Source organism: Amaranthus tricolor, chromosome 10, assembly GCF_026212465.1.
Source record: "Amaranthus tricolor cultivar Red isolate AtriRed21 chromosome 10, ASM2621246v1, whole genome shotgun sequence".
NCBI classification, from domain to species: domain Eukaryota; kingdom Viridiplantae; phylum Streptophyta; class Magnoliopsida; order Caryophyllales; family Amaranthaceae; genus Amaranthus; species Amaranthus tricolor.
In genome coordinates, this window is record NC_080056.1 from 26746396 (window position 1) to 26818484 (window position 72089).

At 38.9% G+C, this 72089-nt stretch overlaps 2 protein-coding genes across 2 annotated transcripts; both read right to left on the reverse strand.

The window, feature by feature from the left end:
- Window positions 1-14987: 14987 nt before the first annotated feature.
- On the reverse strand, window positions 14988-20349 carry LOC130824737 (uncharacterized). Its single transcript, XM_057689757.1, has 2 exons — window positions 17761-20349; window positions 14988-15806 (listed from the first exon to the last, which is right to left on the reverse strand). Exons 1-2 carry the CDS (start codon window positions 19382-19384, stop codon window positions 15112-15114), a joined length of 2319 nt encoding a protein of 772 aa, XP_057545740.1. The 5' UTR covers window positions 19385-20349; the 3' UTR covers window positions 14988-15111.
- Window positions 20350-27937: 7588 nt separating this feature from the next.
- LOC130825011 (uncharacterized) lies at window positions 27938-29272 on the reverse strand. The gene has a single exon (XM_057690037.1). The coding sequence runs from the start codon at window positions 29270-29272 to the stop codon at window positions 27938-27940; it is 1335 nt and encodes a 444-aa protein (XP_057546020.1).
- Window positions 29273-72089: the final 42817 nt, after the last annotated feature.

A 72089-nucleotide genomic window follows, 5' to 3' on the forward strand; every position in this document is an offset into this window, starting at 1 on the left:
ATCAGCAACTTTAGATGCATCATCTGTCTTGTGACAAGCAATGAAATGAGCCATTTTAGAAAAACGATCAACAACCACCATGATGCTATCTTTTCCTCTTTGAGTCCTAGGAAGACCCACAATAAAGTCCATACTTACCTCTTCCCAAGGAGCATTAGGAACGGGCAGGGGAGTGTAGAGACCCTTATGAAAGGTACTCTTGGACTTTTGACAAGTAGAACATCTTTCAACCACATGTGTTACATCCTTGATCATTCGTGGCCAATAGAGATGTTCTTGAAGTATTTCCATTGTCTTATGAATTCCAAAATGACCCGCAATACCTCCTCCATGGACTTCACGCACCAATAACTCACGCACTCCACTTTTAGGGATACATAACTTGTTTCCCTTGAATAAGAAACCATCATGAACCAAGTATCCTTTAGTGGGCTTAGAAAATTCAGTAGCAAAATCATCATCACTTTCATATAAGGCCTTTAGGTGTTCAAAGCCTAATATTTGAGTGTGAACCATAGCAAGTAAGTAACTCCTCCTTGATAACGCATCCGCCACCACATTCTTCTTCCCTTCCTTGTACTTCGAACTAAAAGTGAAGGATTGTAGGAACTCCACCCACTTTGCATGTCTATGGTTGAGCTTTTGTTGGCCATGAATGAACTTCAAAGCTTCATGATCGGAATGTAGAACAAATGGCTTTGGCCTTAAGTAATGAGACCAATAATCCAAAGCTCTAACAATGGCATAGAATTCACGATCATAATTTGAATAATTCAACTTAGCTCCACTTAACTTTTCACTAAAATAACAAATGGGACGCCTTTCTTGAACAAGAACCGCACCAATGCCTACGCCACTTGCATCACATTCTACTTCAAACAACTTGTCAAAATCAGGTAATGCAAGTATGGGAGCGTTGCATAACTTGGTTTTGACGTCTTCAAAGGCTTTGTGGGCTACTTCATTCCATTGAAATGCACCTTTCTTCAAGAGCTCCGTTAAAGGCGCCATAACAGTGGAAAAGTTCTTGATGAAGACTCGGTAAAATGAAGCTAGTCCATGAAAACTTCTAACCTCATGAACATCTTTGGGTACCTTCCATGTTGAGATAGCTTTCACCTTCTCGGAATCAACCTGTACTCCTTCACTAGAAACAATGTAGCCTAGGAAAGAAATACTACTACACATGAAAGTACATTTTTCCATTTTTCCATACAATTTATGCTCTCGCAATGCCTCAAATAAAACTCTCAAATGTATCAAATGCTCATTTTCAGTTTTACTATATACTAGAATATCATCTAAATATACAACAATGAATTTATTTAGAAAGGGACGTAATACCTCATTCATGAGTCTCATGAACGAACTAGGAGCATTGCAAAGTCCAAATGGCATGACAAGCCATTCATATAGACCTTGCTTTGTCTTGAAAGCAGTCTTCCATTCATCTCCTTCACGAATTCTCATTTGATGATAACCACTACGCAAGTCAATTTTGCTAAAAACCGTGGCTCCACTTAATTCATCAAGCATGTCTTGTAGCCTTGGCATGGGAAATCTGTATTTGATAGTTATGTTGTTGATGGCACGACTATCAATACACATCCTCCAAGTTCCTTCTTTCTTTGGCACCAAAAGGGCAGGCACCGCACACGGACTAAGGCTTTCACGCACATAGCCCTTTTCCATGAGCTCTTCAACTTGTCTTTGCAACTCCTTAGCTTGCTCGGGATTGCATCTATAGGCTGCCTTGTTTGGTAATGAGGCTCCCGGTACCAAATCAATTGCATGTTCAATACCACGAAATGGAGGCAACCCTTTAGGCAAATCATCAGGAAACACATCTGCAAATTCTTTAAGCAAGTTTCTCAACGGAATAGAGTGAGTCACATGAGAAACATCATCAACAATGGGCTTTACAATAAGTAGAAACCCTCCTTCCTCTATCACGCATTCTTCCTCAAACTCTTTCCTAGACATAAGGAAGTTTGGTTTCTTCTCCACCATAGGTTCAACCTTAGGGGGCAAAGGTAACAACCTAATCTTCTTTCCTAATTTGGTAGTGACCGTATAGACATTAGAAACACCATCATGAATAGCTTTTCTATCAAATTGCCATGGTCTACCAAGCAAAATATGACACGCACTCATAGGTAAAACATCACACCAACGTTCATCATAAAAATTTCCTATAGTGAATGAAACTAGTGCTTGTTTCTTAACCTTTAAACCGGTGTCATTATCCAGCCAATTTAACTTGTAAGGTTTAGCATGATCTCGTGTAGGTAATTTAAGCTTACTTACAAGTTCAGTTGAGGCCACATCCGTGCATGATCCTCCATCAACAATCACATCAAAAACCCTGTCTAGAACCTTGCATCTAGTATGAAAAATGTTCTCTCGTTGTTGCATATCTTTGAGTGGTTCGGAATGTAGAAGTCTTCTCACAACACCACATAATGGGGCGTCATTTTCTTCAGCACCGTATTCCTCATATTCCTCCTCCTCTTCCTCTTCTTCGGAACCCCACTCTCCTTGTTGAATAGTAAGTGTATTCCGTTTTGGACATTCACTAGCAATATGTCCTCTTTCATGGCACTTGTAACAAGTTCTTTTGGATGCATCTTGCTTGAAATTTGGTTTTCCTCCATAAGTTTTTGAAGGGTTAGTAGGAACAGTTGATTTAGAAGGGCTAGGAAAAGAATCACCTTTTCCCACGGAAGAGAACGCTCTAAAAGGGGGTCTTGGAGCATTCTTCGGTTTCTCCTCTTTGTTTTGTGCTTCAACCTTCCTAGCAGCCTTCACAACCTCATCATAAGTGGAATAAGGTAGAAGATCCACCTTATTAGAGATTGGTTTAGAAAGCCCCTTTGTGAAACGCGCAATTTTGAGTGGTTCCTTCTCTTGTATGTCACACACCAAGCTAAGTTTCTCAAACTCACGCACATATTCATCAACATTACGCTCACCTTGATTTAGGCGAGTTAGTTTGATATACTGATCCTGCACATATTCACGTGGGACCCAACGTTGCTCCATTTTCTTCTTGAGTTTTTCCCAAGATGCAATCTTTTCTTTCCCTTCTCTCCTTCTCTTGGCTTTGAGGTTATCATACCAAAGCCCAGCAAGTTTTGTCAATTTAAGAGTCGCCATTTTACAACTCTTATCATCATCATACTCTTTATACTCAAAAGTATTCTCTAATCTTCGTACCCAATCATAAAAAACCTCCGGATCACTAGAACCATCAAATTCAGGAAGGTCTAGTTTGAAACTTCTATCTTCTTGATTGTTACGAAAATGGGACTCGCCATGGGTGGGAGTGGAATTCTCTAATTCCTCTACCCTCCTACCCACTCTAAGCAATGTCTCTCCAATGGCATCCATCCTTGTTTCATGCCTCTTCATTCCATCGTGCATTACATGAAGTTGATCCATGATTACTTTTAACATTTCGGCATTGGACTGATTATCACCCATGTCGCGTTTTAACGAGTGTAATCTCGTTCAACACGATTTGGCTCTGATACCAACTGATGTGGTGGTGTAATGGGACCGTTTTAGAGTGTATGAGTTAGCTTGAGAACAAGTTTAACAAAGAACGAAACAAGAGAACACCCACGCAACTTAGAAACTTATTCTAGATTGGATGGTTTCTTTGAGCAGCAAAAATTCACTAAGTATTTAAACTCTCAAAGCTTTTACTCTCAAACACTAAGTAAGAATAAAAGGGGCGTGCAACACAAAGTAAGCACAAAGAAATTCACAAAGAAAATCAGAATTTTTGTTTCAATCTCACTTGCCTAAAATGCATGGCAATGAGTTCCTTTTATACTAAAAATAATGCAAGTGTTACAAGCCTTTAAGGAACCTTTTAACTTTCCCCTTTAAGGAACCTTTTAAGTTTCCCTTTTACAAAAAATCAGAAAACAAAGCATTAAACAAAAGGTAGAATTAAGCTTATTTAATGTTAAGCATTTAAGGCTAATAATGACTCCTTATTAATAGCTACATTAAACAGGAAATTAAGGTTAAAAACCCTTGCATTCTCCTAAAAAAAACCGTCCACTGAAACTTTAAGTTGCTGCTTGAATTGTGCCTTATTCAAATTCCCATTTAAGGTAAGTAATAAAGGATTGCTTTGAAGAGAATCCCACAAAATTAGCAGCCATTTGCTTGACATTTGCGTGGCTAAGTAAAGCATAGACCGTATCTTGTGTTGTAGGAACCGTAACTTGATGATCTTGGACTTCATGGACTGAATTCTCATCACACGCTTAGCAAAGTGCAACCATTTGAGGACATATTCGGACTATGCATACCAAAGCTTGTAGGCGTAATCTCAAAAAAGGATTTAGACAAAATCAATTCCCTAACGTTGGATTCTTGGACTGGAATATTTGGACTATTCGAACCTTGACCACTTTGGTCATCCTCCCCTTCTTCAATGGGAATTGCCCTCAATTCTTCATCATCATAGTATGGTGCTAGATCTCCCACATTGAACGTGCTTGAAACGCCATACTTACCTCCCAAATCAACCTTGTAGGCATTGTTGTTTATCTTTTCCACCACTTCGAATGGACCTTCGGCTCGGGGCATGAGCTTGTTTTTCCTTTGATTAGGAAACCTTTCTTTCCTCATGTAAATCCACACCAAGTCACCAACCTCAAAGCTTCTCACGTTTTTGACGCGCTTGTTGGCTTGCTTCTTGTAGATTTCATTTGCCTTTTCAATATTCTTTCTTACCTCCTTGTGGACTTTGATCATAATTTCAGCTTGCTCCTTGGCACTTCCATGCACGAATTTGTCTTGAGGAAGAGCAATAAGATCAATAGGAACATAAGGATTGGAACCATAGACCACCTCAAAAGGAGAATACTTTGTGGTAGTACTAGGGGTCCTATTATAAGCAAACTCAGCGTGAGCTAGCTTAACATCCCAATCTTTGGTGCTCTTACTAACCAAGGTCCTAAGCAAAGAACCTAGCACCCTATTGACCACCTCCGTTTGTCCATCAGTTTGAGGATGATGAGAGGTCGAAAATAGCAATTTAGTCCCCATTAGGCGCCACAAGGATTTCCAAAAGTGACTTAGAAATTTTGTGTCCCTATCAGAAACAATAGTCCTTGGGACTCCATGGAATCTCACAATCCCATCAAAATAAAGCTTAGCCACCTTCATTGCATCTTCAGTTTTGTGACAAGGAATGAAGTGAGCCATCTTAGAGAAACGGTCTACCACCACCATGATTGAGTCCTTACCTCTTTGAGTTCTAGGTAAAGCCACAATAAAGTCCATACTCACATCTTCCCAAGGTCTTTCTGGAATAGGCAAAGGCTTGTAGAGACCCTTTTGAAACACCATCTTGGCCCTTTGACAAGTAGAACAACGAGCCACCACATGATGGACAGTAGCTAGCATGTTAAGCCAATAGAAATGAGCTTGAAGAAGCTCCATGGTCTTTTGAACTCCAAAGTGACCGGCTAGTCCACCTCCATGAGCCTCATGGATCAATAGACTTCGAATAGGACACTTAGGAATGCATAATCTATTTCCCTTAAAAAGAAAGTCATTTTGTAAGGAAAAAAGATCATAGACTCCATTCACGCACCTCTCCAAAATAGGCTTGAAATCATCATCTTCTTTATAGAACTCCTTGATCAAATCGAACCCAAGGATCTTAGCATCCACCACTCCAAGTAGAGAATGTCTTCTAGATAAGGCATCCGCAACAACATTAGCTTTCCCACTCTTGTATTTAGAGGAAAAGTTAAATGTTTGCAAGAACTCCACCCACTTAGCATGCCTCGAATTCAGCTTCTTTTGGCCATGAATGAATCTTAAAGACTCATGATCAGAATGTAGGATGAATGGTTGTGGCCTCAAGTAATGTGACCAATGATCTAGAGCCCTCACCATTGCATAGAACTCCTTGTCATAGGTGGAATAGTTCAGCTTGCCTTGACTCAACTTCTCACTAAAATAGGCAATAGGACGCCCTTCTTTAATCAAAACGGCACCAATTCCCCTCCCACTTGCATCACACTCAACTTCAAATGGCTTTGAGAAATCTGGAAGTGCTAGGATTGGAGTGTTGCACATCTTCTCTTTGACCTCCTCAAAGGCCTTTTGAGCTGGGGAGTCCACTCAAACGAGCCCTTCTTTGTGCACTCAGTTATAGGAGCCATGAGAGTGCTGAAATTGCGAATGAACCTCCTATAAAAGGAAGCTAACCCATGGAATGAGCGCACCTCCGTGAGTGTCTTGGGACTAGGCCATGATTGAATAGCCTCAATCTTGCTTGGATCAACTTTCACACCTTCACCTGAAATAATGTAACCAAGAAAAGTGACCTCATATAGCATAAAATTACATTTCTCAAGTTTTCCATACAATTTTTGCTTTCTTAATACAGTGAAAACTTCCAATAAATGTAACAAATGTTCATCTTCACGCTTGCTATAGATGAGGATGTCATCAAGATACACCACCACGAACTTGCCTAGAAAAGGCCTCAACACTTCATTCATCAATCTCATGAAAGTGCTAGGAGCATTCGTGAGTCCAAATGGCATAACAAGCCACTCGTACAACCCATGCTTGGTCTTGAAAGCAGTCTTCCATTCATCTCCTTCCCTCATTCGAATTTGATGATAGCCACTCCTCAAATCAACTTTAGAAAAGATATTAGAGCCACTCAACTCATCAAGCATGTCATCAAGCCTTGGGATAGGAAACCTGTACTTGATAGTAATGTTATTAACAGCCCTACTATCAATACACATACGCCATGTACCATCCTTCTTAGGAACCAAAAGAGCAGGAACAGCACAAGGACTCATAGACTCACGCACATACCCCATACTCATCAACTCCTCTATTTGTCTTTGCAACTCCTTAGTCTCCAAAGGATTACATCTATAGGCGGGTTTGTTAGGCAAAGGAGCACCAGGAATAAGATCAATTTGATGTTCAATACCTCTTAAAGGTGGTAACCCATTAGGTAACTCATCAGGAAAAACATCTTCAAAGTCTTTAATCAATTGAGCCAATTTAGGGTTTTAAGTCACAAATTTTTCATGGATTTCTTTAGAATACAACAGATACACCTCATTCTCACCATCAATCTCCCTCTCAAATTCTTTAAGAGTGAGCAAATCCTTAGATTGTTTAACTTTTTGTGAAAAACGTGGGGGTGGTAAGGGATGTAATTTTTTTTGTTTTCCTTGGTGAGTTATAGTGTAAGTATTATGATAACCATCATGGACAGATTTTCGATCAGTTTGCCATGGTCTACCAAGTAAAATATGACAAGCATCCATAGACACAACATCACATAATTGAGAATCATGATAAGAACCAATGGAAAAACTAACCATGCTTTGTTTTCTAACCCCCGTGCTGGAATTCGAATCTAACCAACTCAACTTATAAGGATTTGGATGATTTGTAGTTGTAAGACCAAGTTTGGTTACTAGAGTTTTAGAAACCGTATTTGCCTCACTCCCACTATCAATAATCAAATCACATACCTCGCCTTCAACCTTGCACTTGGTGATGAAAATGTGTTGTCTTTGAGGTGCTATGGGCTCCTCAACTTGGGCTTGCAACGCCCTCCTCACCACTAGGCTTTGCTTGGCCTCCTCTTCTGGAAAGCATTGGTCCTCCTCTTCATCTTCACCCACGGCCTCCCCTTCTTCATCTTCAAACTCTTCCCAATCTATAGTTTGGTTCGCAATGAGCTTCACCTCTTGCATAGTTAAGGCCCTTGAATTTGGACAATCTTTCTTGAAATGCCCTCTTCTTCCACACTTGTAACATACAATGTCACTAAGTTTGAAGTCCTTCTTGTCCTTTCTAGGTGGATCATTAGGTTTGACAAGACTAGACCCCTCCTTGGTAGGAAAGGTAGGTTTTCGAGCCACTTGAGGAATGAAAGTAGACTTCTTCTTCTTCCTCTTAGCATCGAATTTCACCACAAGTTTACAAGCTTCCACAAAGGTTAAGTTGGTGTAACCTTCAAGCTTCTCTTGCAATTCTTGATCCAAACCAGCAATAAAATGCCCCAACTTGAGCTCTTCATTTTCTGTGACTTCACACACAATGGCGAGACTATCAAACTCCTTTATGTAATCTTCAACTGGGTCGCCTCTTTGTTGTAAAGTACTCCACTTTACATATTGACTTTGTTTGTAATTGTGAGGAATAAACCGATCCCTCATCCTTTTCTTCAATTTCCTCCAAGTAGAGATGGAAGCTTTCCCCCTAAGGGTACGCCCCCTTTGTTCTCCTTGCAACCAACTATCACCATAGCCTTTCAGCTTGACTTTGGCTATCTTGTATTTTTGTAGTTCCTCTTGAATGTCTTTGTATTCAAAGTACCTTTCCAAGGATTTCTCCCATTCCAAGTACTTTTCTGGATCAAGCGACCCATCAAAGGCAGGGACATCTACTTTGAGACTCCTATCTTCCCTCCTAGGTGGAGGTTCCTCGTTTTGATCTCTCCTATCTTGCTCGTTCAGGAGTCTTGCCATTAAGGCAGCAAGATTCCCTTGTAGATTGGCATTAGTTTCGGCCAACCTTTCTTGACTAGCAATGGAACGATTTAGAGCTTCCAAAGCTACTTTCAAATCTTGATTCTCTCCCATGATATGTAGGTATTCGACCCCTTTGGAAGTGTATGGAAAAACTCCCCCTACCTGGCGCGCCAAATGATGTGTAAACTAAGTTGAAAAACTTCGTTCACAAATGGGATAAAACGTGGAAATGTGTGATAGGTTTTTTTAGAAGGATAATTGGAAAGAAACAAGTAAGTTTAGGGGAACACTCACCCTTAACTTGGGGATATAACAAGGAGGAACACTCACTCACTTGTTTGGGTGTAGAAGTGTTTAGGGAACACTCAACCTAGACAACGACTACTAAGATCAAGCTTTGGGAACACTCGACCAAAACTAGAACTCTTCAAAATTGAGAAACTCTCAACCTTGGATTGACAACTTAGCTTAGCAAAGTTAGAACTCACACACGTGAAGGTTTTGTTTTGGCAAATTTCTGAATGAATTTTCATTGATCATTTCCAAGCCTTATATAGCTTGAGTTACATTCAATAATGCCTTTACATATTCTAAAAACAAGACTGAAATAAAAGGGCCTATTAATTGGCTCATAACCGTCAAAATTAATGCCCATTACTACCCTTAATTTAACTTAAACAAATGAGCTTAAATGAAGGAGAATTAACTCCAAAAACGTCCAGCCATTAACCTTCCAAAACTGTTCAAAACCATCATTCAAAGCTGTCCTTGAATGCCTTTGTAACTGCCACGAATTAACTCCTCATTCAAGTCTCTTTATTCACGAAATTAAACCAGCAAAACCTCCTAATAATACCTCTTAAATGAGATTAAAAACCAGCTTTAAATCTCCTTAAAAACACGCCCCTTTGAATTCCAAAACCGTTTGGAATTAATTCCTTGTAACCGACCCAATTAATGTCTTTAATCTGTCTCATTAATGAGGTAGTTAGTCACGCTTAGCAAAGTGCAACCATTTGAGGACATATTCAGACCATGCACACCAAAGCTTGTAGGCGTAATCTCGAAAAAAGACTTGGACAAAATTAATTCCCTAACGTTGGGTTCTTGGACTGGAATATTTGGACTATTCGAACCTTGACCACTTTGGTCATCCTCCCCTTCTTCAATGGGAATTGCCCTCAATTCTTCATCATCATAGTATGGTGCTAGATCTCCCACATTGAACGTGCTTGAAACGCCATACTTACCTCCCAAATCAACCTTGTAGGCATTGTCGTTTATTCTTTCCACCACTTCGAATGGACCTTCGGCTCGGGGCATGAGCTTGTTTTTCCTTTGATTAGGAAACCTTTCTTTCCTCATGTAAATCCACACCAAGTCACCAACCTCAAAGCTTCTCACGTTTTTGACCCTTTTGTTTGCTTGCTTCTTGTAAGCTTCATTTGCCTTTTCAATATTCTTTCTTACCTCCTTGTGGACTTTGATCATAATTTCAGCTTGCTCCTTGGCACCTCCATGCACGAATTTGTCTTGAGGAAGAGCAATAAGATCAATAGGAACATAAGGATTGGAACCATAGACCACCTCAAAAGGAGAATACTTTGTGGTAGTACTAGGGGTCCTATTATAAGCAAACTCAGCGTGAGCTAGCTTAACATCCCAATCTTTGGTGCTCTTACTAACCAAGGTCCTAAGCAAAGAACCTAGCACCCTATTGACCACCTCCGTTTGTCCATCAGTTTGAGGATGATGAGAGGTCGAAAATAGCAATTTAGTCCCCATTAGGCGCCACAAGGATTTCCAAATGTGACTTAGAAATTTTGTGTCCCTATCAGAAACAATAGTCCTTGGGACTCCATGGAATCTCACAATCCCATCAAAATAAAGCTTAGCCACCTTCATTGCATCTTCAGTTTTGTGACAAGGAATGAAGTGAGCCATCTTAGAGAAACGGTCTACCACCACCATGATTGAGTCCTTACCTCTTTGAGTTCTAGGTAAAGCCACAATAAAGTCCATACTCACATCTTCCCAAGGTCTTTCTGGAATAGGCAAAGGCTTGTAGAGACCCTTTTGAAACACCATCTTGGCCCTTTGACAAGTAGAACAACGAGCCACCACACTATGGACAGTAGCTAGCATGTTAGGCCAATAGAAATGAGCTTGAAGAAGCTCCATGGTCTTTTGAACTCCAAAGTGACCGGCTAGTCCACCTCCATGAGCCTCATGGATCAATAGACTTCGAATAGGACACTTAGGAATTGATGTATGTGTGCGTGGTGAATGCAATGGAATGGATTGGACACGAAGATATACGGAGGATATTCCAAGACTGAACACAGTGCTTTGTCAAGGGTTGGACTGCCAAGCCCCTTTTCAACGCAACAATGACAAATTCCTTTGATTAATCAAGGGAATGATCAATGTTCTTGGATAGGTTGAAGTGCAATCTTGAAGACTGATCAAGAGGATGCACGTTCAATGGAGGGCAAGCTGGCCCAAGTAACCCAATTGCAAGCAATTGAAGAAACATTCAAACACTTGAAGTTTTCTGAAATTTGGAATTTTATTCAATGATCAACGTCTTTTACAATGATTGAATCACCTATTTATAAGCTATGAATGAGGAGTAGGCTACTTACATGAAGGTTTAACGGCTAATAACGGTCATATTTACACGTGGCTATACATAAGTGAATCAAAACAGAAACCAGAAACTAAGTAATGCCTGATATGTAGGCTGCTGACTGGACGACCTTGTGCTCCGTTTTCAGTCCACTTCCGGTTACTTCCAGGAGGGATCTTGGACCATGATGGCTAGATCCTTGTGCAGAGATTCCAACCCTACCTTCCACGTCATCCAATGGGTTCGGGTCACGTCTGTGCGAGCTTGCCAAGGTGGCCTGCTCAGTGGTCCGAGGCTGCTGCATGTTTTGGCTTGCTGTCCTTGATGACTGTGCGACCTTTGCCTCAAGTTTCCATGAGCTTACAATGATCATGCGTAGGACCCTTGGACCATGATGGCTAGGTCCTAGTGTGGAGATTCCAATTATGCCCTCCACATCTTCCCATGGGCCTTGGGTTCGTCTGGGTAGGCCCGCCAAGGTGGCCTGGTCAGTGGAATTGGTCAAAGGCTGCTGATGGCCTTGGATGCCTCTGATCTTGGCTTGCTGCTGGTCGTTGTTGTTCTTAAGCTCTTGTTTTTGTTTCCTCATAATTAATTGATTATCTTCTTGATTGTTTTGGCTTGTGTTAGATTCATCACTATACGTAGAGGATGGATTTGTATGAATAAAGTCAGAATCTTCACAAGCTTCATAAAACTCATCAACATGGTTTTTGTTGTTTTTGTTGTTGTTGTTCATTGATTCCTTGCTAGCCTTTGGGTTGTTGTTGCTGTCCTCACATGAGCCTAGCTGATATGGCTCAATCCCCCCTTCTTGAAAAAGAATTGTCCTCAATTCTAAGTGCGTGTGGTAGGGTGAAACATCATGGCTGCTGGCTGCATTCTTCACTGTGTGGTCCTGAGCAGCTGTGTGTGTGCTGGCTGATATTGGCTTCCTTGTGTTCCATGCACCGTTTTCCTGCAAGGATAAATGAACTAAGGTAGTAGAAGTCATAGAATTTAAGCTATTCATGCATGTACATGGAAAACACTTAAAGATTAGACTAAGGCATCCACTATATGCAACTGCAGTGTGGACTAAATTTCCACTCCAATCCTTGTTGTGCTCCTCAACTAAGGTCTTTAAGATATGCCCCAAGGTCTTTTTGGTCACTCTCCTTTGGTCATCCATTTGAGGATAACATGCAACACTGAATATCATCTTTGTGCTCATTAAAGTCCAAAAACTAGGTAAAAATATGTTAAAGAGCTTGGAGTCCATGCCTTTAGGTATTCCATGTAGCTTGATGGCTTCATAGGAGGTTGGCTTGGTTATGTGGCTAACACTAATATCCTTAGCTTCACACTCCTTCCTTCCTAATAAATGCGTAGGTGTTTGCGTGGTCTTTGTAGGAGGTACGTCATCCTTAGGGTTCACTTCCTTTTCCTTTGTTGTGAGCTGCCTCTCTGTGTTGGAAGCCATATGTGTATTGTAAGGTTGTGTAGTACTAATGAGTGGCAAATGTGAACCTATGCTACTGCTGGCAGGTAGGTGTCGTGCTGGTTTTTGTGCAGATGGCTTAAAGCTACTATGAAACGTGTGTGTAATCTCATCTTCCATGAAATAAAACCCATTCATCTCAACATTAACAACATGTAGGGTTGTGCATGTAGATGAAACTTGCAAGGGCGGGTTGTTTATTTCAACATTATCAACATGTATAGTCTTAACAATGGGTGCATACTGCTGTGTTTCCCTAATTGCAGTGGAGTGTTGTGCAGTTTGCCTAAGGGCACTGGTTTCTTTGCTCTTATTGCTGCTGTTTTCTCTCATTTTACTGATCAAAGATGTAGGTTGTGTAGCTCTACTGTAAGAGAGCTGTGCAGCTGTCCTATTGCCACTAGGTGAGTCATATGCTAGGTGCTGTGCAAGAGCTCTATTGCTATCAGTAGTGCTTTGTGTAATCAGCTTATAGCTGCTGGTCTCCTTGCCCGGGCTAAATGTGTAATTGCTAGGCACATACTTCCTCCTCATATTTTTCTTAAGGCTCTCCCAAGAGGTGATTTTAGGTCTATCCTCACGTTTTCTTTGCCTTTGAATTTCTTCAAGCCAAGTTGCAGCTAGCCTTGTTAATTTTACCTTTGCAACCTTATACTGATGGGCTGGGTTGGTTTCTCTCAATTCAAAATAACGTTCTACCCTTTTTTCCCATTCAATGTACACCTCCGGATCATGAGATGTGCCATCAAATTCATGTATTTCAACCCTTATAGTCTTGTCTTCCCTTGTAGCCTTAATGTTAAGGTCTTGGTGTGGTGGTTGCTGTGGGTATGGGGATGTTGTGTTTCTTAACTCATGGACAGTCAAACTTAATTGAGTGACCATATTGACTAATGCATCAAACTTCTCGTCCAAATTCATGATGATCTATATGAATGCAAACACACAAATTATGCAAATATGCAAATAGGGAATGAATGCAGCAATGGAATGGAATGCAGCAACACTGTTCTGTACTGATCACAACAAGCAACTGTTGTGTTCTGAACTTCTGAATTTTGTGCAAAAATTTTCTTTGAATGAAATGGCAGCAGGTACTTTGCAATTATAAAGAATTGTTGATTTTAAAAACAACATGCAAAGAAAATAAATGGTGCAGCAATTTGTTCTGTTTTGCAACAGAATTCAAAATTGGCCAATTGTGTTCTGTGCACAATTTGATCTTCAAGGGAATAACAGCAATCACTTTGTTCTTTAAATGAATTATGCTAATGTGAATTTGTTATTTATTGTTTAGTTCAGTTAGATATGCACAAGAAAGAGAAAAAAAAAAGAAGTATCAATCATGAACAACAAGATCAGAATATGAATTTGTAATTCTGTGATTGTTATGCAATGCACACTTCACAAACAATCAATTTGTAAGCAAGATACAACGATGATATGAATGCAACTCTATTTTAACTAATTCAAAACGAAATTTAGACAGATTCACAAAATAAAATCACAAATTGCAATGTTACACAAATCAGAATTGAAGAACTGCTCTTCTGTGATGATTTGCAATAAACAAGCACAAATCAATTTGCATGTAATGAAACGTAAATGCAATCTTTTATTTATCAAATGAAATTTAAACCAATTGAATTTTACACAGAAATGAAGAATGAATCGCCAAAATGCAGAAACTCATTCAAGAACTGACTTCTTGAGGGTTTCAGAATGCTCTTCTGTGATTACCAGACAATGCACGCACCAATGATCAATCAAATTCAATGAAAATGCAACGAATTATATGCAGGAACACTAATTCACAAAGTAATTAAACAAAAGGAAGAAAAACAACCGAAATTTGAAGAGAATCGCCACTGAAATCGAACATGAACAGAAAATCGCCCTAATCTCTGAATTCTTGATTCCTCTGATTGTTCAAGCAAAGAATTCGTCTTTACCAATGAATGAGGATGAAATTCAAGCCCTACACGTCCTTGCTCTGATACCAATTGATGTATGTGTGCGTGGTGAATGCAATGGAATGGATTGGACACGAAGATATACGGAGGATATTCCAAGACTGAACACAGTGCTTTGTCAAGGGTTGGACTGCCAAGCCCCTTTTCAACGCAACAATGACAAATTCCTTTGATTAATCAAGGGAATGATCAATGTTCTTGGATAGGTTGAAGTGCAATCTTGAAGACTGATCAAGAGGATGCACGTTCAATGGAGGGCAAGCTGGCCCAAGTAACCCAATTGCAAGCAATTGAAGAAACATTCAAACACTTGAAGTTTTCTGAAATTTGGAATTTTATTCAATGATCAACGTCTTTTACAATGATTGAATCACCTATTTATAAGCTATGAATGAGGAGTAGGCTACTTACATGAAGGTTTAACGGCTAATAACGGTCATATTTACACGTGGCTATACATAAGTGAATCAAAACAGAAACCAGAAACTAAGTAATGCCTGATATGTAGGCTGCTGACTGGACGACCTTGTGCTCCGTTTTCAGTCCACTTCCGGTTACTTCCAGGAGGGATCTTGGACCATGATGGCTAGATCCTTGTGCAGAGATTCCAACCCTACCTTCCACGTCATCCAATGGGTTCGGGTCACGTCTGTGCGAGCTTGCCAAGGTGGCCTGCTCAGTGGTCCGAGGCTGCTGCATGTTTTGGCTTGCTGTCCTTGATGACTGTGCGACCTTTGCCTCAAGTTTCCATGAGCTTACAATGATCATGCGTAGGACCCTTGGACCATGATGGCTAGGTCCTAGTGTGGAGATTCCAATTATGCCCTCCACATCTTCCCATGGGCCTTGGGTTCGTCTGGGTAGGCCCGCCAAGGTGGCCTGGTCAGTGGAATTGGTCAAAGGCTGCTGATGGCCTTGGATGCCTCTGATCTTGGCTTGCTGCTGGTCGTTGTTGTTCTTAAGCTCTTGTTTTTGTTTCCTCATAATTAATTGATTATCTTCTTGATTGTTTTGGCTTGTGTTAGATTCATCACTATACGTAGAGGATGGATTTGTATGAATAAAGTCAGAATCTTCACAAGCTTCATAAAACTCATCAACATGGTTTTTGTTGTTTTTGTTGTTGTTGTTCATTGATTCCTTGCTAGCCTTTGGGTTGTTGTTGCTGTCCTCACATGAGCCTAGCTGATATGGCTCAGGAATGCATAATCTATTTCCCTTAAAAAGAAAGTCATTTTGTAAGGAAAAAAGATCATAGACTCCATTCACGCACCTCTCCAAAATAGGCTTGAAATCATCATCTTCTTTATAGAACTCCTTGATCAAATCGAACCCAAGGATCTTAGCTTCCACCACTCCAAGTAGAGAATGTCTTCTAGATAAGGCATCCGCAACAACATTAGCTTTCCCACTCTTGTATTTAGAGGAAAAGTTAAATGTTTGCAAGAACTCCACCCACTTAGCATGCCTCGAATTCAGCTTCTTTTGGCCATGAATGAATCTTAAAGACTCATGATCAGAATGTAGGATGAATGGTTGTGGCTTCAAGTAATGTGACCAATGATCTAGAGCCCTCACCATTGCATAGAACTCCTTGTCATAGGTGGAATAGTTCAGCTTGCCTTGACTCAACTTCTCACTAAAATAGGCAATAGGACGCCCTTCTTTAATCAAAACGGCACCAATTCCCCTCCCACTTGCATCACACTCAACTTCAAATGGCTTTGAGAAATCTGGAAGTGCTAGGATTGGAGTGTTGCACATCTTCTCTTTGACCTCCTCAAAGGCCTTTTGAGCTTGGGGAGTCCACTCAAACGAGCCCTTCTTTGTGCACTCAGTTATAGGAGCCATGAGAGTGCTGAAATTGCGAATGAACCTCCTATAAAAGGAAGCTAACCCATGGAATGAGCGCACCTCCGTGAGTGTCTTGGGACTATTATGAATTATAGCCAACAACACACGTCCATTCTTCCACTTATTGATGTATGTGTGCGTGGTGAATGCAATGGAATGGATTGAACACACGAAGATATGGAAGGATATTCCAATACTGCTGGGCAGTGCCTTGATCAAGGGTGGACTACCAAGCCCCTTTTCAATGCAACAATGGAGAATTCCTTTGATAAATCAAGGGAATTATCGATTGTTCTTGGATGAGTGCAGCGTGGCCTTGAAGACTGATCAAGGTTTTCACACAAACACGAAGGGCAAACTGGCCCAAGTAACCCAATTGCAAGCAATTGAAGAAAGTTTCAAACACTTGAAAATTTCTGAAATTTTGGAATTTTTATTCAACAATCAACGTGCCTTTACAATGCATGAATCATCTATATATAAGCCTAGACACTAAGAATAATTGAAGTTACATGAAGGGGCAACGGTCATAACGGTAATATACATCACGTGCACATACATGTGTTTATTAAAGCCAAAACAGAAACATCAGCAGCTGTGTGAAAGTCCTCCTGCTGGTCGTTGACTAAGCAACCTTGTGCTCTGATTTCAATGCCTTTCCGTTGACTTTCAAGAGGGCTCTTGGACCATGGTGGCTAGACCCTTGTGCAAAGATTCCAACCCTACCCTCCACGTCAGCATACGGGTCCAGGTCGTGTCTGGATGGGCTTGCCAAGCTGGCCTGGTCAGTGGTCAGAAGCTGTTGCATGTTCGAGCTTACTGACCATGTTGACTGTGTGACCTTTGCCTCACTTTTCCACATGCTTCCAATGATCACGCGTGGGACCCTTGGACCATGATGGCTAGGTCCTAGTGTGGAGATTCCAATTATGCCCTCCACGTCATCCCTTGGGCTCAGGGTTCGTCTGTACAGGTCCGCCAAGGTAGCCTGGTCGTTGGAACTGGTCAGGGGCTGCTGATGGTCTTGAATGCCTCTGATCTTGGCTTGCTGCTGGTCTTCTTTGTTTCTAAGCTTTTGTTCTTGCTTTCCCATAATTAATTGCTTATCTTCTTCATTGTTTTGGCTTGTATTTGATTCATCCTTTTGTGTAGAATGCATAAAATCAGAATCCATACAAACTCCATCAAAATCAACATGGTGGTGTTTGTTGCTCTTGTTGTTGTTGAATTCCATTCTTCTTGGGTTGCTTCTTGAGTCTTTGCTGCTATCTCCATTTGAACCTAGTTGATATGGTTCAATCCCCCCTTCTTGAAAAAGAATTGTCCTCAATTCTAAGCTCGTGTGGTAGGGTGAAACATGGCTGTTGGCTGCATCAACAGAGTATGCATTTGCTACTGTCTGAACCTGAGCATGTGGTTGCTGGGCTGTGCTTGCTTGCTTCCTTGGGTTCCTTGCACTTCTATCCTGCAAAAATAAATGAACTAAGGTAGTAGCATTCCAAGGATTAAGGTCATACATACATGCAAATGAGAAATGTTCAAAATGCAGATGAGGATAGCCACTATGTGCAAATCCTCCATGAATATCAACACAGAATACATGCATGAAGGTTAGTTTGGAGTTCATGCCTTGAGGTATTTTATGTAATGTAATGGTCTCATAGAAGGGTAGCTTGGTTATGTGTCTATCATTATCATCTTTATCATCATACTCCTTCCTTCCTAATAAATGCGTAGGTGTTTGCGTGGTCTGTGTAGGAGGTATGACATCCTTAGGGTTCACTTCCTTTTCTTTTGCTGTGAGTTGTCTCGCTGTGTAAGGACTAATTGATGCAATGTAGGGTTGTGTAGTGCTAATGAGTGGCAAATGTGAACCTGTGCTACTGCTGGCAGGTAGGTGTTGTGCTGGTTTCTGTGCAGGTGGCTTAAAGCTACTATGAAACGTGTGTGTAATCGCATCTTCAGTGAAATAAAATCCATTCATCTCAACATTATCAACATGTAGGGTTGTGCATGTAGATGAAGCTTGCAAGTGTGGTCTGTTTAGTTCCACATTATCAACATGTATAGTCTTAACAATGGGTGCACACTGCTGTGTTTCCCTAATTGCAGGGGCGTGTTGTGCAGTACTGCTGTGAGGAAGATGTGCAGTTGCCCTATTGCCAACAGTTGAGTCTTGTGCTGTATTTTGTGTAGGTGCCCTATGGGTGCTGTGTTCTCTCATTTTACTGACCAAGGGTGTAGGTTGTACAACTCTCCTCTTTGCTGATTTCTCAAATGTTAGGGCACTATTGCATGCTCCTTCATAAGTCAAGTTCTGCATCACCTCAATTCTCTCCCTTAAATCTTCCCTTAACCCACTTAAGAACCTCCCAATCTTCCTCTCTTCTGGTTCGTGTTTCTCACACAGGGCAGTCAATCTTTCCCCTTCTTGCATACACTCAGCTACTGTCCTAGGGTCTTGCCTCAAATTACTCCACTTGGTGTAGAGTTGTTGCTTGTAATTAGTGGGAATGTACTTTCTCCTAAGGCGTTTCCTAAGTCTCTCCCATGAATGAATCTTAGGTCTATTCTCACGTTGCCTTTGCCTTTGTAAGCCTTGCAGCCATGTTGCAGCTAACATGGTCAGTTTTGCCTTGGCTATTTTATATTGTTGGCCTGGGTGGGTATCCATGTATTCAAAGTACCTCTCTACCCCTTTCTCCCATTCAACATAGGTCTCTGGTTCATGGGAAGTACCATCAAATTCACGAACATCAATTCTCATAGACTTATCCTCTTTTGCAGGTTCATTATTAGAGTTAAGTTGTTGGGTTTGTGTTCTGGTTTCCTTTAATTCATTGACAGACATGCTCAGCTGTTCAACCATGGTGACTAATGCACTAAATTTCTCTTCTAGATTCATGATGATCTATATGAATGCTAGTTACACAGATATGCAAAGAAGAAGCTATATGCAGTAAACTTTCTGATCATAAGCAACAAGCAAATTCTGTATTTTGAATTCAGATTATCCTCAAATGAAATAGTAGCAATCACCTTGCACTTACAATGAATGGCTAATGTGAATTCTTTAATTATCTGATTATTAACGCCAAATATGCACAAGAATCTTCAATTATGAACAGCAAGATTTCACAATTCAGAATTTAAAATAAGTGGTTCGTTTGTGATGGTTATGCAACATTCAGCTACCAATACAATCAATTTGCAAGTAAAAATGCAATGATGATGTGAATGCAGTCCTTTACTTATCAAATCAAAATGAAATTTATTCAAATTGGTGCAGTAAGATTGTTCTGTTTGCAACAGCAATCAAATGCTGAGTATTTTGTTGTTCTGTGCACAATCACTTGTAAATGAAACAATAACAATCAACACACCAAATGAAACACACACAAATTTTTGTTGGTATGCAATGTATTCATGAAACAAAATAAAAAAAATTTCGTGCACAGCAAGATCATAAACAAAAATCAGAATTGAAGAACTTGTATGTAAATGAATGCAGTAAGCTGTATTGTATGCAATATGCAAAACACTTTGTATTCTGAACTTCTGAATTTTTTTTTTTTGTACACAAACCTTCTTTGAATGAAATAACAGTAAGTATTTGTAATTATGGTGAATTGTTGATTTAAAACCAAATATGCAAAGAAAAGAATTGGTGCAGCAATTTGTTCTGTTTTGCAACAGAAATCAATTGTGTTCAGTGCACAATTTGATCTTCAATGGAATAACAGCAATTATTTTATTCTTTTAATGAATTTTACTAATTTAAATTTGTTATTTAGTTATGTATTACAGTCAGGTATGCAAAGAACATGAATGGATGCAGCAATTGTTCTGTGCACAACTGCACTCAAATTGAATAATATGTGTTCTGTGCACAGATTACTTTTTCAATGAACTAACAATGATCACTTGCACTTTAGATGAAATTACTAATGTGAATTCTTTAGTTATTCGTGGATTACAGTAATTGATACAATTCACAATCAGAATATGTAAGATCAATTTGATATGCAAGATCAGAATATGAAGATTTGTAATTCTGTGATGGTTTGCAATGGATACTTCATAAACACAATCAATTTGTAAGCAAAGATGCAACGATGATGTAAATGCAACTCTATGTTAACTAATTCAAATGAAATTTAAACGAATGTGCAAAGGAAAATCGTCAATTTCAGAAACTCCTTCAAGAACTGAGTTCTTTAGGGTTTCAGAACCAATTTCGTGAAATTCAGATGATGTATGCAATGATGATCAATCAAATGTGATGGAAATGCAACGAATTGTATGCAGGAACACTAATTAACAAAGTAATTAAACAAAAAGAAAGGAAACAACCGAAATTGATGGAGATTGCCACTGAAATTGAACACGAACAAACAAATCGCCCTGGTTCTTGATTCCTCTGATGATACCAACTAGAATGTTAAGAACTCGTCTTCACCAATGAATGAGGATGAAATTCAAGCCCTACACGTCCTTGCTCTGATACCAATTGAATTTTACACAGAAATGAAGAATGAATCGCCAAAATGCAGAAACTCATTCAAGAACAATCGATAATTCCCTTGATTTATCAAAGGAATTCTCCATTGTTGCATTGAAAAGGGGCTTGGTAGTCCACCCTTGATCAAGGCACTGCCCAGCAGTATTGGAATATCCTTCCATATCTTCGTGTGTTCAATCCATTCCATTGCATTCACCACCAATGTCTTCTTGGGACGTGTGCGCATCCATATCAACTAGGCTCAAATAAACATCCAAGGGAACCAGCAAGCAATAACAACCTAAGGAACAAGACAATCAAAAACAACAAAGAACACAAGAGTGTTTCTGTTGAAAATGTGGACCAAGCTGCACTTGGCCCTGTTTTAAGGACATCATCATTGAATAATGATGATCAAGATTCAGACCAAGGCAATGAATTAATTATGGCAAGCCAAGCAACAAGGAACACACAAGCAAAGCCAACAACAAGGACAAAACAAGCTAAATCAGGCCATCAGCAGCCCCTGACGAGCCCCACTGACCAGGCCACCTTGGCGGGCCTACCCAGACGTGATCCGAGCCCAATTGATGACGTGGAGGGCATATTTGGAATCTCCACACTAGGGCCTAACTACCATGGTCCAAGGATCCTATGCATGATCATTGGAAGCACGTGGAAACTAGAGGCAAAGGTCACTCAGTCAACAAGAATAACCAGCTCAAACAGCCCACAGATTCTGACCATTGAGCAGGCCACCTTGGCAAGCTCACCTAGGCGTGACCCGAACCCATTGGATGACGTGGAGGGTAGGGTTGGAATCTTTGAACAAGGGTCTAGCCACCATGGTCCAAGAGCCCTCTTGAAAGCTCATGGAAGGGCATTGAAATCAGAGTACAAGGTCGCGTAGTCAACAGTTGCTGCATAGCCTTAATTATTCTGTTTTGAGTTCCTTTTAGATGTGTGTATTAGCCACGTGTAAATATAGCCGTTAATAACCGTTAGGCCTTCATGTAATTAGCCTACTCCTCATTCATAGCTTATAAATAGGTGATTCATGCATTGTAATGGACGTTGATGATTGAATAAAATTCCAAATTTCAGAAAACTTCAAGTGTTTGAATGTTTCTTCAATTGCTTGCAATTGGGTTACTTGGGCCAGCTTGCCCTCCATTGAACGTGCATCCTCTTGATCAGTCTTCAAGATTGCACTTCAACCTATCCAAGAACATTGATCATTCCCTTGATTAATCAAAGGAATTTGTCATTGTTGCGTTGAAAAGGGGCTTGGCAGTCCAACCCTTGACAAAGCACTGTGTTCAGTCTTGGAATATCCTTCCGTATTTCGTGTGTTCAATCCATTCCCATACATTGTTTGGCGTGTTTGGATCAATTGGTATCAGAGCAAGGACGTGTAGGGCTTGAATTTCATCCTCATTCATTGGTGAAGACGAATTCTTTGCTTAAACAGTCAGAGGAATCAAGAATTCAGAGAACTAGGGCGATTTTTGTTCGTGTTCGATTTCAGTGGCGAATCTCCATCAATTTCGGTTGTTTCCTTTCTTTTTGTTTAATTACTTTGTTAATTAGTGTTCCTGCATACAATTCGTTGCATTTCCATCACATTTGTTTGATCATTGTGCATACATCAAGCTGATATTCACGAAATTGTCAGAAAACCCTAAAGAACTCAGTTCTTGAATGAGTTTCTGCATTTTGGTGATTTCATTCGTGATTTCTGTATAAAAATTCAATTGATTAAATTTCATTTGGTAAATAAAAGATTGCATTCACGTTTCATTGTATTTTGCGTGCAATTTGATTGTAATTGTGGCTGTATACTGCAAACCATCACAGAAGAACACTTCTTCAAATCTGATTTGTGTGACATTGCAATTTGTGATTTTATTTTGCATATCTGTCTAAATTTCATTTTGAATTAGTTAAAATAGAGTTATATTTACATTGTCATTGCATTTTTGATTTCAAATTATTAGTGATTGTGGCCATACATTGCATATCATCACAGCAATCACTTTGCTGTTCTGATTTGGGCAATATTGATAGTCATAGCTGATCTTTTCATACCACCTCATGCATATTTGATTATAATCAACAATAACTAAGGCATTTGCATTTAACAAACCATATAAAGAACAAGTAATTGCTGTTAATTCGTTGCAAGGAAGGCTGCACATAACACAATTGTTAAAATCTGATTTTCTGTTGTAAAACAGAACCATTGTGCATTCATTCTTAATTCTTGCATATTTAGTTGTCATACATAGTTAAATAACCAATTCAAATTAGCAAATTCATTTAAAGTATGAAGTGATTGTCATTGTTTCATTTTAAAGCAAAGTGTGCACAGAACACAAGTGTTCAGCTCTGGTCTCTGTTGCAAAACAGAATACCTTGCTGCACCATCTCTTTTCCTTTGCATGTTGATTGTAAAAATCAACAACTCATTATCATTGCAAGATAATTGCTGCTTTGGCATTCAAAGAAATTTTGTGTACAATCCAGAACACAACAGTTGCTTGTTGTGATCAGTACAGTTGTGCTGCATTCAGTTCATCATTGCATATTTGCATATTGCATAGCCTTGTGTGTTTGCATTCATATAGATCATCATGAATTTAGAAGAAAAATTTGATGCATTAGTAAATATGGTCACTCAGTTGAGTTTAACTGTTAATGAGTTGAAGAACACCACACCACAGTACCCATCAACTCCACAACCTAACCCTAACCATGAACATGCAAAAGAGGATAAAACCATGAGAATTGATATACATGAATTTGATGGCACATCTCATGATCCGGAGGTGTACATTAAATGGGAGAAAGGGGTAGAACGTTACTTTAAATTTAAGGATACACCCCCAGGCCAACAATATAAAGTAGCCAAGGTAAAACTGACCATGTTAGCTGCCACATGGCTGGAAGGTTTACAAAGGCAAAGGCAACGAGAGAATAGCTCAAAAATCAACACTTGGGAGAAACTAAGGAAGCACCTTAGGAGGAAGTACATTCCCCACAACTATAGACCTCAGTTATACACCAGCTGGAGCCACTTAAAACAAGGATCTAGGTCAGTTTCAAGCTATAGCCAAAAAGGTGAAAGGTTGATAGCCTTATGTGGGATAGATGAGCCAGCAGAAATGAAGGTTGGGAGGTTTCTAAGTGGGTTAAGGGAGGATTTGAAAGACAAAATTGAGGTGATGCAGAACCTTACCTATGAAGGAGCATGCATTAGTGCCCTAACATCTGAGAAGTCAGCAAAGAGGAAAGCTACACCTCTGAAATTAGAGCAAAGACCTGCACACACATGTAATAAGAGCAAAGACCTTAGGCAAACTGCACAACACTCCTCTAAAATTAGGGAAACACCGCAGCATGCACCCATTGTTAAGACTATACATGTTGATAATATTGAGATGAATGGATTTTACTTCATAGAAGGTGAGATTACACAACCCTTTGACAGCAAGAGTACACACCCTCACAACACCATCACTAGTCCTTACACAGGGAAGGAAACACCTACGCATCTATTAGGAAAGAAGGAGTGTGATGCCAAGGATGATAGTGTTAGACACATAACCAAGATAACCTTCTATAAAACCATTAAACTACATGGAATACTTCAAAATGTTAGTAGTTATAATGTTTCTAATCTCCCTAGCACCCTTTTGAGTAATTTCTGTACTATATTGAGCACAAGGTGTATATTCCGTGTTGCATATGACCCTCAAACGCACAATCAAAACAAAATACCATATGAGACATTGAGGAATGCCTTCAATACATTAATACAGCAAAACACAAGAGATGAGCACAAAACAGTAACTCATGAAGGCTTTGCACATAGTGGCTATCCTCATCTGCATTTTGAACATTTCTCATTTGCATGCATGTATGACCTTAATCCTTGGAATGCTACTACCTTAGTTCATTTATTTTTGCAGAACAAAGGTGTATGGAACACAAGGAAGCTAATAAGCACAGTTCCATACACTGCTGCTCAGGTTCAAACAGCAACAAATGCATGCTCTGTTGATGCAGCCAGCAGCCATGTTTCACCTTACCACACGCACTTAGAATTGAGGACAATTCTTTTTCAAGAAAGGGGGATTGAGCCATATCAACTAGGCTCAAATAAAGATCCAAGGGAACCAGCAAGCAATAACAACCTAAGGAACAAGACAATCAAAAACAACAAAGAACACAAGAGTGTTTCTGTTGAAAATGTGGACCAAGCTGCACTTGGCCCTGTTTTAAGGACATCATCATTGAATAATGATGATCAAGATTCAGACCAAGGCAATGAATTAATTATGGCAAGCCAAGCAACAAGGAACACACAAGCAAAGCCAACAACAAGGACAAAACAAGCTAAATCAGGCCATCAGCAGCCCCTGACGAGCCCCACTGACCAGGCCACCTTGGCGGGCCTACCCAGACGTGATCCGAGCCCAATTGATGACGTGGAGGGCATATTTGGAATCTCCACACTAGGGCCTAACTACCATGGTCCAAGGATCCTATGCATGATCATTGGAAGCACGTGGAAACTAGAGGCAAAGGTCACTCAGTCAACAAGAATAACCAGCTCAAACAGCCCACAGATTCTGACCATTGAGCAGGCCACCTTGGCAAGCTCACCTAGGCGTGACCCGAACCCATTGGATGACGTGGAGGGTAGGGTTGGAATCTTTGAACAAGGGTCTAGCCACCATGGTCCAAGAGCCCTCTTGAAAGCTCATGGAAGGGCATTGAAATCAGAGTACAAGGTCGCGTAGTCAACAGTTGCTGCATAGCCTTAATTATTCTGTTTTGAGTTCCTTTTAGATGTGTGTATTAGCCACGTGTAAATATAGCCGTTAATAACCGTTAGGCCTTCATGTAATTAGCCTACTCCTCATTCATAGCTTATAAATAGGTGATTCATGCATTGTAATGGACGTTGATGATTGAATAAAATTCCAAATTTCAGAAAACTTCAAGTGTTTGAATGTTTCTTCAATTGCTTGCAATTGGGTTACTTGGGCCAGCTTGCCCTCCATTGAACGTGCATCCTCTTGATCAGTCTTCAAGATTGCACTTCAACCTATCCAAGAACATTGATCATTCCCTTGATTAATCAAAGGAATTTGTCATTGTTGCGTTGAAAAGGGGCTTGGCAGTCCAACCCTTGACAAAGCACTGTGTTCAGTCTTGGAATATCCTTCCGTATTTCGTGTGTTCAATCCATTCCCATACATTGTTTGGCGTGTTTGGATCACTAGGCCATGATTGAATAGCCTCAATCTTGCTTGGATCAACTTTCACACCTTCACCTGAAATAATGTAACCAAGAAAAATGACCTCATATAGCATAAAATTACATTTCTCAAGTTTTCCATACAATTTTTGCTTTCTTAATACAGTGAAAACTTCCAATAAATGTAACAAATGTTCATCTTCACGCTTGCTATAGATGAGGATGTCATCAAGATACACCACCACGAACTTGCCTAGAAAAGGCCTCAACACTTCATTCATCAATCTCATGAAAGTGCTAGGAGCATTGGTGAGTCCAAATGGCATAACAAGCCACTCGTACAACCCATGCTTGGTCTTGAAAGCAGTCTTCCATTCATCTCCTTCCCTCATTCGAATTTGATGATAGCCACTCCTCAAATCAACTTTAGAAAAGATATTAGAGCCACTCAACTCATCAAGCATGTCATCAAGCCTTGGGATAGGAAACCTGTACTTGATAGTAATGTTATTAACAGCCCTACTATCAATACACATACGCCATGTACCATCCTTTTTAGGAACCAAAAGAGCAGGAACAGCACAAGGACTCATAGACTCACGCACATACCCCATATTCATCAACTCCTCTATTTGTCTTTGCAACTCCTTAGTCTCCAAAGGATTACATCTATAGGCGGGTTTGTTAGGCAAAGGAGCACCAGGAATAAGATCAATTTGATGTTCAATACCTCTTAAAGGTGGTAACCCATTAGGTAACTCATCAGGAAAAACATCTTCAAAGTCTTTAATCAATTGAGCCAATTTAGGGTTTTGACTCACAAATTTTTCATGGATTTCTTTAGAATACAACAGATACACCTCATTCTCACCATCAATCTCCCTCTCAAATTCTTTAAGAGTGAGCAATGACACCTCCTTAGATTGTTTAACTTTTTGTGAAAAACGTGGGGGTGGTAATGCACCAAGATTGTGTCCTCCGGACTCACAATCTTGCACTCAATCACTCTAATCCTTAGAGTGGATTATTCAACGCGAAAGCTACTCACAAAACTCACCAATATACGCCCAAGAACTCACTTCTTGATTCTCAGGTCAGCCTCGTTACCACCCTTCTCCGGCTTCACTCACCTTTGGGGTTGATACACGACCCTTCTCTAGACTTCACTCGTCCTTGTGGAAAGGTTACACGCCAGATTGATCCCCAATCCTGGTTTCAGAAGCGTTCCACACTTCGTTTGTGTTGTGACCGATTGAAGATGAAGATGTTCACGCCAGGAGGAAGAAGAAACCAAACACCTTGTAAAAACTGAATGAAGAATACTAAAACTGAATGAAATAGATTGATACTCAATTGATTGTCCAATACAGAGAAACTAGGCACCTATATATAGGTTTCTATGATTACAACGGCTAGCTTCGCACGTGCCAAGTACATGCTTATTTTAAAACAGAAAACAAGAAAAAAATTGGCTAAGTATAGAATACATGTTTTGACTGGTGACTGGGGCACCTTGCACTCGTTCCTCCGCCCTCTATGATTAGTGTTAGGAGGGTCCTAGGCCCATTGTGGCTAGGTCCATGCATGAAGATGCCATTTTGACCTGGTTCATGTAGTGGAAGCCCATGGTTTGATCGGAAACAAGCCAGTAAGGTCGCTTGTTCGCTAGTCAGCTGGTCAGAAGCCATTTCCTAATTCTGATGTCCTTTGCTCGACTGAGCTTGGGGTTTGCTCGAGGGCTCGAGTGAAGGATCAGTGCTGTTCTGGAGCGAAAGATCAGTGATGTTCTGGAGCCTTTGCAAGTCCTTGCTCGAATGCCTCTGTATTCTACTCGATGCTTCGAATGCAAGATCAGTAGAAGCCTTGTGTTGATGAGGAGCTGTGCTTGGATGGCTCTGTAGTTTGCTCGAGGGATCGACCAAGGACTCTTCCTTTGCTAATGAGTCCTCTCTTGAGTCAGGGTCATGTCTTGGACTTGAACCATGGTCCACATATGGTTCAGGTAAGGGATGTAATTTTTTTTGTTTTCCTTGGTGAGTTATAGTGTAAGTATTATGATAACCATCATGGACAGATTTTCGATCAGTTTGCCATGGTCTACCAAGTAAAATATGACAAGCATCCATAGACACAACATCACATAATTGAGAATCATGATAAGAACCAATGGAAAAACTAACCATGCTTTGTTTTCTAACCCCCGTGCTGGAATTCGAATCTAACCAACTCAACTTATAAGGATTTGGATGATTTGTAGTTGTAAGACCAAGTTTGGTTACTAGAGTTTTAGAAACCGTATTTGCCTCACTCCCACTATCAATAATCAAATCACATACCTCGCCTTCAACCTTGCACTTGGTGATGAAAATGTGTTGTCTTTGAGGTGCTATGGGCTCCTCAACTTGGGCTTGCAACGCCCTCCTCACCACTAGGCTTTGCTTGGCCTCCTCTTTTGGAAAGCATTGGTCCTCCTCTTCATCTTCACCCACGGCCTCCCCTTCTTCATCTTCAAACTCTTCCCAATCTATAGTTTGGTTGGCAATGAGCTTCACCTCTTGCATAGTTAAGGCCCTTGAATTTGGACAATCTTTCTTGAAATGCCCTCTTCCTCCACACTTGTAACATACAATGTCACTAAGTTTGAAGTCCTTCTTGTCCTTCCTAGGTGGATCATTAGGTTTGACAAGACTAGACCCCTCCTTGGTAGGAAAGGTAGGTTTTCGAGCCACTTGAGGAATGAAAGTAGACTTCTTCTTCTTCCTCTTAGCATCGAATTTCACCACAAGTTTACAAGCTTCCACAAAGGTTAAGTTGGTGTAACCTTCAAGCTTCTCTTGCAATTCTTGATCCAAACCAGCAATAAAACGCCCCAACTTGAGCTCTTCATTTTCTGTGACTTCACACACAATGGCGAGTCTATCAAACTCCTTTATGTAATCTTCAACTGGGTCGCCTCTTTGTTGTAAAGTACTCCACTTTACATATTGACTTTGTTTGTAATTGTGAGGAATAAAGCGATCCCTCATCCTTTACTTCAATTTCCTCCAAGTAGAGATGGAAGCTTTCCCCCTAAGGGTACGCCCCCTTTGTTCTCCTTGCAACCAACTATCACCATAGCCTTTCAGCTTGACTTTGGCTATCTTGTATTTTTGTACTTCCTCTTGAATGTCTTTGTATTCAAAGTACCTTTCCAAGGATTTCTCCCATTCCAAGTACTTTTCTGGATCAAGCGACCCATCAAAGGCAGGGACATCTACTTTGAGACTCCTATCTTCCCTCCTAGGTGGAGGTTCCTCGCTTTGATCTCTCCTATCTTGCTCGTTCAGGAGTCTTGCCATTAAGGCAGCAAGATTCCCTTGTAGATTGGCATTAATTTCGGCCAACCTTTCTTGACTAGCAATGGAACGATTTAGAGCTTCCAAAGCTACTTTCAAATCTTGATTCTCTCCCATGATATGTAGGTATTCGACCCCTTTGGAAGTGTATGGAAAAACTCCCCCTACCTGGCGCGCCAAATGATGTGTAAACTAAGTTGAAAAACTTCGTTCACAAATGGGATAAAACGTGGAAATGTGTGATAGGTTTTTTTAGAAGGATAATTGGAAAGAAACAAGTAAGTTTAGGGGAACACTCACCCTTAACTTGGGGATATAACAAGGAGGAACACTCACTCACTTGTTTGGGTGTAGAAGTGTTTAGGGAACACTCAACCTAGACAACGACTACTAAGATCAAGCTTTGGGAACACTCGACCAAAACTAGAACTCTTCAAAATTGAGAAACTCTCAACCTTGGATTGACAACTTAGCTAAACTCCTAGCAAAGTTAGAACTCACACACGTGAAGGTTTTGTTTTGGCAAATTTCTGAATGAATTTTCATTGATCATTTCCAAGCCTTATATAGCTTGAGTTACATTCAATAATGCCTTTACATATTCTAAAAACAAGACTGAAATAAAAGGGCCTATTAATTGGCTCATAACCGTCAAAATTAATGCCCATTACTACCCTTAATTTAACTTAAACAAATGAGCTTAAATGAAGGAGAATTAACTCCAAAAACGTCCAGCCATTAACCTTCCAAAACTGTTCAAAACCATCATTCAAAGCTGTCCTTGAATGCCTTTGTAATTGCCACGAATTAACTCCTCATTCAAGCCTCTTTATTCACGAAATTAAACCAGCAAAACCTCCTAATAATACCTCTTAAATGAGATTAAAAACCAGCTTTAAATCTCCTTAAAAACACGCCCCTTTGAATTCCAAAATCGTTTGGAATTAATTCCTTGTAACCGATCCATTTAATGTCTTTAATCTGTCTCATGAATGAAATAGTTAGTCACGCTTAGCAAAGTGCAACCATTTGAGGACATATTCGGACCATGCATACCAAAGCTTGTAGGCGTAATCTCGAAAAAGGATTTAGACAGAATCAATTCCCTAACGTTGGATTCTTGGACTGGAATATTTGGACTATTCGAACCTTGACCACTTTGGTCAGAATGTGTTCTTAGGAGCCCATAGCTTTAATTTCGTGGTGAAATCTGTATCCAAATTAAACCTTTGGTTTAGCCATCTTTAAGTTGTTCAATCAACATATCTTTTCTTAATTTTCCTTGTGTCAAAACCACAAAATCACAAAACAAATTCCATTACAATAGAAACTAATCAGCCTTCTTTATTGAATTTCGAAACTTCAAAATACAAACATGTGTTTATAGTTTGGTTCTTGTTTTTGGCATTCAGAAGACATTAGACATGCTAAGTGAACACTTCTATTGGCCTAAGATGCTGGGAACAGTAGGGAAATATATCCTGAAATGTGAAGCATGCATAAGAGCAAAGATCACATTCCACAAGGGAGAGTATATACCTCTGCCTGTAGCTAGTAGACCTTGGGAGCACTTAAGTATGGACTTTGTCATGGCCTTACCTAAGACTCAAAGAGGCAAAGATTCAATTATGGTAGTAGTTGACAGGTTTTCTAAAATGGCACACTTCATAGCATGCACAAAGGTTGATGATGCTAAACACATAGCTAGACTATATTTTGCTGAAGTTGTGAGATTGCATGGGGTCCCAAAGACCATTGTCTCTGACAGAGATAGTAAGTTCTTAAGTCACTTTTGGAGAACTTTGTGGAAGCTGTTAGGCACCACACTGCTTTTCAGTACAGCTCACCATCCCCAAACGGATGGACAAACTGAGGTGACAAATAAAACATTAGGGACAATTTTAAGAACTTTAGTGAAGAAAAACCTGAGGGAATGGGACCTTAAGTTGTGTCAAGCAGAGTTCGCATATAATAGGAGCCCTAGTTATGCTACCAAGCACTCACCCTTTGAGTGTGTGTATGGTGAAAACCCTCTACTACCTATAAACCTAATGCATGTTTGTATGAATGACAGGAAACAGATTGATGCAATAGAGAAAGCCAAGGAGTTGGTGAAATTACATAAGGAAATCCAGGACAATATAACCAAGGCAAACGACAAGTACAAACACAAAGCAGATGGAAAGCACAAAGGCAGAGAGCCACTGCAAGTTGGAGATATGGTCTGGATACACCTGAGGAAGGATAGATTTCCACACTTGAGGAAGAACAAGCTGATGCCAAGAGCAGCAAGGCCCTTCCCCATCATTGCAAAGTATGGTGATAATGCATACAAGGTAGAGCTACCAGCAGAGTACAACATCACCAACACATTCAACATAGGGGACTTGCAATTGCATAAGGAGAATCAAGAATTGAGGACAATTCTTCCCCAAGAAGGAGGAGTTGAACCAAGTACACTTAAGTCAAAGCTTGGTTCAAGTCTAGTTGACCATTGCTCTCAACATAACCAACATAACCCTACTGATTTAATCCAAGATGTAGCTCCTCCTCAAAGTTTTGGTAAGCATACACACCAAGACTATGAGACAAGTGGGGAAGGATTGATTCAGAATCAAAATGCAGCCTCCAAAACACATCAGAAGCCTCAGAACAACAAAACGGATGCTGACCCAGATTCCAGCGACCAGACGTCTTTGCACCTTGGCTTGAGAGGTGACCAGGGACAACCGGTGGGAGACCAGCCCAAATATGACATCTTGGCACACGGGCCTAGCCATCGAGGCCCAAGAACCCTCCTGGTAAGCGACACAGGGCTCTGGGAATCCAGCTGAAGGTGCCTCGGTCAATGGAAGAACAGCAGCAGACCAGCCAAGACTTAGCCTATTTTCTGTTTTGTTCTGTTTTAAAATCAGTGTGCAAGACACGTGTAACTAGCCGTTGCTTCTCATGATTAGCTCCTTAGAAACCTATAAATAGACTTGTAATGATTGTTTGAAATCAACTCAGAATAATATAATTCATTTGATTTTTTTGATTCACTTGTTAAGCAATCATCTTCTTCCTCTCTTCCCTTAAGTGCATTTGTGTTTGTTGTTTTGGCCGGAACAAAAAGGTGTGGAACACCTTCTACACTCTAATTGTGGAACAACTTAGAGTGTCATCTTCCCTTATCTGAGTGGAACTCGAGGGAGGGTTTGTGGGGTCATTTCTCGTTGGTGAGTGAAGCCAAATCAGAGGGTGACCAAGGCTGGCCTGAAAACCAAGAATTGATTTCTTGGGGTGAAATTGGTGTGTATTGTCGGAGTAATTGTCAAGCAATCTTCTTCCAAGTGTGAAGGCTGATTGTAGGTAAGATTGGGAGTCCGGAGGACCCAATCTTGGTGCAAGAATGAACAAGGATCAATGATCAATGAAGAATGAACGATGAAGAATGAACGATGAAGAATGATCAATGAAGAATGAACAATGAAGAATGAATAAGGATCAATGATCAATGATGAGTGAACGATGAGGAATGAACAAGGAAGATTGATCCTTAAAGAATGAACAATGAAGAATGAACAAGGAAGAATGAACAAGGATGAATGATCAGTGAAGAATGAACGATGAAGAATAAACAAGGATCAATGACAAATGAAGAGCGAACGATGAAGAATGAACAAGGATCAATGATCAATGACGAACGAACGATAAAGAATGAACAAGGATCAATGATCAATGAAGAATGAACGATGAAGAATGAACAAGGATCAATGATCTTTGATGAATGAACGATGAAGAATGAACAATGATCAATGACCAATAAAGAATGAACGATGAAGAATGAACAAGGATCAATGATCAATGATGAATGAGCGATGAAGAATGAACTAGGATCAATCATCAATGAAGAACGAGCGATGAACAATGAAAAAGGATCAATGATCAATGAAGAATGAACGATGAAGAATGAACAAGGATCAATGATCAATGATGAATAAACGATGAAGAATGAACAAGGATCAATGATCAATGAGGAATGAACAAGGATCAATGATCAATAAAGAATGAACGATGAAGAATGAACAAGGATCAATGATCAATGAAGAACGAACGATGAAGAATGAACAAGGATCAATGATCAATGAAGAATGAACGATGAAGAATGAACAAGGATCCATGATCAATGAAGAATGAAAGATGAAGAAAGAACAAGGATCAATGATCAATGAAGAATGAACGATGAAGAATGAATAAGGATCAATGATCAATGAAGAATGAACGATGAAGAATGAACAATTATCAATGATCAATGAACAATGAACAATGAAGAATCAACAAGCATCCTTGATCAATGATGAATGAACGATCAAGAATGAACACTGATCATTGATCAATGAAGAATGAACGATGAAGAATGAACAAGGATCAATGATCAAAGATGAATGAGCGATAAAGAATGAACAAGGATCAATGATCAATGAAGAACGAACGATGAAGAATGAACAAGGATCAATGATCAATGAAGAATGAACGATGAAGAATGAACAAGGATCCATGATCAATGAAGAATGAAAGATGAAGAAAGAACAAGGATCAATGATCAATGAAGAATGAACGATGAAGAATGAATAAGGATCAATGATCAATGAAGAATGAACGATGAAGAATGAACAATTATCAATGATCAATGAACAATGAACAATGAAGAATCAACAAGCATCCTTGATCAATGATGAATGAACGATCAAGAATGAACAGTGATCAATGATCAATGAAGAATGAACGATGAAGAATGAACAAGGATCAATGATCAATGATGAATGAGCGATAAAGAATGAACAAGGATCAATCATCAATGAAGAAGGAACGATGAACAATGAAAAAGGATCAATGATCAATGAAGAATGAACGATGAAGAATGAACAAGGATCAATGATCGATGATGAATGAACGATGCTGAATGAACAAGGATCAATGAATAATGAACATTGAACGATGAAAAATGAACAAGGATCAATGATCAGTGAAGAATGTACGATGAAGAATGAACAAGGATCAATGATCAATGAAGAACGAGCGATGAACAATGAAAAAGGATCAATGATCAATGAAGAATGAACGATGAAGAATGAACAAAGATCAACGATCAATGATGAATAAACGATGAAGAATGAACAAGGATCAATGATCAATGATCAATGAGGAATGAACAAGGATCAATGATCAATAAAGAATGAACGATGAAGAATGAACAAGGATCAATGATCAATGAAGAACGAACGATGAAGAATGAACAAGGATCAATGATCAATGAAGAATGAACGATGAAGAATGAACAAGGACCAATGATCAATGAAGAACAAAAGATGAAGAAAGAACAAGGATCAATGATCAATGAAGAATGAACGATGAAGAATGAATAAGGATCAATGATCAATGATGAATGAACGATGAAGAATGAACAATTATCAATGATCAATGAACAATGAACAATGAAGAATCAACAAGCATCCTTGATCAATGATGAATGAACGATCAAGAATGAACACTGATCAATGATCAATGAAGAATGAACGATGAAGAATGAACAAGGATCAATGATCAATGATGAATGAGAGATAAAGAATGAACAAGGATCAATCATCAATGAAGAAGGAACGATGAACAATGAAAAAGGATCAATGATCAATGAAGAATGAACGATGAAGAATGAACAAGGATCAATGATCGATGATGAATGAACGATGCTGAATGAACAAGGATCAATGAATAATGAACATCAGAATCAGGAAATGGCTTCTGACCAGCTGACTAGCGAACAAGCAACCTTACTGGCTTGTTTCCGATCAAACCATGGACTTCCACTACATGAACCAGGTCAAAATGGCATCTTCATGCATGGACCTAGCCACAATGGGCCTAGGACCCTCCTAACACTAATCATAGAGGGCGGAGGAACGAGTGCAAGGTGCCCCAGTCACCAGTCAGAACATGTATTCTATACTTAGCCAATTTTTTTCTTGTTTTCTGTTTTAAAATAAGCATGTACTTGGCACGTGTGTAGCTAGCCGTTGTAATCATAGAAAGCTATATATAGGTGCCTAGTTTCTCTGTATTGAACAATCAATTGAGTATCAATCCTATCATTTTCTTTCAGTTATTTCATTGTATACATTTTTTTGCAAGTATTTGAAATTCCTTCTTCATTTCCCTTCCTTTGTGCATCTTCATCTTCATCAGTCACAACACAAACGAAGTGTGGAACACTTCTGAAACTAGGATTGAGAATCAACCTAGTGTGTAACCTTCCCACAAGAACGAGTGAAGTTTAGAGGAGGGTCGTATACCAAGCCCAAAGGGTGAGTGAAGCCGGATAAGGGTGGTATCGAGGCTGACCTGAGAACCAAGAAGTGGTTTCTTGGGCGTAGTTTGGTGGGTTCTGTTTTGTTTTTCCGCATTGTGTGAATCAATCTAAGGATTAGATTGATAGAGTGCAAGATTGTGAATCCGGAGGACACAATCTTGGTGCAAGTTGGTATCAGAGCACAAGTTACGAGAGGACGCAAACCACCATTGTTGAAGGATTATCGAAGGAATCGCACGGGAGTATCAGAGAAGACTGGAATTTCTGAAACACGCGCAAAACTGGTAAAATCGTTCTAAATTTTGAACGCAAGTTACATGCAATTGTAATTTCGTTTAGAGGTGATATTCAATCAATCTTCTACATAGTTTTAGGGTCTGAATCAATTTCCAATTGAATTAGACGAAGTTTTAAAATCTGACAAACGTTTTCTACAAATTTTTTTCGAAATCTTTAATCATTGTTTTCCTGTTTATAATCGATTAAATTGATTTGTTAATTGATTATAATACAGATATAACATTCTATTATTACAATTTTCACGTTATTACATTGCTGATCAAGTATTTGATTGTTGAGAATTGGTTGTTCGACATTTTTAATTGTTCTGAGAAATTGTCTGATTGATTATTAGGGTTACAATTTGAGGGTTTGATCTCTTTTTGTTGCCTTAAACATCTATAATCTGAGTTTACATTGCAGCTTTGGCATTGATTTGTTGGTTTTGAACATTCTTGATTGTGCATACATTGCTGCTGAGATTGTTTTCTGTTTGAATTGATCATTGTTGCATCTTGTTTGTGAGCTGGTATCTAGCTGTTGAGACTTAGAGCCCCTGTTTGCTTTGTGTGTGTGTTCTTTGTTTGGCTAGTTTGAGACCTTAGAACCATGGAAGCCAGGATGCAAACCATAGAGGAGACCTTACACATGTTGGTTCAGCACATTACACAAGAAGGGAGAGGGAACCCACAGAGATTACCCCCTCAACCACAGAATCACCATGAGGATAGGTTGCTCAAAGTAGACATCAAGGATTTTGATGGTCATTCCCATAACCCTGAGGATTACTTGGAATGGGAATCAAGTTTGGAGAGGTACTTTGAGTTTATGGAAACTCCTGCTGAAAAACAGTATAGAATAGCCAAGATGAAGCTCACCAAGTTTGCTGCTATATGGCTTGAAGGGGTACAAAGGACAAGGGCAAGGGAGAATAGGGGAAGGATTGAAACATGGGGCAAGCTTAAGAAGCTTCTGACCAGAAAGTATGTCCCTGTGAACTTCAAACATCAATTGTATATGAAATGGAGCACTTTAAACCAAAGGGGAAGAAGTGTGATTGATTATATACAGGAATGGGAGAAGTTAGTTGTGCTTTGTGAAATAGAGGATACAGAGGAGGTGAAACTAACCAAGTTTATGTCTGGACTAAGGGAAGATATCAGGGATCAGCTTATGATGATGCCTACTTTAGACCTCCAAACAGCCTTTAACATGGCCCCTATATATGAGCAAAACTTTAACAAAAGGAGACAAACAGGGAATAACTACAATAAGCCCCCTAAGTTTAACCCACCTAAGAACCAAAGACCTAGTTCACCCAAGAACCAGAGGCCAAACTCACCCCTGAACCAGAGAAGAACAGAGCAGTATGCTAGTGGATCAAACAAAACAATTGTGCCTATGAGTAAGATAGTTTGTTTCAAATGCCATGGGCATGGACATTATAAGAATGAATTTCCTAATGCTAGGGTGTTTACTGCCCAAGAATGGAAGGATATAAAGGCTGATACTAGGGAAAAAGTCATGTTAGTGATCAGAAATGGAAGAGTAGAGGAGGATGACCCCCACAGTCTTGAAAATGAACCAGATGGGACTTATATACAAGATGACTTTGGGAATATGGTTAGATATGAACATAGTACTGAGGAGGATTCAGAAGAAGAGAGGGAAAGAGTCTTACCTGAAGATGAGCATTATAACATGATTGTTAGGAGAAGCTTGCATTCCACTTGTGAAGAGCAAATGAGTAACCAAAGGGAAAGCATATTCCAGACCAAATGCAGAATAGGGAATAGAGTATGTGACTTGATTATTGATGGAGGAAGTGAGACTAATTGTGTCAGTACAGGATTAGTTTCAGACCTGAAGTTGAAAACCAAACCACATCCACACCCCTATAAACTCAAATGGTTAGATAACAATTCAAGTGGTTCTGTGAGTAGGCAATGCATGATTGGATTTAACATAGGCTCTTTCAAGGATCAAGTGTTATGTGATGTGCTAGATATGAGTGCATGCCATGTGCTTTTGGGAAGGCCTTGGCAATATGACAGAAAAAGCATACACAATGGCTACACTAACATCTATACAGTGAAGCATGAAGGAAAGACTAAAGACCTTATCCCTTTACCACCTCATAAGGCTATACCCCCTCCACCCCATAAACCTGTTCACTTAATCAGTAGGAAGGTTTGTGAAAAAGAAATCAAGTGTAAAAGCCAAGTATACATTCTATTTACCAAAGAAGTAGGGAAAACAGAGGAGATACCCTCAAAGGTGAAACCCCTGCTTCAGCAGTTTGCTGATGTGTTCCCTGATGATTTGCCTAAGGGTTTACCTCCCATTAGAGGGATAGAGCATCAAATTGACCTTATACCAGGAGCCCCTCTACCTAATAAACCAGCCTATAGAGCCAATCCCACTGAAACCAAGGAGCTACAAAGGCAAGTTGAGGAGTTGTTGCAGAGAGGCTATGTAAGGGACAGCCTCAGCCCCTGTGCAGTGCCCACTCTCTTGGTTCCAAAGAAGGATGGAACTTGGAGAATGTGTATTGATAGTAGGAGTGTTAACAACATCACCATCAAGTATAGGTTCCCAATACCTAGGATTGATGATATGCTTGATGAGTTAGCAGGAGCTCAATGGTTTAGCAAAGTTGATTTAAGGAGTGGTTACCATCAGATCAGAATGAAAGAAGGAGATGAATGGAAAACTGCTTTCAAAACAAAATATGGTTTGTATGAATGGTTGGTTATGCCTTTTGGTCTTACAGGAGCACCAAGTACCTTTATGAGATTGATGAATGAGGTGCTAAGACCATTCTTAGGTAAATTCATAGTTGTGTATTTAGATGATATCTTGGTTTACAGTAAACAGCTTGAGGAACACTTGGATCATTTGCAAAAGTTATTTGAAACCTTGAGGAAACAGAAACTGTATGGGAAGCTTGAGAAATGTAGCTTTTTGATGCAGGAAGTAGGATTCTTAGGGTTTATCATAGGGAAGGAAGGAGTTAAAATGGATCCCTCTAAAGTTGAGGCTGTGAAAAATTGGCCTACACCCACCACAATCACCCAAGTTAGGTCTTTTCATGGGCTTGCATCCTTTTATAGGAGATTTGTGAAAAACTTTAGTGCTATAATGGCCCCTATTACTGAATGTACTAAGAAGGGAACCTTCACCTGGACCATAGAAGCACAAAAAGCTTTTGACCTCATTAAGGATATCATGTGTAAGGCCCCTGTTTTGAAGCTACCTGACTTTTCAAAACCATTTGAGGTAGAATGTGATGCTTGTGGTACTGGAATTGGAGCAGTCCTGATCCAAGAAGGTAGACCAGTTGCATTCTTTAGTGAAAAACTAAATAAATCCAGACTTAATTACTCCACCTATGATAAAGAATTTTATGCTATGATAAGAGCTTTGGAGAATTGGTCTCATTATCTGAAAATGCAACCCTTCATACTATACACTGATCATGAGTCTTTGAAAAATATCCATGGGCAGAACAAACTTAACCCAAGACATGCTAGATGGGTTGAATTCCTACAAACTTTTAATTTTTCAGCAAAGTATAAAACAGGAAAGACCAATGTGATTGCTGATGCATTAAGTAGGAAATACAACTTACTGTCTGTGCTAAATGCTAAAGTTATTGGATTTGAGATGATTAAGGAACAATATGCTAATGATCCTGATTTTTGTGATTTGTATTCAGCATGTTTAAAAGAACCCCAAGGTGTTTTCCACCTACAACAGGGTTTTCTATTCAAAAACAATAGGCTATGCATACCTAAGACCTCCTTAAGACTGTTGTTAGTAAAGGAAGTGCATGAGGGAAGTTTAAGTGGTCACTTTGGCATACAAAAGACCTTAGATATGTTAAGTGAACATTTTTACTGGCCCAAAATGTTAGGCACAGTAGGCAAATACATACTAAAGTGTGAATCATGCATTAAAGCTAAAATCACTTTTCACAAAGGGGAATACTTACCCTTACCTGTGGCTGACAAGCCTTGGGAGCATGTGAGTGTTGATTTTGTCATGGCCTTGCCTAAAACTCAAAGGCAGAAGGACTCTATCATGGTAGTGGTTGATAGATTCTCAAAGATGGCACACTTTATTGCTTGCACAAAAACTGATGATGCACAGCATATAGCTAGATTATATTTTTCTGAAATTGTAAGATTGCATGGGGTTCCCAAGTCCATTGTTTCAGATAGGGATGGAAAGTTTCTTAGCCACTTTTGGAAAACTTTATGGAAGTTGTTAGGGACCAATTTGTTGTTCAGTACAAGCCATCATCCTCAAACTGATGGTCAAACTGAGGTAACAAATAAGACCTTAGGATCCATTTTGAGGACCATTGTAGGCAAGCATCTTAGGGACTGGGACCTTAAGCTAAGCCAAGCTGAATTTGCTTACAATAGGAGCCCTAATTGGGCTACAAAGCATTCACCTTTTCAATGTGTGTATGGGGAAAACCCCTTATTGCCAATAGACCTAATGCATGTCAATATTGATGACAGGAAACAGAAGGATGCTGTGGAACAAGCAGCTGAACTGATAAAATTGCACAAAGAGGTCAAGGAAAACATATGCAGAGCTAATGAGAAGTACAAGCTCAAAGCTGATGGGAAGCACAAGCAAAGGGAAGCACTGAAGGTGGGAGATTTGGTCTGGGTGCATCTAAGAAAAGAGAGATTTCCACAATTGAGGAAAAACAAGCTCATGCCTAGGGCAGCTGGACCCTTCCCTATCATAGCCAAGTATGGGGATAATGCATACCAAGTGGAGCTGCCTGAAAATTACAACATCTCCAACACATTTAATATTGGAGACTTGCTACTGTACAAGGAAGACCAAGAATTGGGGTCAATTCTTTCCAAAGAAGGAGGAGTTGAACCATATGTGGACCATGGTTCAAGTCCAAGACATGACCCTGACTCAAGAGAGGACTCATTAGCAAAGGAAGAGTCCTTGGTCGATCCCTCGAGCAAACTACAGAGCCATCCAAGCACAGCTCCTCATCAACACAAGGCTTCTACTGATCTTGCATTCGAAGCATCGAGTAGAATACAGAGGCATTCGAGCAAGGACTTGCAAAGGCTCCAGAACATCACTGATCTTTCGCTCCAGAACAGCACTGATCCTTCACTCGAGCCCTCGAGCAGACCCCAAGCTCAGTCGAGCAAAGGACATCAGAATCAGGAAATGGCTTCTGACCAGCTGACTAGCGAACAAGCGACCTTACTGGCTTGTTTCCGATCAAACCATGGACTTCCACTACATGAACCAGGTCAAAATGGCATCTTCATGCATGGACCTAGCCACAATGGGCCTAGGACCCTCCTAACACTAATCATAGAGGGCGGAGGAACGAGTGCAAGGTGCCCCAGTCACCAGTCAGAACATGTATTCTATACTTAGCCAATTTTTTTTCTTGTTTTCTGTTTTAAAATAAGCATGTACTTGGCACGTGTGTAGCTAGCCGTTGTAATCATAGAAAGCTATATATAGGTGCCTAGTTTCTCTGTATTGAACAATCAATTGAGTATCAATCCTATCATTTTCTTTCAGTTAGTTCATTGTATACATTTTTTTGCAAGTATTTGAAATTCCTTCTTCATTTCCCTTCCTTTGTGCATCTTCATCTTCATCAGTCACAACACAAACGAAGTGTGGAACACTTCTGAAACTAGGATTGAGAATCAACCTAGTGTGTAACCTTCCCACAAGAACGAGTGAAGTTTAGAGGAGGGTCGTATACCAAGCCCAAAGGGTGAGTGAAGCCGGATAAGGGTGGTATCGAGGCTGACCTGAGAACCAAGAAGTGGTTTCTTGGGCGTAGTTTGGTGGGTTCTGTTTTGTTTTTCCGCATTGTGTGAATCAATCTAAGGATTAGATTGATAGAGTGCAAGATTGTGAATCCGGAGGACACAATCTTGGTGCATGAACAAGGATCAATGATCAATGAAGAATGAACGATGAAGAATAAACAATGATGCATGATCAATGAATAATGAACACGGATCAATGATCAATGATGAATGAACAATGAAGAATGAATAAGGATGAATGATCAATGAAGAATGAACGATGAACAATGAAAAAAGGATCAATGATAAAAGAAGCATGAACGATGAAGAATGAACAAGGATCAATGATCAATGATGAATGAGCGATGAAGATTGAACAAGGATCAATTAATAATGAACATTGAACGATGAAGAATGGACAAGGATCAATGATCAGTGAAGAATGAACGAAGAAGAATGAACAAGGATCAATGATAAATGAATAAGGAACGATAAAGAATAAACAAGGATCAATGATCAATGATGAGTGAAAGATTAAGAATGAACAAGGATCAATGATAAATGAAGAATGAACGATGAAGAATGAATAAGGATCAATGATCAATGATGAGTGAACGATGAGGAATGAAAAAGGATGATTGATCAATGAAGAATGAACAATGAAGATTAAACAAGGATCAATGATCAATGAAGAACGTACGATGAAGAATGAACAAGGATCAATGATCAATGAAGATTGAACGATGAAGAATGAACAAGGATCAATGATCAATGAAGAATGAACAATGAAGAATGAATAAGGATCAATGATCAATGATGAGTGAACGATGAAGAATGAACAAGGAAGATTGATCAATAAAGAATGAACAATGAAGAATGAACAACGAAGAATGAACAAGGATGAATGATCAGTGAAGAATGAACGATGAAGAATAAACAAGGATCAATGACCAATGAAGAGCGAACGATGAAGAATGAACAAGGATCAATGATCAATGAAGAATGAACGATGAAGAATGAAAAAGGATCAATGATCAATGAAGAACGAACGATGAAGAATGAACAAGGATCAATGATCAATGAAGAATGAACGATGAAGAATGAACAAGGATCAATGATCTTTGATGAATGAACGATGAAGAATGAACAATGATCAATGACCAATGAAGAATGAACGATGAAGAATGAACAAGGATCAATGATCAATGATGAATGAGTGATGAAGAATGAACTAGGATCAATCATCAATGAAGAACGAGCGATGAACAATGAAAAAGGATCAATGATCAATGAAGAATGAACGATGAAGAATGAACAAGGATCAATGATCAATGATGAATAAACGATGAAGAATGAACAAGGATCAATGATCAATGAGGAATGAATAAGGATCAATGATCAATAAAGAATGAACGATGAAGAATGAACAAGGATCAATGATCAATGAAGAACGAACGATGAAGAATGAAAAAGGATCAATGATCAATGAAGAATGAACGATGAAGAATGAACAAGGATCAATGATCAATGAAGAACGAAAGATGAAGAAAGAACAAGGATCAATGATCAATGAAGAATGAACGATGAAGAATGAATAAGGATCAATGATCAATGATGAATGAACGATGAAGAATGAACAATTATCAATGATCAATGAAAAATGAACAATGAAGAATCAACAAGCATCCTTGATCAATGATGAATGAACGATCAAGAATGAACACTGATCAATGATCAATGAAGAATGAACGATGAAGAATGAACAAGGATCAATGATCAATGATGAATGAGCGATAAAGAATGAACAAGGATCAATCATCAATGAAGAAGGAACGATGAACAATGAAAAAGGATCAATGATCAATGAAGAATGAACGATGAAGAATGAACAAGGATCAATGATCGATGATGAATGAACGATGCTGAATGAACAAGGATCAATGAATAATGAACATTGAACGATGAAGAATGAACAAGGATCAATGATGAGTGAAGAATGAACAATGAAGAATGAACAAGGATCAATGATCAATGAAGAACGAACGATGAAGAATGAACAAGGATCAATGATCAATGAAGAATGAACGATGAAGAATAACCAAGGATGAATGATCAATGAAGAATGAAAGATGAACAATGAAAAAGGATCAATGATCAAAGAAGAATGAACGACGAAGAATGAACAAGGATCAATGATCAATGAAGAATGAACGATGAAGAATAAAAAAGGATGCATGATCAATGAATAATGAACAAGGATCAATAATCAATGATGAATGAATGATGAAGAATGAACAAGGATGAAAGATCAATGAAGAATGAACGATGAACAATGAAAAAGGATCAATGATCAATGATCTATGAACAATGAACGATGTAGAATGAATAAGGATCAATGATAATTGATGAATGAACGATGAAGAATGAGCAAGGATCAATGATCTATGAAGAATAAACGATGAAGAATGAACAAGGATCAATGATCAATGATGAATAAGCGATGAAGAATGAACAAGGATCAATGATCAATGAAGAACGAACAATGAACAATGAAAAAGGATCAATGATCAATGAAGAATGAACGATGAAGAATAAACAAGGATGCATGATCAATGAATAATGAACAAGGATCATTGATCAATGATGAATGAACGATGAAGAATGAACAAGGATGAATGATCAATGAAGAATGAACGATGAACAATGAAAAAGGATCAATGATCAATGATCTATGAACAATGAACGATGAAGAATGAATAAGGATCAATGATAATTGATGAATGAACGATGAAGAATGAGCAAGGATTAAAGATCTATGAAGAATAAACGATGAAGAATGAACAAGGATCAATCATCAATGATGAATAAGCGATGAAGAATGAACAAGGATCAATGATCAATGAAGAACGAACAATGACCAATGAAAAAGGATCAACGATCAATGAAGAATGAACAAGGATCAATGATCAATGAAGAATGAACGATGAAGATTGAACAAGGATCAATGATCAATGAAGAATGAACACGGATCAATGATCAATGATGAATGAACAATGAAGAATGAATAAGGATGAATGATCAATGAAGAATGAACGATGAACAATGAAAAAAGGATCAATGATAAAAGAAGCATGAACGATGAAGAATGAACAAGGATCAATGATCAATGATGAATGAGCGATGAAGATTGAACAAGGATCAATGAATAATGAACTTTGAACGATGAAGAATTGACAAGGATCAATGATCAGTGAAGAATGAACGTGATATAGGTTGGCTATGTATTAAACACGAACCAAACTATAACACACGTTTGTATTTTGAAGTTTCGAATTCAATAAAGAAGGCTGATTAGTTTGTTTTGTAATGGAGTTTGTTTTGTGATTTTGTGGCTTTGAAACAAGGAAAATTAAGGAAAGATATGTTGATTGAACAACTTAAAGATGGCTAAACCAAAGGTTTAATTTCGATACAGATTTCACCACGAAATTAAAGCTATGGGCTCCTAAGAACACATTCAATCTTTAGCCAAAAGAATGAAAAGCAAAGGAACTTCAACTTACTTTCAACTACTCCAAGTTAAAACTAAATTGCAAAGAAAGAACAAGAAATGCTCAAGGGTTGTTTGTATTCAAATGTAATGGAAGTGAATGAATTACAAGAGAGCAAGTAGCCTATTTATACTAAAGGATTCAGCTACAACTTGCAAGAAAATCTGAAAATTACAACTTGCAAGCTCCCAACAGCTATATTTTTATATCTAGTGGATAAAAGCAACAACTATATTTTGTAATCTAGAGGATATTTGGAAATAAAGTGCTTGGCTTGATTTGACTTGATTTGCAAATGTCCTTCAATAATCTTCGTGTATCCTTGATGATTTGTTTTAATTTTTCAGCTGATTTGAAGAGAATATGGCTGATTGCTTGCTTGATTCACGCGTAACACTCGAACCATTTGAGCGATTTTATATTTAAAGACTCGATAAACAAAAAACAAAAATTTACAACTCAACTAACTAAACATGAGACATGAATAAGCTTGATCCTAAACCTGGCTTAATCATCTCTAAGACTTTGTTCTATTGCAATAAACGAAAATACAATAAAGACTCAAATACTCGAACTAAATAAAAGACTCAAATACTAGAATTGAAATTCAAAGACTCAATTATACGAAATTAAATTAAAAGTAAAGAAAAGACTCCAGGACTCAACTAATGATCAAATTGATCTTATTAGAAAGGACCTAATCAAACTATATCAGAACGAAGAAGAATAAACAAGGATCAATGATAAATGAATAACGAACGATGAAGAATAAACAAGGATCAATGATCAATGATGAGTGAACGATTAAGAATGAACAAGGATCAATGATAAATGAAGAATGAACGATGAAGAATGAATAAGGATCAATGATCAATGATGAGTGAACGATGAGGAATGAACAAGGATGATTGATCAATGAAGAATGAATAATGAAGATTGAACAAGGATCAATGATCAATGAAGAACGAACGATGAAGAATTGAACCAAGTACACTCAAGTCAAAGCTTGGTTCAAGTCTAGTTGACCATTGCTCTCAACATAACCAACATAACCCTACTGATTTAATCCAAGATGTAGCTCCTCCTCAAAGTTTTGGTAAGCATACACACCAAGACTATGAGACAAGTGGGGAAGGATTGATTCAGAATCAAAATGCAGCCTCCAAAACACATCAGAAGCCTCAGAACAACAAAACGGATGCTGACCCAGATTCCAGCGACCAGACGTCTTTGCACCTTGGCTTGAGAGGTGACCAGGGACAACCGGTGGGAGACCAGCCCAGATATGACATCTTGGCACACGGGCCTAGCCATCGAGGCCCAAGAACCCTCCTGGTAAGCGACACAGGGCTCTGGGAATCCAGCTGAAGGTGCCTCGGTCAATGGAAGAACAGCAGCAGACCAGCCAAGACTTAGCCTATTTTCTGTTTTGTTCTGTTTTAAAATCAGTGTGCAAGACACGTGTAACTAGCCGTTGCTTCTCATGATTAGCTCCTTAGAAACCTATAAATAGACTTGTAATGATTGTTTGAAATCAACTCAGAATAATATAATTCATTTGATTTTTTTGATTCACTTGTTAAGCAATCATCTTCTTCCTCTCTTCCCTTAAGTGCATTTGTGTTTGTTGTTTTGGCCGGAACAAAAAGGTGTGGAACACCTTCTACACTCTAATTGTGGAACAACTTAGAGTGTCATCTTCCCTTATCTGAGTGGAACTCGAGGGAGGGTTTGTGGGGTCATTTCTCGTTGGTGAGTGAAGCCAAATCAGAGGGTGACCAAGGCTGGCCTGAAAACCAAGAATTGATTTCTTGGGGTGAAATTGGTGTGTATTGTCGGAGTAATTGTCAAGCAATCTTCTTCCAAGTGTGAAGGCTGATTGTAGGTAAGATTGGGAGTCCGGAGGACCCAATCTTGGTGCAAATTGGTATCAGAGCGTAAGTGACGAGAGGGCACAAGACACCATTGTTGAAGCAACAAGAAGAACAAACTACACCGGGTAACAGAGAAGACTGAGAACTGCGGTCTGCGTGAATCTGGTAAAATCGTTCTTAATTTTGCACTCAGGTTACATGCAATTGTAAAACTGGGTAAAGGTGATACTTGGTTAGTCATTGATATAAATAGTTACACTCAATTCAATTGCTGATTGAAATTGATGAAGATTTGAGTTGGGTAAAGGTGATATTAGAAAGGACCTAATCAAACTATATCAGAACGAAGAAGAATAAACAAGGATCAATGATAAATGAATAACGAACGATGAAGAATAAACAAGGATCAATGATCAATGATGAGTGAACGATTAAGAATGAACAAGGATCAATGATAAATGAAGAATGAACGATGAAGAATGAATAAGGATCAATGATCAATGATGAGTGAACGATGAGGAATGAACAAGGATGATTGATCAATGAAGAATGAATAATGAAGATTGAACAAGGATCAATGATCAATGAAGAACGAACGATGAAGAATGAACAAGGATCAATGATCAATGAAGAATGAACGATGAAGAATGAACAAGGATCAATGATCAATGAAGAATGAACAATGAAGAATGAATAAGGATCAATGATCAATGATGAGTGAACGATGAGGAATGAACAAGGAAGATTGATCATTAAAGAATGAACAATGAAGAATGAACAAGGAAGAATGAACAAGGATGAATGATCAGTGAAGAATGAACGATGAAGAATAAACAAGGATCAATGACAAATGAAGAGCGAACGATGAAGAATGAACAAGGATCAATGATCAATGAAGAATGAACGATGAAGAATGAACAAGGATCAATGATCAATGAAGAACGAACGATAAAGAATGAACAAGGATCAATGATCAATGAAGAATGAACGATGAAGAATGAACAAGGATCAATGATCTTTGATGAATGAACGATGAAGAATGAACAATGATCAATGACCAATAAAGAATGAACGATGAAGAATGAACAAGGATCAATGATCAATGATGAATGAGCAATGAAGAATGAACTAGGATCAATCATCAATGAAGAACGAGCGATGAACAATGAAAAAGGATCAATGATCAATGAAGAATGAACGATGAAGAATGAACAAGGATCAATGATCAATGATGAATAAACAAGGATCAATGATCAATAAAGAATGAACGATGAAGAATGAACAAGGATCAATGATCAATGAAGAACGAACGATGAAGAATGAACAAGGATCAATGATCAATGAAGAATGAACGATGAAGAATGAACAAGGATCCATGATCAATGAAGAATGAAAGATGAAGAAAGAACAAGGATCAATGATCAATGAAGAATGAACGATGAAGAATGAATAAGGATCAATGATCAATGAAGAATGAACGATGAAGAATGAACAATTATCAATGATCAATGAACAATGAACAATGAAGAATCAACAAGCATCCTTGATCAATGATGAATGAACGATCAAGAATGAACACTGATCAATGATCAATGAAGAATGAACGATGAAGAATGAACAAGGATCAATGATCAATGATGAATGAGCGATAAAGAATGAACAAGGATCAATCATCAATGAAGAAGGAACGATGAACAATGAAAAAGGATCAATGATCAATGAAGAATGAACGATGAAGAATGAACAAGGATCAATGATCGATGATGAATGAACGATGCTGAATGAACAAGGATCAATGAATAATGAACATTGAACGATGAAGAATGAACAAGGATCAATGATCAGTGAAGAATGAACAATGAAGAATGAACAAGGATCAATGATCAATGAAGAACGAACGATGAAGAATGAACAAGGATCAATGATCAATGAAGAATGAACGATGAAGAATAAACAAGGATGAATGATCAATGAAGAATGAAAGATGAACAATGAAAAAGGATCAATGATCAAAGAAGAATGAACGACGAAGAATGAACAAGGATCAATGATCAATGAAGAATGAACGATGAAGAATAAACAAGGATGCATGATCAATGAATAATTGATACAAATGTGGTTGTCTCAAGAGTAATGAACCATGTGCACATGCATCCAAGTCTTGTGCAATTGTCAAACACATTTCAGCACAAATCGACCTTGAAGACATGTATGTAGATGAACACCATCATGAGCATCACAAGCGAGCACATAAACAACACAAGCAAGGACCAGGAATGCATTCCACAGAAAATAGCATCACAGAACAGCTTACAGACCAGAAAACTGCAGCAGATCAGCACAGGAAAGAAACTGACGAGCAGCCTACCTTGCACAGAACGTGGAACCTAAATCTGGGCATTAGGGACCTGACTTGCAGTGGATTTGGAATCTCTACACATAGAAATTTCCATCAAGACCCTAAACCCCTCCTGAAAAGCACGGCAAGACACCAAGAAATGGAGTGGAAGGTCACCCAGTCGCTAGTTTAGTTGACAGCATTGTATAGTGCTAGCCTGTCTGATTTTGAAAGTTCTGATTTTTCTGTTTTGTTAAATAAAGGCCACGTGTATTAGGCGTGCTGTGTAATAAGTTGTAACGGCTAGTCATGATTCTTAGTCTATAAATATGCCTAAGCTCCTCATTGTAAACGGTCGAAGTATTAATCAAAGTAATTCAGTTTTAAACAAATTGTCTTAGAAGTGTTTGTGGAACAAAACTTCTACAAGGGGTGCGGAGCATCTCTTCATTGGAATACCGTTGGTTGTGGAGCAGCCACCGGAATTTCAAGAATCTACACAATACAAGGGATTACACCTTGGGTTGTATAGGAGGATTAGAGAGGCGTGGTGAGTGAAGCCAAACCTTTATAATCCACAACAATCAGCCAAGAAACAGATTCTTGGTTTGTTTGTGAACACCAGTGGCTGTATTGATCAGTCCTTAGAGTATTTCATCGTGTTTCAAAGCCATTGGCTGGTTTAATGCTCATCTATGCAACCTAGAGGATCTAGCTTGCCTTAGATTCGCATCAAATTGGTATCAGAGCACGGTTCACGAAGAGGGCAAGGTACGCACAGAAGGGAAAATACAAAGACAGTGAAGGTGTAAAAATTTTCAGATTCTGTCAGTGTTTGGGGTCTGAAACGTGATTGATTTGGAGGACGGTTTGAGGTTATTTTTCAAAACTGTGTTTGCACAATATTTTTCATTGAGTTGGGGAACTTTTGGCTTTGGAATTATTGGATTTGGTGGAGTAGTGAAGGAGATATGCATTTTTCTTTACAGACTGCGCACAATTGATCAGTTTTGTACACTGTGGTAAGTTGTCTTCGAAAACTTATCAAGATTCCTTTCTTTGGTCTTCATTTTCCTTCACATTATCAATAACTATCCTATATTCATCAAACCACATCATTTGTGCACTTTTACATACGTTTTATAGGTTTCTTGAATGACCCATTCATAGTGTTTTTGCAAAATACAGAATAGTTGAAGTTTCTTTTGGCTTCTGTATTTTATCTCTTTATCCTTCATTTTGAGTCTTTTTCATTATTTCTTTTTTTTCAAATTGATTATTTCTGAGTCTAGTTTTTGGTGAGTCTAGTTGTGTAATCATTGGACTTGGGAAAAAAAAGATGCGCAAGTGTTTTTGACCAAAGGTCACAGAAACTGTTCAGATTGCATGTGTAGAGTAATTTTTGAATTGTGATCAAACTAGGCCACGTATTTGAGTGTTTTCAATTTGAGGTGTTTTTAGACATCTTGGGGTGTGCTGTCACCAAGTTTCATGAAAATTAAAGGTGGTTTGGTTGGATTACAATAGCCAAGTTTTGACAGATAGTTTCTGAAATTTGTGCTGAGTGATTCTGTTTGTTTTCTGTTTTGTGCACAAAAAAATTTCCCAAACTTTGTTTCTTCGTCTTTTTTTCTGTTTCTTCCTTATTCTTACTGTCACACTTCATTTTGAGAGATTTTTGAGTCTTAAAATATGGGGTCATCAAACGTACACATGAGCATAGGTGAAAGAGTGGATAGACTTGTGCTTGAATCTGATAATCTAGTCTATGCTCTTGATAAATCTCATCTAAAGTCATTGAAGATTGAGGAGGAAAACATTAGAGGGTTGATACTAGTTTGTATACAAAAATGTGATTGGGGTATGTACGAGCACTATTCGGAACAGTTAGGCCATGTTTTGATTCAAGAGCATAAAGCCTATAGAAAGGTGGTTCTTCATGAAGAAAAGAAGAAATTCCAACGTAGATTACAAAAGAAACATGGTGACTCAAAATCAGTGATTGTTCGTGAGTATGATCCTTATGCTAATCCGCCTAGGATTAAAGTTAATATCATTCCCAAGCATGTTGAGGAACAAACATCATTGGTTCTTTCTCATGATGGTATTCAAGAACCAAGTGGTGAGATTGCTTCTAAACGACAGGAACGTGACTTGTATTCAAGTGTGGCTCCCATCTATGATGAATATCCAAAACACAAACAATTGGTGAAAGTTAGGAGTCAAAAGCAAAGCTTGAAGAGGAAGCTTCATCTTCAACAAGAAAAGTTGAGAGTTCAACAGAGATTGCAAAAGGAATTTGGAGATTCTAAAGTGGTAACTGTTCTTGAGTATAATCCTGATGTTAAGCCGGTTAGGATTATATTTAACGTCACTTCAAAGCAGGTTGATACACAAAGCACACCATTGTTTTCTTCTTTTGATAACAATCAAGAACCATCCATTGTGGAGAATAGTGAAGAGATGGTTGAAACATCTTGTGTTGAGAGTGTTAATGCTCTTGAAGACGTGGTTGAAACACCCTCTATTGAAAGTAGTAAAGAGGTTGTTGAAGCAGCTTGTGCAGAGGAGATTAATGATCTTGAAGAGGTTGTTGAAGCATCTTTTGTGGAGATGATTGATGATCCTAAAGGAGATATTGAAGCACCTTGTGGTGAGATTGTTGAAGCTCTTGAAGAAGTGGTTGAAACACCTTGTGTTGAGAGTCTTAAAGATCTTGAAGAGGTTGTTGAGCCAATTTGCATGGAGAATGTTGGTTCTACAATAGAGTGCTGTGAAGTAGTCGATTCTCATCCAAGATTGGAGGTTGATTTACTAGTAGAGCAAACTAGGGAGCATGAGTATGTCAAGGTTGATTTTGTGCTTGAAAAATCACCTTTAGCGGATTACGTTCATGTGGAGAGATTTGTTGAGCTTAATCCTACAAAAATTCGAGGTAGAATTTTTACTAAAAAGGGTAAAGTACAACAAGTTAGTTGGGGTTGTGGCAACACTAGCAAGCTAATCAATTTGGTGAGCTTGTTTAACATATGGGTTTGGATAATCATGCAAGTAAGAGCAAGAGCCTTGATTCTTACGTTTTGGGTGATATTGGGGAACATGGTCTCTAGCTTAATTTAATCAAAAGTATAGGCTCGCATGTGGGTGACATTGAACTAAGAAGATAGCACATGTGGGGAAAGTTAAGGTGTATAGATGCAGTTGGGTTTTGGACAGTAGCAAAACATAGCTACTGGTTTGAAGCAACAGTTCATGGGCATCAGTTTCATCAAGGAGCAACAGATGAATCATTGTGCAAGCCAACTAAATCAAATAGTACAGCAGTAGTAGGTGCATTAGATCAGTGCGCACACTGTGTTCAAATCAGCATTCAGATCAATAGCAACCAACAAGCAGCATGTGTGTATCAAAAGTCAGAACAGTGCAGCAGCAATCTGAAACAGCATCAGTTTGGTTGTTCAGCTTCTTATGAATATGGTCTGTGCTGGCAGCAACGTTTGAAGATCATAATGTGCAGCTGTGAACAGTAGTGGAAGGCTGAAATCAGTATGTGCAGCAAGGTGAACAATATCAGTATATGTCAGTTAAGGAAATAATAGCAGCAGCTGAATTTTTGCAAGTTAATAAATACTTAATTGCTTAGGCAACAACCAGCCATGGAGGACTTAGAATTGAGGACAATTCTTTCCTAAGAGGGAGGAATTGATACAAATGTGGTTGTCTCAAGTGTAATGAACCATGTGCACATGCATCCAAGTCTTGTGCAATTGTCAAACACATTTCAGCACAAATCGACCTTGAAGACATGTATGTAGATGAACACCATCATGAGCATCACAAGCGAGCACATAAACAACACAAGCAAGGACCAGGAATGCATTCCACAGAAAATAGCATCACAGAACAGCTTACAGACCAGAAAACAGCAGCAGATCAGCACAGGAAAGAAACTGACGAGCAGCCTACCTTGCACAGAACGTGGAACCTAAATCTGGGCATCAGGGACCTGACTTGCAGTGGATTTGGAATCTCTACACATAGAAATTTCCATCAAGACCCTAAACCCCTCCTGAAAAGCACGGAAAGACACCAAGAAATGGAGTGGAAGGTCACCCAGTCGCTAGTTTAGTTGACAGCATTGTATAGTGCTAGCCTGTCTGATTTTGACAGTTCTGATTTTTCTGTTTTGTTAAATAAAGGCCACGTGTATTAGGCGTGCTGTGTAATAAGTTGTAACGGCTAGTCATGATTCTTAGTCTATAAATATGCCTAAGCTCCTCATTGTAAACGGTCGAAGTATTAATCAAAGTAATTCAGTTTTAAACAAATTGTCTTAGAAGTGTTTGTGGAACAAAACTTCTACAAGGGGTGCGGAGCATCTCTTCATTGGAATACCGTTGGTTGTGGAGCAGCCACCGGAATTTCAAGAATCTACACAATACAAGGGATTACACCTTGGGTTGTATAGGAGGATTAGAGAGGCGTGGTGAGTGAAGCCAAACCTTTATAATCCACAACAATCAGCCAAGAAACAGATTCTTGGTTTGTTTGTGAACAATAGTGGCTGTATTGATCAGTCCTTAGAGTATTTCATCGTGTTTCAAAGCCATTGGCTGGTTTAATGCTCATCTATGCAACCTAGAGGATCTAGCTTGCCTTAGATTCGCATCAATAATGAACAAGGATCAATAATCAATGATGAATGAACGATGAAGAATGAACAAGGATGAAAGATCAATGAAGAATGAACGATGAACAATGAAAAAGGATCAATGATCAATGATCTATGAACAATGAACGATGTAGAATGAATAAGGATCAATGATAATTGATGAATGAACGATGAAGAATGAGCAAGGATCAATGATCTATGAAGAATAAACGATGAAGAATGAACAAGGATCAATGATCAATGATGAATAAGCGATGAAGAATGAACAAGGATCAATGATAAATGAAGAACGAACAATGAACAATGAAAAAGGATCAATGATCAATGAAGAATGAACGATGAAGAATAAACAAGGATGCATGATCAATGAATAATGAACAAGGATCATTGATCAATGATGAATGAACGATGAAGAATGAACAAGGATGAATGATCAATGAAGAATGAACGATGAACAATGAAAAAGGATCAATGATCAATGATCTATGAACAATGAACGATGAAGAATGAATAAGGATCAATGATAATTGATGAATGAACGATGAAGAATGAGCAAGGATCAATGATCTATGAAGAATAAACGATGAAGAATGAACAAGGATCAATGATCAATGATGAATAAGCGATGAAGAATGAACAAGGATCAATGATCAATGAAGAACGAACAATGACCAATGAAAAAGGATCAATGATCAATGAAGAATGAACGATGAAGAATGAACAAGGATCAATGATCAATGAAGAATGAACGATGAAGAATAAACAATGATGCATGATCAATGAATAATGAACACGGATCAATGATCAATGATGAATGAACAATGAAGAATGAATAAGGATGAATGATCAATGAAGAATGAACGATGAACAATGAAAAAAGGATCAATGATAAAAGAAGCATGAACGATGAAGAATGAACAAGGATCAATGATCAATGATGAATGAGCGATGAAGATTGAACAAGGATCAATGAATAATGAACTTTGAACGATGAAGAATTGACAAGGATCAATGATCAGTGAAGAATGAACGTGATATAGGTTGGCTATGTATTAAACACGAACCAAACTATAACACACGTTTGTATTTTGAAGTTTCGAATTCAATAAAGAAGGCTGATTAGTTTGTTTTGTAATGGAGTTTGTTTTGTGATTTTGTGGCTTTGAAACAAGGAAAATTAAGGAAAGATATGTTGATTGAACAACTTAAAGATGGCTAAACCAAAGGTTTAATTTCGATACAGATTTCACCACGAAATTAAAGCTATGGGCTCCTAAGAACACATTCAATCTTTAGCCAAAAGAATGAAAAGCAAAGGAACTTCAACTTACTTTCAACTACTCCAAGTTAAAACTAAATTGCAAAGAAAGAACAAGAAATGCTCAAGGGTTGTTTGTATTCAAATGTAATGGAAGTGAATGAATTACAAGAGAGCAAGTAGCCTATTTATACTAAAGGATTCAGCTACAACTTGCAAGAAAATCTGAAAATTACAACTTGCAAGCTCCCAACAGCTATATTTTTATATCTAGTGGATAAAAGCAACAACTATATTTTGTAATCTAGAGGATATTTGGAAATAAAGTGCTTGGCTTGATTTGACATGATTTGCAAATGTCCTTCAATAATCTTCATGTATCCTTGATGATTTGTTTTAATTTTTCAGCTGATTTGAAGAGAATATGGCTGATTGCTTGCTTGATTCACGCGTAACACTCGAACCATTTGAGCGATTTTATATTTAAAGACTCGATAAACAAAAAACAAAAATTTACATCTCAACTAACTAAACATGAGACATGAATAAGCTTGATCCTAAACCTGGCTTAATCATCTCTAAGACTTTGTTCTATTGCAATAAACGAAAATACAATAAAGACTCAAATACTCGAACTAAATAAAAGACTCAAATACTAGAATTGAAATTCAAAGACTCAATTATACGAAATTAAATTAAAAGTAAAGAAAAGACTCCAGGACTCAACTAATGATCAAATTGATCTTATTAGAAAGGACCTAATCAAACTATATCAGAACGAAGAAGAATAAACAAGGATCAATGATAAATGAATAACGAACGATGAAGAATAAACAAGGATCAATGATCAATGATGAGTGAACGATTAAGAATGAACAAGGATCAATGATAAATGAAGAATGAACGATGAAGAATGAATAAGGATCAATGATCAATGATGAGTGAACGATGAGGAATGAACAAGAATGATTGATCAATGAAGAATGAATAATGAAGATTGAACAAGGATCAATGATCAATGAAGAACGAACGATGAAGAATTGAACCAAGTACACTCAAGTCAAAGCTTGGTTCAAGTCTAGTTGACCATTGCTCTCAACATAACCAACATAACCCTACTGATTTAATCCAAGATGTAGCTCCTCCTCAAAGTTTTGGTAAGCATACACACCAAGACTATAAGACAAGTGGGGAAGGATTGATTCAGAATCAAAATGCAGCCTCCAAAACACATCAGAAGCCTCAGAACAACAAAACGGATGCTGACCCAGATTCCAGCGACCAGACGTCTTTGCACCTTGGCTTGAGAGGTGACCAGGGACAACCGGTGGGAGACCAGCCCAGATATGACATCTTGGCACATGGGCCTAGCCATCGAGGCCCAAGAACCCTCCTGGTAAGCGACACAGGGCTCTGGGAATCCAGCTGAAGGTGCCTCGGTCAATGGAAGAACAGCAGCAGACCAGCCAAGACTTAGCCTATTTTCTGTTTTGTTCTGTTTTAAAATCAGTGTGCAAGACACGTGTAACTAGCCGTTGCTTCTCATGATTAGCTCCTTAGAAACCTATAAATAGACTTGTAATGATTGTTTGAAATCAACTCAGAATAATATAATTCATTTGATTTTTTTGATTCACTTGTTAAGCAATCATCTTCTTCCTCTCTTCCCTTAAGTGCATTTGTGTTTGTTGTTTTGGCCGGAACAAAAAGGTGTGGAACACCTTCTACACTCTAATTGTGGAACAACTTAGAGTGTCATCTTCCCTTATCTGAGTGGAACTCGAGGGAGGGTTTGTGGGGTCATTTCTCGTTGGTGAGTGAAGCCAAATCAGAGGGTGACCAAGGCTGGCCTGAAAACCAAGAATTGATTTCTTGGGGTGAAATTGGTGTGTATTGTCGGAGTAATTGTCAAGCAATCTTCTTCCAAGTGTGAAGGCTGATTGTAGGTAAGATTGGGAGTCCGGAGGACCCAATCTTGGTGCAAATTGGTATCAGAGCGTAAGTGACGAGAGGGCACAAGACACCATTGTTGAAGCAACAAGAAGAACAAACTACACCGGGTAACAGAGAAGACTGAGAACTGCGGTCTGCGTGAATCTGGTAAAATCGTTCTTAATTTTGCACTCAGGTTACATGCAATTGTAAAACTGGGTAAAGGTGATACTTGGTTAGTCATTGATATAAATAGTTACACTCAATTCAATTGCTGATTGAAATTGATGAAGATTTGAGTAATCTTGAAGAAAATCGTATTCTGACACATTTTGAATTTCTGGCTTCTGTTCTCTGGGAATATTTGATTGTGTTGATTCATTCTTTTTAATTTTTTAAGGATAGTTTTGCATCATATAATAACAGTCACCCATAATTGCATTGTTGATTAACATCATTTGCAGCATTAGAGATATTGTTCGATTTCTGATAAATTGTGAAACCCTAAATTGCTGGTTTTGTCTGAATTCTTTGAATCTTGATTAAGATACTCCATATTCATACATCCCTGTTATCATATAGGTACATTTGTAACAAGTGTTTGAGGAATCTGTGTCTGTGAAAGATTTCTACATCTTCTTCCTACATTGTTTGCATCTTGTATTGTTTGATTGTTGAGCTGGTACCTAGCTGTTGAGACTTAGAGCCATGGATGCTAGATTAGAGGCCATAGAGGAAACTCTTTATAGGGTAACCCAACTTCTGACCCAGGCTGGATTAGGCAACCAAGAAAGACTACCTAACAACCCCATTGATGACCATGAAGATAGAACAGTTAGGATTGACATACATGAGTTTGATGGACAGTCCACCAAGCCTGAGGTATACATAGAATGGGAAGCAAGTCTAGATAGGTATTTTGAGTACAAGAACACCACACCTGAAAGACAATACAAGTTAGCTAAGATCAAACTTACTAAGTTAGCTGCTGTGTGGCTTGAGGGGATTCAAAGACAGAGGAGGAGGGAGGATAGAAACAGAATAGACACTTGGAACAAACTAAAAAAGCATTTAAGGAGAAAGTATGTGCCAAATAATTACAAACATCAGTTATACATACAGTGGAGCACCTTGAATCAAGGGGGAAAGAGTGTGAGTGAGTACATCCAGGAATGGGAGAAGCTCACTGTGCTATGTGAAGTCAATGAAACAGAGGATTTAAGGTTAGCCAAATTTTTAGCTGGGTTAAGGGCTGACATTAGGGACCAACTCATAGTTATACCAAACCTTGACCTACAGTTAGCCTTCAATATGGCCCTCACTGTAGAACAGGCTCATAACAGGAAGAGAGCAGCCTCTAATGGCTACCCTAAGAATCCTAAAAACTTCACACCCAAGGCTAACAACCCCACTTCACCTAGACTGCAGAAGAGGGTGGATCCAAACATTAATATCCCTGGGAAACCTCCTGTACCTCTAAAGAAAATAGTGTGTTTTAAGTGCCATGGACATGGTCACTATAAGGACTCCTGCCCTAATACTAGAGTCTTCACTGCCCAAGAGTGGAGAGATATCAAGGAAGACAACAAACCTAAGATGATGCTAGTGTCTAGGAATGGCAGAATAGAGGAGGATTGGCCTCCAGTACCTGAGGATGAACCTGAAGGGTCATATAGAGTGAATGAATCAGGAAGACTGGTTAGATATAAGCATAGTACTGAGGAGGAGGAGTTTGAGGAAGAAAGAGAGAAGGTCATGCCTGAGGATGAGCATTATAACCTGATAGTAAGGAGGAGCCTGCATACCACTAGTGAAGAAAAAGAAAATAACCAGAGGGAAAACATCTTTCAAACCAAATGCAGGATAGGAGAGAAAGTATGTGATTTAATCATTGACAGTGGTAGTGAGTCTAATTGTGTGAGTTTAGCCTTGGTGACTGAGTTGAAACTCAAAACTAGACCTCACCCACACCCCTACAAACTCAAATGGTTAGACAACAATGTTAGTGGATCTGTGAGCAAGCAGTGCTTGGTAGGATTTGTTATAGGCTCATATCAAGATAAGGTGTTATGTGATGTGTTATAAATGAGTGCATGCCATGTGCTATTGGGAAGACCTTGGCAATATGACAAGAAGAGCATACACAATGGGTTTACTAATACCTACACTGTCAGGCATGAGGGAAAGCTAAAAGACCTGATTCCCCTTCCACCTCACAAGGCTATACCCCCCCCCCTGTTAGGAAGCCAGTTCACCTGATCAGTAGGAAGGTTTGTGAGAAAGAGCTTAAAAGCAAGAGTGTGATTTATGTGTTGTTCACTAAAGAGTTAGAAAACCCAACAGACCAAAAGGAAGACCACACAGTAAACATACCATCAGAGGTTAAGCCTCTGCTTCAGCAGTATGCTGATGTGTTTCCTGATGACTTGCCTAAGGGTTTACCACCTATTAGAGGGATAGAACATCAGATAGACCTCATACCAGGGGCAGCCTTACCCAACAAACCAGCTTATAGAACCAACCCCACAGAAACCAAGGAATTGCAGAGGCAGGTTGAGGAGCTTTTGCAGAGAGGTTATGTGAGGGAGAGCCTTAGCCCCTGTGCTGTACCCACTCTCCTTGTCCCAAAAAAGGATGGAACCTGGAGGATGTGTGTGGATAGCAGGAGTGTCAACAACATCACCATCAAGTATAGATTTCCCATACCAAGGATAGATGATATGCTTGATGAATTGTCAGGTGCACACTGGTTTAGTAAGATTGATTTGAGGAGTGGTTACCATCAGATCAGAATGAAGGAGGGGGATGAGTGGAAGACTGCTTTTAAGACTAAGTATGGTTTATATGAGTGGTTAGTCATGCCATTTGGCCTAACAGGAGCTCCCAGTACATTCATGAGGCTAATGAATGAGATATTAAGACCCTTCTTAGGAAAATTCATAGTGGTATACCTTGATGATATCTTAGTTTACAGTAGACAACTGGAGGAACACCTTGACCACCTGCAACAGCTGTTTGAAACCCTTAGAAAACAGAGGCTATATGGGAAATTAGAAAAGTGTAGCTTTCTAATACAGGAGGTTGGATTTCTAGGGTTCATCATAGGAAGGGAAGGTGTAAAGGTTGACCCAACTAAGGTTGAAGCAATCAAAAATTGGCCTACACCTACTACTGTCACACAAGTTAGGTCTTTCCATGGTCTTGCCTCATTTTATAGAAGGTTCATTAAGAATTTTAGTGCTATCATGGCCCCCATCACAGAGTGCACAAAGAAAGGCACATTTATTTGGACTTCAGAAGCCCAAAAAGCCTTTGAGCTCATTAAGGACATCATGTGCAAGGCCCCTGTTTTAAAACTACCTGACTTTTCTAAGCCTTTTGAAGTAGAGTGTGATGCTTGTGGGATGGGTATAGGTGCTGTTTTGATACAGGAAGGGAGGCTAGTGGCCTTCTTTAGTGAAAAATTGAACAAATCTAGGCTTAACTACTCCACATATGACAAAGAGTTCTATGCTATGGTAAGAGCTTTGGAAAATTGGTCTCACTATTTGAAAATGCAACCCTTTGTCTTATATACTGATCATGAGTCATTAAAAAACATTCATGGACAAAATAAGCTTAGTCCTAGGCATGCTAGGTGGGTTGAATTCCTACAAACATTCAATTTTTCAGCCAAGTATAAAACAGGCAAAACCAATGTGATAGCTGATGCATTAAGTAGGAGATACAATCTTTTAGCTATCCTTGAGACTAGAATGCTAGGGTTTGAGATGATTAAGGAGCAATATAAGGGAGACCCTGATTTTAATGACTTGTACACAGTATGTCTAGAAGCACCACAAGGCCCATTCCACACCCAACAGGATTTTTTGTTAAAGGGCAATAGACTATGCATACCTAAGACACCACTTAGGCTTCTGTTAGTAAAGGAGGTACATGAGGGCTGTTTGGGGGGACACTTTGGCATTCAGAAGACATTAGAAATGCTAAGTGAACACTTCTATTGGCCTAAGATGCTGGGAACAGTAGGGAAATATATCCTGAAATGTGAAGCATGCATAAGAGCAAAGATCACATTCCACAAGGGAGAGTATATACCTCTGCCTGTAGCTAGTAGACCTTGGGAGCACTTAAGTATGGACTTTGTCATGGCCTTACCTAAGACTCAAAGAGGCAAAGATTCAATTATGGTAGTAGTTGACAGGTTTTCTAAAATGGCACACTTCATAGCATGCACAAAGGTTGATGATGCTAAACACATAGCTAGACTATATTTTGCTGAAGTTGTGAGATTGCATGGGGTCCCAAAGACCATTGTCTCTGACAGAGATAGTAAGTTCTTAAGTCACTTTTGGAGAACTTTGTGGAAGCTGTTAGGCACCACACTGCTTTTCAGTACAGCTCACCATCCCCAAACGGATGGACAAACTGAGGTGACAAATAAAACATTAGGGACAATTTTAAGAACTTTAGTGAAGAAAAACCTGAGGGAATGGGACCTTAAGTTGTGTCAAGCAGAGTTCGCATATAATAGGAGCCCTAGTTATGCTACCAAGCACTCACCCTTTGAGTGTGTGTATGGTGAAAACCCTCTACTACCTATAAACCTAATGCATGTTTGTATGAATGACAGGAAACAGATTGATGCAATAGAGAAAGCCAAGGAGTTGGTGAAATTACATAAGGAAATCCAGGACAATATAACCAAGGCAAACGACAAGTACAAACACAAAGCAGATGGAAAGCACAAAGGCAGAGAGCCACTGCAAGTTGGAGATATGGTCTGGATACACCTGAGGAAGGATAGATTTCCACACTTGAGGAAGAACAAGCTGATGCCAAGAGCAGCAGGGCCCTTCCCCATCATTGCAAAGTATGGTGATAATGCATACAAGGTAGAGCTACCAGCAGAGTACAACATCACCAACACATTCAACATAGGGGACTTGCAATTGCATAAGGAGAATCAAGAATTGAGGACAATTCTTCCCCAAGAAGGAGGAGTTGAACCAAGTACACTTAAGTCAAAGCTTGGTTCAAGTCTAGTTGACCATTGCTCTCAACATAACCAACATAACCCTACTGATTTAATCCAAGATGTAGCTCCTCCTCAAAGTTTTGGTAAGCATACACACCAAGACTATGAGACAAGTGGGGAAGGATTGATTCAGAATCAAAATGCAGCCTCCAAAACACATCAGAAGCCTCAGAACAACAAAACGGATGCTGACCCAGATTCCAGCGACCAGACGTCTTTGCACCTTGGCTTGAGAGGTGACCAGGGACAACCGGTGGGAGACCAGCCCAAATATGACATCTTGGCACACGGGCCTAGCCATCGAGGCCCAAGAACCCTCCTGGTAAGCGACACAGGGCTCTGGGAATCCAGCTGAAGGTGCCTCGGTCAATGGAAGAACAGCAGCAGACCAGCCAAGACTTAGCCTATTTTCTGTTTTGTTCTGTTTTAAAATCAGTGTGCAAGACACGTGTAACTAGCCGTTGCTTCTCATGATTAGCTCCTTAGAAACCTATAAATAGACTTGTAATGATTGTTTGAAATCAACTCAGAATAATATAATTCATTTGATTTTTTTGATTCACTTGTTAAGCAATCATCTTCTTCCTCTCTTCCCTTAAGTGCATTTGTGTTTGTTGTTTTGGCCGGAACAAAAAGGTGTGGAACACCTTCTACACTCTAATTGTGGAACAACTTAGAGTGTCATCTTCCCTTATCTGAGTGGAACTCGAGGGAGGGTTTGTGGGGTCATTTCTCGTTGGTGAGTGAAGCCAAATCAGAGGGTGACCAAGGCTGGCCTGAAAACCAAGAATTGATTTCTTGGGGTGAAATTGGTGTGTATTGTCGGAGTAATTGTCAAGCAATCTTCTTCCAAGTGTGAAGGCTGATTGTAGGTAAGATTGGGAGTCCGGAGGACCCAATCTTGGTGCAAGAATGAACAAGGATCAATGATCAATGAAGAATGAACGATGAAGAATGAACGATGAAGAATGATCAATGAAGAATGAACAATGAAGAATGAATAAGGATCAATGATCAATGATGAGTGAACGATGAAGAATGAACAAGGAAGATTGATCATTAAAGAATGAACAATGAAGAATGAACAAGGAAGAATGAACAAGGATGAATGATCAGTGAAGAATGAACGATGAAGAATAAACAAGGATCAATGACAAATGAAGAGCGAACGATGAAGAATGAACAAGGATCAATGATCAATGACGAACGAACGATAAAGAATGAACAAGGATCAATGAACGATGAAGAATGAACGATGAAGAATGAACAAGGATCAATGATCTTTGATGAATGAACAATGAAGAATGAACAATGATCAATGACCAATAAAGAATGAACGATGAAGAATGAACAAGGATCAATGATCAATGATGAATGAGCGATGAAGAATGAACTAGGATCAATCATCAATGAAGAACGAGCGATGAACAATGAAAAAGGATCAATGATCAATGAAGAATGAACGATGAAGAATGAACAAGGATCAATGATCAATGATGAATAAACGATGAAGAATGAACAAGGATCAATGATCAATGAGGAATGAACAAGGATCAATGATCAATAAAGAATGAACGATGAAGAATGAACAAGGATCAATGATCAATGAAGAACGAACGATGAAGAATGAACAAGGATCAATGATCAATGAAGAATGAACGATGAAGAATGAACAAGGATCCATGATCAATGAAGAATGAAAGATGAAGAAAGAACAAGGATCAATGATCAATGAAGAATGAACGATGAAGAATGAATAAGGATCAATGATCAATGAAGAATGAACGATGAAGAATGAACAATTATCAATGATCAATGAACAATGAACAATGAAGAATCAACAAGCATCCTTGATCAATGATGAATGAACGATCAAGAATGAACACTGATCAATGATCAATGAAGAATGAACGATGAAGAATGAACAAGGATCAATGATCAAAGATGAATGAGCGATAAAGAATGAACAAGGATCAATGATCAATGAAGAACGAACGATGAAGAATGAACAAGGATCAATGATCAATGAAGAATGAACGATGAAGAATGAACAAGGATCCATGATCAATGAAGAATGAAAGATGAAGAAAGAACAAGGATCAATGATCAATGAAGAATGAACGATGAAGAATGAATAAGGATCAATGATCAATGAAGAATGAACGATGAAGAATGAACAATTATCAATGATCAATGAACAATGAACAATGAAGAATCAACAAGCATCCTTGATCAATGATGAATGAACGATCAAGAATGAACACTGATCAATGATCAATGAAGAATGAACGATGAAGAATGAACAAGGATCAATGATCAATGATGAATGAGCGATAAAGAATGAACAAGGATCAATCATCAATGAAGAAGGAACGATGAACAATGAAAAAGGATCAATGATCAATGAAGAATGAACGATGAAGAATGAACAAGGATCAATGATCGATGATGAATGAACGATGCTGAATGAACAAGGATCAATGAATAATGAACATTGAACGATGAAGAATGAACAAGGATCAATGATCAGTGAAGAATGAACGATGAAGAATGAACAAGGATCAATGATCAATGAAGAACGAACGATGAAGAATGAACAAGGATCGATGATCAATGAAGAATGAACGATGAAGAATAAACAAGGATGAATGATCAATGAAGAATGAACGATGAACAATGAAAAAGGATCAATGATCAAAGAAGAATGAACGACGAAGAATGAACAAGGATCAATGATCAATGAAGAATGAACGATGAAGAATAAACAAGGATGCATGATCAATGAATAATGAACAAGGATCAATGATCAATGATGAATGAACGATGAAGAATGAACAAGGATGAATGATCAATGAAGAATGAACGATGAACAATGAAAAAGGATTAATGATCAATGATCTATGAACAATGAACGATGAAGAATGAATAAGGATCAATGATAATTGATGAATGAACGATGAAGAATGAGCAAGGATCAATGATCTATGAAGAATAAACGATGAAGATTGAACAAGGATCAATGATCAATGATGAATAAGCGATGAAGAATGAACAAGGATCAATGATCAATGAAGAACGAACAATGAACAATGAAAAAGGATCAATGAAGAATGAACGATGAAGAATGAACAAGGATCAATGATCAATGAAGAATGAACGATGAAGAATAAACAATGATGCATGATCAATGAATAATGAACACGGATCAATGATCAATGATGAATGAACAATGAAGAATGAATAAGGATGAATGATCAATGAAGAATGAACGATGAACAATGAAAAAAGGATCAATGATAAAAGAAGCATGAACGATGAAGAATGAACAAGGATCAATGATCAATGATGAATGAGCGATGAAGATTGAACAAGGATCAATGACTAATGAACATTGAACGATGAAGAATGGACAAGGATCAATGATCAGTGAAGAATGAACGAAGAAGAATGAACAAGGATCAATGATAAATGAATAAGGAACGATGATGAGAAAACAAGGATCAATGATCAATGATGAGTGAAAGATTAAGAATGAACAAGGATCAATGATAAATGAAGAATGAACGATGAAGAATGAATAAGGATCAAGGATCAATGATGAGTGAACGATGAGGAATGAAAAAGGATGATTGATCAATGAAGAATGAACAATGAAGATTGAACAAGGATCAATGATCAATGAAGAACGTACGATGAAGAATGAACAAGAATCAATGATCAATGAAGAATGAACGATGAAGAATGAACAAGGATCAATGATCAATGAAGAATGAACAATGAAGAATGAATAAGGATCAATGATCAATGATGAGTGAACGATGAAGAATGAACAAGGAAGATTGATCAATAAAGAATGAACAATGAAGAATGAACAATGAAGAATGAACAAGGATGAATGATCAGTGAAGAATGAACGATGAAGAATAAACAAGGATCAATGACCAATGAAGAGCGAACGATGAAGAATGAACAAGGATCAATGATCAATGAAGAATGAACGATGAAGAATGAAAAAGGATCAATGATCAATGAAGAACGAACGATGAAGAATGAACAAGGATCAATGATCAATGAAGAATGAACGATGAAGAATGAACAAGGATCAATGATCTTTGATGAATGAACGATGAAGAATGAACAATGGTCAATGACCAATGAAGAATGTGAACCATATTCGGACCATGGTTCAAGTATAAGCCATGTGGGATATCCAATCCAGGGAAATGAAGATGGTCTTGATCAAGAAAAGGACAAACAAGAACATGCTGGTCTTTCGCTCGAGCATCCGAGCCATGTTCTCGACCAGTCAAGCAACCTTCTATGCAAACAGAGGCTCACTAATCTTGTATTCGAGCTATCGGGCAAGAAGGAATCCTACTCGAGCAACTTTCCACTCAAACTGATGCTCAATGATCGTACACTCGACCAGTCGAGCAGAATAACAGAACACTCGAGCAAATCAGCAACTCACTCGAGCAATCCTTCAGAACAGGAGGCTGATGACCCGACCACCTTGGTCACGTGTTTGGCGAATGGCTATGGACATCTAGGGCTAAACCAAGACATGGATGTCATGAGTGCAGATGGGTCTAGCCATCAAAGGCATGGGACCTCCCTAGCAACACTCATAGAACCCGGATGAGTCGACACAAGGAAGCCCAGTCAGCAAAACTAGGAGGAACAGCTGACTCAACACTTAGCCTATTTTGTTGTTTCTGTTTTTTAGTCTTTGTATTACACGCGCATAAATAATTAGGCACGGGGTTAGTTATGTTTGTTAGACACCCCAAACTAGCCGTTAGAGTCCTATATAAAGGGACTCCCTCATTGTATCATAGAGAAGTAGAGATTTGTTAATGAAAGTTCATTCAAGTAATTGTGTGCAATTACATCCCTGAGTGTGTTCTTTGTGAGTGAAGCAAAGAGGGTATTCAGTTGTTTTCTACGAAAGTTAAGAGAGTGAATCTTAACTTGAATGTGAGGAAGAGGCCAGTGATTGAGTGAAGATCAATTGTCTCTATCCACGACATAGAACCATTCCAAGGAATTGTTCTTGTCACATTCTGTTTTCATACAAAACAGAAGGTTCCTGTGTGTGTTCTTCGTGTCAAGATTGTTCTTGGCATCATTCTTGAAGGCATTAAACGGGTTCTTGAGTCAATCATCCCCATATTTGGTGCAATTGGTATCAGAGCTGTGTTCTGAGAAGGGACACGATCAAAAGGAGATAAGTAAAGGCCAATTAATCAGATCAACATACACGTCTGGTAAGAACAATTGGGAGGATCAGGTATTGTGCATTTTTGTTTAATTTCACGAATACAGGTACGAATTCAATCTCAAAGTCTCTTAAATTCAATTTTTCTTTGTTAATCATTCATTGTAATCAAGGATTACAGAGTATACTTGACTATTATACGAATTTGATTGAGGAATGTAAATTTCTGGAAATCTGATTATCGTTTGATTGAATGTGCATCAACTTGATTTCTGAAAAATCTGTTCTGAGTCATTATACATATCAAATTTTGTTCACTGATTCATTTAAATTCAATTCTTGAATGTTCTGAATGAATACTAGCTTGTTGAAATTTGATAACAATCGCATTTTAATTGTTCGAACATTGAGTCTTCGCTGAGAACATTGGCATATGCGATTTCTGATTCTTGAAATTCAACGTTTGATTGTTGTGAATGTGATATCTGATAGGAATTGGGTTAAATTTGTTTAAGAATCATTGAATATTACGTTTTCTTTCAAAATTGATCATCACAATTAGATTCAAGAAGATCGTTCTGAAAAATTAGGGTTTCACATTTGTGCGTTTGTTTGTTCCTGAGATTTCTTTGCATTGTGGTTTGAGTGCATCATGAACACAGATGAGAAGTTTGCTGAAATGGCTCTCGCCATTCAACAACTCACTCATGCAGTGACTAGGATAGTGATGAATCAACAAGAGAGGGGAATGCCCATGCACAATCACGAAAGGAACACTGAGGATAGAAACCTTAGATTAGATGTTTCTGATATTGGGGGAACAACATACAACCCTGAGGATTACTTGGAATGGGAGGCTGGGCTGGAGAGGTACTTTGAATTCAAGGATACTCCTGAAGAACAGCAATACAAGCTGGCCAAAATCAAGCTAACCAAGCTAGCTGCCATATGGCTTGATGGAATTCAGAAACAAAGAAGGAGGGAGAACAGGGATCGAATTAACACTTGGGCCAAGCTTAAGAAACATCTCAGGAAGAAGTATGTACCCTCATCATATAGGCAACACCTCTTCGTGCAATGGAGCACTCTCAGACAAGGGAATAGGTCAGTAGCTGACTACATACAGGAGTGGGAGAAGCTATCGGTTCTTTGTGATGTTAATGAACCAGAGGAGATGAAGGTAGGCAAGTTCATAGGAGGCTTGAGAGAGGATTTGAGGGAGAAGCTGGAGGTGATGCAGCACTTGACTCTCGACACAGCCTGTGATAGTGCCCTCACATATGAAAAATACTCAAGGAAAAGGACCACTAGTGCACAACCTTCTGCACCTACACCCCCAAAACTCAACACAGTAGGTAGTGCAACAAGGGAGGGACCAAGTATTGGGTTACACAACAGAAACCCACACACAGCAGCATCCAACAGAACCAAGGATAATGTACCTATGAAGGATGTCATGTGTTTCAAATGTCATGGCCATGGACACTACAGAAATGAGTGTCCTAATGCACGAGCCTTCACCAATATTGAGTGGACTGAGATACACAGCAGGGAGAGAGGACCTAGGGCTATGCTAGTAGCCAAGGATGGGGAGGAGAAGGTTATCCTACCACCTACACCTGCAGATGATACAGAAGGTTCATATATACTGACCAACTTGGGCACACTTCAAAGAACTAAGCCAGGCGATACTGAGAGCAGTGAGTCAGAGGGAGAGATGACTGAACAAATATACCCTGAGGAAGTTAGCTATCACTTGCTCATACGAAGAAACTTCCATGCTACACCAAGGGGAAAACAAGTTGATCAAAGGGAGAGTGTGTTTCAGACCAAGTGCAGAGTGCAGAACCACGTATGCAACCTTATAATTGATGGAGGAAGCGAGGTTAACTGTGTGAGCAATCAACTAGTGCAGGACCTGAAATTAAACACCAGTGCCCATCCTAACCCATACAAGCTACGATGGTTAGACAATAAGGCTGAGGGTCATGTGAAGAAGCAGTGCTTAGTTAAATTCTCTATAGGCTCCTACATTGATGAGATGTTGTGTGATGTAATGGACATGCACGTTTGTCACATACTGTTGGGAAGACCCTGGCAGTACGCTAAACACTCCCTACACAATGGGTTTACTAACATCTACACCATACAACATGAAGGGAAATTAAAAGACCTCATACCCCTACCCCCATATAAGACTCTTGCTGCTCCTACAAAACAGAACAAAGCAGCTTGTGTTCTGACTAAGAGAGGCTACTGCAAAGGAAGTGAAAGGAAAGCTGTGCATCTGACTATGAAGGAAAATAGTGATAAATCAACCCAACAGCATACTAAAACATTAAAAACAATAAAGGATGAAACAGTAGGAGGAGAATTGATTAAGCCTACGATTGTTACTGATATTGAATTAAACAATCTGCATCAAAAAAGTCCATCTGCATACTCTGATGTAAATGGCTTTTATTTCTTAGGAAACATCATTATTGATACTCATATTTTGTGCAGGTACCATGTAGATAATAAACAAGAGGATGTCAGACTGATGCAACCACGAAAAGAGCTGGGAATACATGGTATAAAAGGAAGGGAACAAAGCAGTACCACAACAAAGGCTGTGATGACATGGAACAATGAAGATCAAGAATTGAGGGCAATTCTTTTCCAAGAAGGAGGGATTGAACCATATTCGGACCATGGTTCAAGTATAAGCCATGTGGGATATCCAATCCAGGGAAATGAAGATGGTCTTGATCAAGAAAAGGACAAACAAGAACATGCTGGTCTTTCGCTCGAGCATCCGAGCCATGTTCTCGACCAGTCAAGCAACCTTCTATGCAAACAGAGGCTCACTAATCTTGTATTCGAGCTATCGGGCAAGAAGGAATCCTACTCGAGCAACTTTCCACTCAAACTGATGCTCAATGATCGTACAATCGACCAGTCGAGCAGAATAACAGAACACTCGAGCAAATCAGCAACTCACTCGAGCAATCCTTCAGAACAGGAGGCTGATGACCCGACCACCTTGGTCACGTGTTTGGCGAATGGCTATGGACATCTAGGGCTAAACAAAGACATGGATGTCATGAGTGCAGATGGTACTAGCCATCAAAGGCATGGGACCTCCCTAGCAACACTCATAGAACCCGGATGAGTCGACACAAGGAAGCCCAGTCAGCAAAACTAGGAGGAACAGCTGACTCAAAACTTAGCCTATTTTGTTGTTTCTGTTTTTTAGTCTTTGTATTACACGCGCATAAATAATTAGGCACGGGGTTAGTTATGTTTGTTAGACACCCCAAACTAGCCGTTAGAGTCCTATATAAAGGGACTCCCTCATTGTATCATAGAGAAGTAGAGATTTGTTAATGAAAGTTCATTCAAGTAATTGTGTGCAATTACATCCCTGAGTGTGTTCTTTGTGAGTGAAGCAAAGAGGGTATTCAGTTGTTTTCCACGAAAGTTAAGAGAGTGAATCTTAACTTGAATGTGAGGAAGAGGCCAGTGATTGAGTGAAGATCAATTGTCTCTATCCACGACATAGAACCATTCCAAGGAATTGTTCTTGTCACATTCTGTTTTCATACAAAACAGAAGGTTCCTGTGTGTGTTCTTCGTGTCAAGATTGTTCTTGGCATCATTCTTGAAGGCATTAAACGGGTTCTTGAGTCAATCATCCCCATATTTGGTGCAGAATGAACGATGAAGAATGAACAAGGATCAATGATCAATGATGAATGAGTGATGAAGAATGAACTAGGATCAATCATCAATGAAGAACGAGCGATGAACAATGAAAAAGGATCAATGATCAATGAAGAATGAACGATGAAGAATGAACAAGGATCAATGATCAATGATGAATAAACGACGAAGAATGAACAAGGATCAATGATCAATGAGGAATGAATGAGGATCAATGATCAATAAAGAATGAACGATGAAGAATGAACAAGGATCAATGATCAATGAAGAACGAACGATGAAGAATGAAAAAGGATCAATGATCAATGAAGAATGAACAAGGATCAATGATCAATGAAGAACGAAAGATGAAGAAAGAACAAGGATCAATGATCAATGAAGAATGAACGATGAAGAATGAATAAGGATCAATGATCAATGATGAATGAACGATGAAGAATGAACAATTATCAATGATCAATGAACAATGAACAAT

Bases quoted from the DNA above. Each gene is read 5' to 3' on its own strand.
- LOC130825011 (XM_057690037.1), bottom strand. From the start codon at position 29,272: ATGAGGGATCGCTTTATTCCTCACAATTACAAACAAAGTCAATATGTA.
- LOC130824737 (XM_057689757.1), bottom strand. From the start codon at position 19,384: ATGAATCTAGAAGAGAAATTTAGTGCATTAGTCACCATGGTTGAACAG. The intron at 15,807-17,760 runs GTTCAAATGGAG...CATATCAGCTAG, and splicing joins GATTGAACCATATCAACTAG to GCTCATGTGAGGACAGCAAC.